Here is a 55,218-nt window from a genome sequence, read left to right on the forward strand (position 1 = left end):
CAGGCTTGAGCCACCGCGCCCGGCCTTTAGTGGTAATTTCTGAGATTTTGGTGCACCCATCACCTCAGCAGTGTACACTGCACCCAATGTGTAGTCTTTTGTCCCTCATCTCCCTCCCACCTTTTCCCCTGAGTCTCCAAAGTCCATTGTATAATTCTCATGCCATTTGTCCTCATAGCTTAGCTCCCACTTATAAGTGAGAACATACGATATTTGGTTTTCCATTCCTAAGTTATTTCACTTAGAATAATGGTCTCCAACTCCATCTGTGGGTTGCCATTATTTTGTTCTTTTTTATGGCTGAATAGTATTCCATAGTATAATATATATATACCACACTTTCTTTATCCACTCATTGGTTGATGGGCATTTGACTGGTTCCACATCTTTGCAATTGCAAATTGTGCTGCTATAAATATGCGTGTGCAAGTGTCTTTTTCACATGATGACTTATTTTCCTCTGGGTAGATATCCAGTAGTGGAACTGCTGGATTAAATGGTAGTTCTACCTCTAGTTCTTTAAGGAATCTTGGTACTGTTTTCCACAGTGGTTGTACTAGTTTACATTCCCACCAGCAATGTAAAAGTCTTCTCTTTTCACCACATTCACACCAATATCTATTCTTTTTTTATTTTTTTATTATGGCCATTCTTGCAGGAGTAAGGTGGTATCTCATTATGGTTTTAATTTGCATTTCCCTGATAATTGGTGATGTTGAACAGTTTTTCATATGTTTACTGGCCATTTGTATATTTTCTTTTGAGAATTGTCTATTCATTCCTTTGCCCACTTTTTGATGGGGTTATTTTTTTCTTGCTAATTTGTTTGAGTTCCTTGTAGATTCTGGATATTAGTCCTTTGTCGTTAGATGCATTGTTTGCAAATATTTTCTCTCATTCTGTGGGTTGTCTGTTTACTCTGCTGATTATTTCTTTTGCTGTGCAGAGGCTTTTCAGTTTAATCAGGTCCCACCTATTTATTTTTGTTTTTGTTGCATTTGCTTTTGGGTTCTTGGTCACGAACTCTGCCTAAGCCAATGTCTAGAAGAGCCTTACCAATGTTATCTCCTAGAATTTTTATGGTTTCAGATGTTAGATTTAAATCTTAGATCCATCTGGAGTTGATTTTTGTACAAGGCAAGGGATGAGGATCCAGTTTCAATTGTCTACATGTGGCTTGCCAATTTTCCCAGCACCATTCATTGAACAGGGTGTCCTTTCCCCATTTTATGTTTTTGTTTGTTAGGTCAGAGATCAGTTGTTTATATTTGGCTTTATTTCTGGGTTCTCTATTTTGTTCCATTGGTCTACATGCCTATTTTTATAGCAGTACCACGCTGTTTTGGTAACTATGGCCTTGTAGTATAGTTTGAAGTCAGGTAATGTGACCTTAGATTATCTATTTGTGCTGTTTTAGACTTTTTGATTTGGCATTTAATGCTATGAACCTTCCTCTTAGCACTGCTTTTGCTGTATCCCAGAGGTTTTGATAAGTTGTGTCCCTGTTACTGTTCAGCTCAAATACATTTTTAATTTCCATCTTGATCTCATTGTTGACCCAAAGATCATTCAAGAGCAGATTATTTAATGTCCATGTATTTGTATAGAAAAAGTCCTATCCTGAGGGTCTGTTTTCTGAGGCCACCCCATTTCTGACACCTGTTTTCTTAGCCTATGTTCAGCAGAAAGCAAAGCCTGGAGCAAAACATATGTGGTAAAGCTTTAGTGAAGGATGCAATCCCATGGGTGTAAGAGTGAGGGAATAAATGAAGTGAGGTAGGGAAGGATGGAAATAAAATATACTTTGGTGTGCTACTGAGTTCGCCACTGTTACTCAAGAAAACACACCTTGTTTCACAGTCTTCCTGAATGCTTCTAGATGAGTTGTATAGAATCACAGCATCTTGAAATGGTTGAGGAAAGGAATTGATATGCCTACAGGTGTTTGTCTCATTTCTGTCAGTGGTCAAAGTTCACCCTATTGGGTGTTTGTTAGTTTCCTCACACCTCTGAGTTGTTGTGTTACCTTGGTCCTGGTAGTCAGTAGGAAAGCCAGATCCCACACACCACAGTTCAATCCTGAGTCCAAAAGTGGTAGGAGTCATCAGAGCCTCCATGGATCTGGTCAGGATGAGCTTGAGTGCAGAAGCTTCTGCTGCAGTGAGTGCAGTAGAGGACATTTCAGAACCCAGCCCTCACTTTAGAAAAGTGAAGGAGTCAGAAATGTCAGGACATGTGAAAAAGGCAGTGGCAGTCAGGGATTTCCATTGATCAAGTGCCTGATGGCCTGGGAAGTAGATAAGGCTGAGAAAATATGGAAGGAGTATAAATTGGAGCAAGGTCATGCATACTATGGTTTTCATAACTGGACAAACAAGGCAACTCTAGTCCTGAATATTTTGCAGATGCACAGAGGGAGACCTTACAGACCAAACTGGGAATAGTTGTTCCCTCTAGGAGTAGAATTGCTGGCTCAGAGGGTAGATGTATGTTCAACTGTAAGAGATAATGGAAACCCATTTTCCTTACAACTGGTACCAATTTAGACTCCCACCAGCAATATTCAACAAATCATATGGATTTACATCCTCCCCAACACTTGATACTGTTAGACTTAAATTTTTGACAACTGAATGGGTGAACAGTGGTATTTCATTGTAGTTTTGCTTTGCATTTTCCTGATCACTAATGATGTCGAACATCTCTTTATATGTTTATTGGCCGTATGTGTCTCTCCGTTGGTGAAATGTCTATTCATGTGTTTTGCCCACTTCTTTACTGGATTGTGTTTTTCTTAGTAATTTGTAGTCCTTTATATATTCACAGTTGGAATTCCTTGCCACTTATCTGTATTGAAAATATTTTCCCCCAATGCACAGCTGTGTTTTTTGCTCTTTATGGTGTCTTCATAAATTAAAATTCTTAAAGTCAAAGTTACCACTGTTCCATTCTATGGTCAATGGTTTGTCCACATTGTTTAGAAATCTTTATCCCAAAGTCTAAAAGTTTCTTGATTATGTTTCCTGTCAAGAGCTTTAAGGGTATGTTTTTGACATTTAATTCCTTAATCCATCTGGAATAGATTATTATTATTTTCCATATCACATGAATGAGGGTTCGAATTTCATCTTTTCCAATATAAATAACCATTTTCCACCGTCAGTTAATAAAATGTCCCTGTTTACTTACCTAACATGCCACTTCTATCATATACCACATTTCTATACTGGCATGGATGGGTTTCTGGGTTCTCTATTCTACGCCATTGCTCAGTTAGTTTATCCGTGCATCAATATCACAGTGTTAACTTCAATCTCTACCCCGCCCCCGCCTCGTTCGTTTAGCGTGATCTTGTGGAAGGGAACCGTCATTCACATGAGTTCAGCCTCTTTGTAGAGAAAACTGGGCAATGCAGCTCTAAACTGTTGCCCTTGGATTTTCTCCTCTTGGCTATGAGCTCCTCCTTCCCAGGAAGCTTTGAGGAAGGTCAGAATAAGATTACATGTAGTGATGAACTGCTTCTAATACTGTGAGGCTACTAGCTTGGGGTAGGGGACCAAGAGCCCTACAAGTCCATTACATGTTTGTTTTGTTCAGAAAGCCTTCCATCACTGTGACTGGTGTTTGAATGTCTCCAACGCGTTAGGATGCTAAGGAATTCTCCTCTAGGGTTCCTAAGGAATGTTTGCTCCCTTTGCTTTCGCTGAGCCGGAAAAATTTTGTGGCATTTACAGCAGGAGATCTGCCCTAAGTAAAAACAGTTTGGTTTTGAAGGCAATAAGATGTTTCATCATCGAACAGCATACAGCAATTAAATGACAGGGTGCAGCAGCACAGGAGCCTTAAAGGCATTTTCGCAATGTCCAGATCTCAAAGGGTAATGCTGCGCCCGCATCAATTTATGGGAAGAGTCTAGAGTTCACCTACATCCTTCAGACTCCTCTAAGCCGGCCGATTCCGACTTCCCTTGTTGCCTTTCCGCAATCCCCACGAATTTGGCCGGGCACCCGGGCGGCTCAGGCCCAACGGGGCGTGGGCCGTGTGCTCAACCAGCCAGAAACTGGGGGCCCCCTCCCCGTTCTTATCTTTCGGGGATTCGTCTCACGCGGCCACCTACAGCTACGACTTCCTCAGGCCCTTTAAGGGCCGCTTCCCAGAGCGCAGGGCGCTGCGCAGTCCGGGGCGTGGGAGGGTTCCATGGGCGGAGCGAGGGCAGGAGTGGGTGGAGCGTGGGCGGAGCTCCGTCCACGCCCGCCCGGCGCACCGCCTGCTGGGCGGTGACTGGCCCAGCCGCACCGCGTCTCCCGCGGTCTCTGCAGCCCCGCAGGCCCCGGGCCCTCTCATTCTCAGCGCTGCCCTGTCTTGGGTTCCAGTGTTCCAGCTTCTGCGAGATGACGCTCAAGGCGAGCGAGGGCGAGAGTGGGGGCAGCATGCACACGGCGCTCTCCGACCTCTACCTGGAGCACTTGCTGCAGAAGCGTAGTCGGCCAGAGGTGAGCGGGCTCCGCGAGTCCCAAGGGTGCTGGGCCGGGGGCTCGGCTATTCATCTCGGGACTTTCCCTGTCCGGGGCCGTGTCCTCGGGGGGCCTGACCTTGCGGATCCTGGCCATAGGCCGGAGGCCGCGATAGCCAGCGGGGTGGGGACAAGGCCAGCACGCGGCCGGGTTCGTACCGGGCTGCTGGTGCAGTGGATCCTTGCCCCCAGCAGTCCTTCTAGTTGGAAATCAGGAGAGACAGCGGCCTGGACAGTGAGCTTATTAAGGTCAAGGAAAACTTCCTCGTGGACGGAAGTCAGAGTAACAGAAAGTCTTTAAGGAACACATCAAGGAGTAGGTCTGCCTGGTTGTTGTTGAAGTACTTGTGTTTGGATCCGCACAAATGATTGTAAAAGCCAGCTTCTGGTTCTAAACAGCTCACTCACTGTTCCTCTTCATTTAGGCAGGTCCCCTTGTGCTGTGGTGCAAAGAGGGTGGCCAGTGTGTATTTGCGGGTGGAACAAGGAATCCAGATTCCAGGGATGGATGGCTGGTAAATAGCTATTAACCTGTGTCCTCAAAGATGCCCTAAGGGTAGGTTGTGCTTATCTGTTGCTGGCAAATCTCTCCCAAACTCGCTGGTTTACAACACTGAGCATTTTCTTGTCTCTCATAGTTCGTTTTGGTTGGGCCCAGCAAGGTGGTCGTCATTCAGGGTCTGTCAGGTGGGGACACGGCTCACTTACTCATCTGGAGGTTGATGCTGGCTCTCATTTGGAGCCATGAGCCGGAAAATCAACCAGCAGCCTCTCCCTGTGGCTTGGCCTTCCTCACAGCATGCTGGCCAGGTCCCAAGGGGAAAATGTCCAGCGAGAACCAGAGAGCCAGGCAGAAGCTTAGAAGTCACAGATGAGAAAACTGAAGATCCCTGCAACGTAAGGCAAACAGTAGAGCTGTAGACTCTTTGGGCTGAGTGGCATTAACTCAAGGAAACAAGTAATGGGCATCAGAACTGAGGCTAGATTTTGTGTCTGCGGAGTGAGGCATTCACACCTGCCTGTCATTTCAAATCAGGATTGCAACAGCCTGGATTTAAATGAGTGCAGAAATAATACAGGCGTGAAAGATGCTATTGTTATACAGATGACAAGACAAAATTACAAGTTCTGTTACCTGATTCCCCATGAACTTGGACTTGTAATTTTTTTTCTTCCCCACAGTCAGTACTCACTTGGCTGAGCCTCAACTATTTTTTTAAAATCTCTTTATTTATTTTTGGAAGTCTTATTGAGGTACAGTTAGCATACAGTAGAATTCATGAAATTTAATTGTGCAGTTTGATGACATTTCACAAATGTATACAGTCATGTAACGACAATCACAATCATGACAAAGAATAAACATTTTCAGGGTTCCAGAAAGTTCGCCTGTGGCCCTTGGCAGTCAGTCACTTTCCTCCACCTGGAACCTGGCAACCACTGATCTATCACTATAGATTTGCCTTTTCTGGAATTTTATATAAATAGAATCCTACAGTATGATGTATTTTGTGTCGGGGTTCTTATGTAAACCTATGTGTTCTCTTATGGGCATGCTTGAAAGATTGCCTTTTCGAAAAGAGGCCCTGTCACCACCAGTGTTATGTTGTGGGCACACCCCCTGAGTAAACAGCATGTTTTGTGGGGCTTTGAGTTTATACTATAATATTGGAGATAGTCTACCAGTTAGCTAATTTGTTTGGTCTTTATTAAAGGATTTGAAGAAGATCAAATAAGAAAACTTACTAAATCCCTAAATGAAATAGCATCCAGCTGTGCCAAAGTGAGCATCTGAGGGAGAATCTTCACATGATGAAGTGTGGCTTGACTCCACAAACCTGCAGCTTCTTATTTCTTTAGGTTCACCTTCCCTTTGGGGCTCTTACCAGTCTTTGCTGCAGCACCAAGCTCTGCCTTTCACTTGCTGCGTGGCTGTGGGCAAGCTGCTGAAGCTCTCTGTACCTTAGCTTTCTCTCCTTTATGAAACTGGCAAGTTTGGAAGCTTGTGGCAACATTTACGTGAGGTAATACTTGACAAGGACCTTGAGCCACACTGGGACATCCAGGGTAATGACTCAGTATCCCCTAGGAGCTGCCTGCCCAGTAGTAGCAGTCAGAAAGGTTTTCTATAGTGGCAAGAGTTGAAGCAGGAAAACCTGTGAGGAAGTTGTTGGCTTCAATAGAAATTATAAAATTATTTTGCTGAAAGTTTCATTAAAGGTGTCACTTTATGGAAAAAGGCTACCGATTCAAAACACAAAGTTTCACTTCCAATTATAATCCACATTTAATACTGAAAAAATATTGTCTAAAGATAATTTTGCAATAGGTTTGAATGTAGCCTGTCTCCCCTATTTAAGTATATCTTCTTCCTTAGATAAACTATTTTTTTTTTCAATGTGGTCTAGGCAGGTTGATGAAGAAACTAATTTTATTAGCTCTCTCTGGCCTTGTTCTTCACAGTAGCACCCATTAATGCACATAAAAGTAGTTGTAAAATTCCTGTTACTGCTTTCCTCTTCGGGCCTGTTTGAAGCAACACTTTCCCCGGGACCTGAAGCAATAGGTTGCGAATCCCTGAAAATTCACTTAGGCCTATCCCACATCAAAAAAATCACCTAACAGATAAGTCAGGCTCCAGGCAAATTTCCACTAAGAAAACCTGTTTCTTGGCTCTTAGGGCCATCACATGCAGCATTACTCCCCGCTGGTGGTCATTGAGTGTGACGCAGTGTTGTTTGTTGCCTACTCCAGGTGTGCTGCTGGAACTAGGAGGCAAATAAGGAAGGACACAGACATCGAAACAAATACAGAGTAGTGTGGTGGTGATGTGATAGAGGCAGGCGTGGAGCGCTGTGGAGCAAGGAGAGGCACCCAGCACGGTGGGGCTCTTGCATTTCCCAGTACCTAGGCTGTAACTGGCAAGTAGCACTCGGGCAGAGGGAATAGCCTGTGCACAGACACCAAGGTGCATGCCAGGTGTGGCACCTTCTGTGATGGGAGGAGGTCGAGTCTATGGTGTGCATGATCACTGACTCTGCTTCTGACTAGTTATAATTTCACCTGAGAAAGAACTTTTGCTCCAGACTTGGATCTTGCTGTTTCATTTGCAAAGGAAATGTTTCTGTTCAAGGTTTCTCTTTTCACAGAACTGATACTAGAAAGTAAAGTGTAATTTTCAAATTATGCAATCCTCTGCCCAGTTTCCCCAGTATGTGGTGTGGTCTCAGCCAGTCTGCCTTTCCCATCCTTCAGTTCCAGGAACTTCATGACTTTTCTTCTGTTCGTTTTTTTTTTTTTTTTTTTTTTTTTTTTTTTTGAGACACAGCCTTGCTCTGTCGCTCAGGCTGGAGTGTAGTGACGTGGTCTTGGCTCACTGCAACCTCTGTCTCCTACTTTCAAACGATTCTCCTGCCTCAGTCTCCCAGCTAGCTGGGATTACAGATACCTGCCAGCACACCCAGCTAATTTTTGATTTTTGGTAGAGATGGGTTTTCGCCATGTTGGCCGGGCTGGTCACAAACTTCTGATCTCAGGTGATCCGCCTGCCTTGGCCTCCCAAAGTGCTGGGATTACAGGTATAAGCCAGCGTCCCTGGCCTTTCATGACTTTTTTTTCAACACCAGAAGGGCTTAGGATACCTTGTAGATAAGAATCTGCTTTTATTGTGGCTAAGTAGATTCGAGTTTCATCATGAACGTTCTATTCTTTTCTAACTCATTTGTTCTCCCTACTCAAGACACTGAAGTATAATAGAATATCAGGAACAGATATTTCAGGTTAAGATCAATTCCCTTAAATTGGAGTTTGCCAACCTGGGCACTGTTAACATTTTGGGTCTGATAATTCTGTTGTAAAAAGTAATACCTCGCCGCTAAGTTGTGACCATCAAAAATGTCCTGAGACAGTGTCAGGAGGGGCGACAAAATTAGTCGATGCAGAGAGTTTTCTCAGAAGCAGTGAATTGCCTCTAACCTTTCAACGTTGCTAAAAAAGAACTCTGAGTGTGGAGTGTAGAAAGGCAAAAATAAATAGCCATATTTCCAAGATTGGCTGGGGTAGGGGAAGTGACGCCAGAGGAGGGGAAGAGGAACTTTCATAACATAGAGTTTTGCTTTTCTTTTTTTCTTTCATATGAAGAAATAGACATGAACAAAACTCATAATAGGTTTTCCCTCAAAAGTTATCTTCCTTGCGAGGCCTTTTCTGCTTTATTTTCCTCCTTAGCACCTGTCATCATCTCTGAATATTCTGCACAGTGCAGAGGCAGCCTTTATGTGAGCGACACAGCACCTGCATTCTCTCCTTGTACCTGCACAAACTCCAAAGTCCATGCTTATAGTTTAACTTCTGGAGTCTGAGGCTTACTCATCCTTTAAGCTCAGACAGGTTTCTGAACCATTTCATGTCTTCAAATATTGACCATAGAATGGGGATGAGCATTTGATTTAACGAGTGTTGTTATTTGCACACAGCTCTGGCACTGGTTTAATGGCGGACTCAGCACCAGGTATCTGCAGCCTTGTGTTTCTTCTGTGCGGACCGGTGCTACTTGAGTTTCCTGTTGTTTCCCCACCTCCGTCCCGGCCCGGTGAAAGCAAAAGCCTTTGCATGTGTACTGAAAGCATGGGGTAGATAAAGCTCGTTGGAAAGGGATCTCTAGAGACTTGGCCTTTAGGTTGATGTGTGCGTTCCCAGATGGATTTGGTACCTGAGAAGCAAAGCACCTGGTTAATGTATGATTTTACAGTACCTGCAAGAATATCCTGGCTCTTAGGCCTTCCTCTCTCCCTAGTTCCTCTCATTTGTGGTTAAACATTGCTAATCTTTTTCTAATACTTCAGAATACCCTTGGCTTTCTCAGTTTCTCTTGTTTTTTTCCCAAAGTGGAATAGGATACTGCCCATGCAAAGAGAGGGAATTTGCGGGCACCTGGGGCCAGGGCTTGCTGGGCAGCTGTCTGGCATCCTCTCGCCGTCTTGGACTTGGCTTTCTAAGTCTCCACGTGGGAGCAGTTGGCAAAAAGCCTAACAGTAGGCTGAGCAAATGTTTGTTCTTTCCTATGTTCACTGTCACTTAATCTGATTGTTTGGATTAGAAAGCCAACTTCAGTTGCCCCTGCTCTATTTACCCCCACCACCACCTGCCCCCGCCCAGTTTGTTTTTCATCTCTTTTTAAATTCCAACTTCCTTTGAGCAACTGCCTCTGCCCTTTGAACCCTGCAGATGTTTCCTCCGCAGGGGCTTTCAGAGCGGCAGGCATTGCCACTCCAGCACTTTGTCTGATTAAAGGCCAGATGCTGCAGAACAAAGGCCAGACATGGAGTCGTGGGTGGGTGTTTATTCCCTGGCTCCTCCTGAATCCCAGCAGTCATCCTTAGCAGAGCCACTTCCGCCCTGCCTTGTCACTGGTCAGGGGCAGGCCTGCCATAGCTCTGTGGCCTCCTGTATCCAGTAGAGATGATGGTGGCTGCTTTGAGGGGATGATGTGGAGGTTGTGAAGTGACCTCTGAGAAATAGAATCTAGTACCTTTGACCTTTATTATTTGTTCAGCATTACTCATGTCACTTACAGTATATGTCTGCATATCTTTTCTCCTATGATACGTCAGTAATGAGGAGACGTGGGGACTAGTTGAAGGAGTTCTGTAAGATGAGGTCTCAGAGAAGCTGACCCTCCCTTTCTGAGAGTCTCATGAAGACAGGGTGGCTCAGGGACAAGTTGATGGGGGAGAAAATTGTGCTTTGCTTTTGGAAAACTTATTGTTGCAAGTGTGTACTTTAGTTACCACGTTGAAAGTTTCCGTTTTTCTTAGTCATCATTTGCAACTTCTGGGTAAGCGTGATAATGACTCTTAGTCATCGCAAAGAGGAACATCTTGACGGATAAGCACATCTGAAAGACCAACCTTTGGGATAGCAACTCTTGAACTTTTCTAGCTGGAATGTGTTCTGCCTTTACTAAGCTTTGCTGAGTCTTTAATTTAATTTAAAGGCTGACATGTAAAAAGCAATCACTGTAATAAAGCTGGATAAGAAAAATATAACATAGCTGGGCATGGTGGCTCACACCTGTAATCTCAGCACTTTGGGAGGCTGAGGCGGGTGGATCACCTGAGGTTGGGAGTTTGAGACCAGCCTGACCAACATGGAGAAACCCCGTCTCTACTAAAAATACAGAATTAACTGGGTGTGGTGGTGCATCCCTGTAATCCCAGCTACTCGGGAGGCTGAGGCAGGAGAATTGATTGAATTCTGCATATCTTTTCTCCTATGATACGTCAGTAATGAGGAGACGTGGGGACTAGTTGAAGGAGTTCAACTAGTTACAGTGAGCTGAGGTTACAGTGAGCTGAGATCGTGCCATTGCCCTCCAGCCTGGGCAACAAAAGCAAGACTCCGCCTCAAAAAATAAATAAAATAAAATAAAATAAAATTCCTCTACCCACCACCACAATGAAGATACAGAACTGTTCTATCACCACAAAGACCTCCCTCCTGCTGTCGCTTCATACTCACACTTGTCCTCCTCCCTACTCCATCCCCGCAACCCCTTGCAGCCACTACTCTGTTCAATGTCTCTATGATTTTGTTATATAAGTGGAATCATATAGTATGTGATGTTTTGAGATAGATTAGCCTGCTTTCAGTCAGGATAATGCCTTTGAGATGGATCCCAAGTTGTTTTACTATCAATAGTGTTTTTTGTTTTAATTGCTGAGAAGTGTTCTATGGTATGGATGTACTACAGTTTAACTGTTCACCTATATTTTGGTTCTTTATAGGTTTTGGCTGTTGTAAATAAAGCTGTTATGAGCATTCATGTATAGGCTTTTGAGCGGACATGAATTTCCATTTCTCTAGGTGCCATCCCTGGGTTGTATGGTAGTTATGTGTTTGGTTTTTTAATAAAGTGTTCAACTATTTTCTAAGGAAGCCATATCACTTACATTCCCACCAGCAATGTATGAGATGCCCAATTTCCCCTCAGCTTCACCAGTTATGAGTATTGTCACTATTTTTTATTTCAGCTGTTCTGATAGATGTGTAGTGACATATCATTGTTTTTTTAATTTGCATTTCTCCCTGATGGCTAATGATGTTGAATATCTTTTTATATCCTCATTTGCCATCTTTATATATCCTCTTTGGTGAAATATCTGTTCATGTTTTTTGCCCATTTTCTAATTAGATTGTTTTTACTGTTGAGTATTGAGTACTCTCTTTTTATATTCTATATACCGGTCTTTTATTGGATATGTGCTTTGTAAATGTTTCTGCCAGTCTGTAGCTTGTTGTATTTTCATAATCTTCACATGGGCTTTCACAGAACAAGAGTTTTTCATTTTGATGCGGTCCAATTTACCAATTTTTCCTTTTATGGATCTTGCTTTTGGTGTCATGTATAGGAACTTTTTGCCTAGCTCTAGATCCTGACAAGTTTCTTCTATTTTTTCCAAAAATATTTTCTAGTTTTGCACTTTACATGTAAGTCCATATCCATTTTAGAGGGTAAGGTTCAGGTCAGCATTTCCCTTTTTGGCAATGAGTTTCCAATTGCTGCAGCACCATTGAGTTGCTTTTGCATCTTTGTTAAAAATCAACTGGGCATATCTCTGTGGATCTGTTTCTGGGTTCCCTCTCCTGTTCCATTGATCTGCGTGTCTATACCATGTAGTCTTTATTGAGACTATACTACAGTCAGTTTCAAAACTGTGCAGACTGAGTCTTCCTACTGTCTTGTTTTTCAAAATTGTTTTAGCTTTTCATGGGCCTGTACCTTTCCATCATGTATATGATTTTTAAAGGGGCAAGTCTAGACGTGCTTTTAGTGTAACCTACATGGACCAAGTGAGTGAAAACTCTTATGTATAAGAAAAATAACACCCCAAGTGTAGGGTGATCGGTAGCCAACACTGGCCTCTGGATGAGGCATCAGTAGGGAATGTGAGAGCTGGGGCCACCTGGAGAGCGGTGCCAGATTTTCCAGTACTTTAAAAAGAAGTTATAGTCCCCTGATTTTTACTAAACAAAACAGAGACATGTGGTTGAAATAAAACAGTTTGCAACTTCTGCTTTGGTGGTTACCCTTGGAGGTTTTTCTTTTCTTTTTCTGGAAATAGGGTCTCACTCTGTTGCCCAGGCTAGAGTGCAGTGGTGCTATCATAGCTCACTGCAGCCTTGACCTCCTGGGCTCAAACGATCCTCCTGCTTCAGCCTCACGAGTAACTAGGACTACAGGCACACGCCACCACACCTGGCTTGGAACTTTAAATTATGCATTCATTCCTTCATTTATTGTCCAACCAATGCAGATACTACTTCTTGAATCCCCACTTTGTAACAGAACAAGATTACAGGCCTCTTCCCTTCATTTTTTTCTCCCCTTTTTACCTGCCAACTTCCTATCATGTACATATGTACCTTAATATTGTCATGGTGGTGATATTTACAGTCTGTTATTTGTTTCATGATTTGTTTCTAAGTGAGTTCTAAAAAGTAAAAATCAGTAAGTGGTTTTTATATTGTTATAACTGGTTGCCGATCCAACATCCCACTTCTCACTTATAGATCCCTGATCTTGTTTGGGATGGCAAGATGCTCAACTAAACTAATCTTCCCAGCCTCTTTTTTAGCTGGGACGGCCGTGTTCCACAGTTCTGGCCAATGAGACAAGAACCACAAGCCTCACTTCTTTTGGGGGTCTCTGAGCCCTGAATCTGTTGTTTTCTGCAGAGGGCACAGTTATCCCCTTGGCTGGTGCCTCCGGTATGCACATCCTAGGCTCTAGCTGTCTCAACTCTCCTTGGTCGTTCCTCCATCTGCTTTCTGTCTTCTAGAAAGCTATTGAAATCCTGGCCAGGCGCGGTGGCTCATGCCTGTAACCCCAGTAGATTTGGGAGGCCGAGGCAGGCAGATTACCTGAGGTCAGGAGTTAGAGACCAGCCTGGCCAACATGGTGAAACCCCGTCTCTACTAAAAATACAAAAATTAGCCAGGTATGGTGGTACATGCCTGTAATCCCAGCTACTCTGGAGGCTGAGGCAGGAGAATCGCTTGAACCCGGAAGGTGGAAGTTGCAGTGAGCCAAGATCACGCCACTGCACTCCAGCCTGGGCGACAGAGTGAGACTCTTTCTCAAACAAAAAAAAAAAAAAAAAGAAAGAAAAGTAAAGAAGAGAAAGAAATCCTTCAACCCTGATGACTTTTTGTGGGTTTCTATTTCCCTCCTCACCTTAAACAGGGTCAAGGCTGAGGCAGGACAAGATCCATACAAGTACTTGAACCTGAGTCCCAATCACTTTGGAAAGTTCTTTTACTAATTTCTTTTATTAAAGTAACACAAGCACATAATACATAATTTGAAAGGTATAACTTGATACACAGTGAAAACAATTTCCTTCTCACCCCATCTTATAGCCACCCAGTTCCTCTCCCTAGAAGTAACCACTGTTTCTTATGTCTCCTTCCAGACATAGTTTATGTATTTTCATTTATTTTATTTTATTTATTTTATTTTTTGAGACAGGGTCTCACTCTGTCACCCGGGCCAGAGTGCAGTGGCATAATCACAGCTCACTGCAGCCTTGACCTCCTGGGCTCAAGCAATCCTTCCGCCTCAGCTTCCCGAGTAGCTAGGATTACAGGTGCACACCACCATGCCCGGCTAATTTTTTTATTTTTTGTAGAGACAAGGTTTTACTATGTTGCCTAGGCTTGTCTCAAACTCCTGGGTTCAAGTGATCCTCCCACCTCAGCCTCCCAAAGTGCTGGGATTACAGGTGTGAGCCACTGCACCTGGCCAGTTTATGGATTTTTAAGCAAATATGAATATAATCATTCTTTCACTCTTCATGATGAAGCTAATATACCCTTCATCACATTATTATTATTTTTTGCTTAACAATAAATCTTCAAGATTACCCTCAGAACCTCCTTTTCATACCTGCATGGTGTATCCCAGGTATCATAAGTCAATTTTTTAATATAAGCCTATCTTAGACAATTTTGTTATAACAGCAATGCCATATGACTTGGTGTCATGTGAGTTTTTTGAAGTTCTAGTTGCTAGACAAGGCAGTTTCTCTTTCTCAGTACTTCCCTCATTGAGGTCACCTGATAGTGAACATTACTTCAAACCTCACCATGTTGTGTTTTTTTTGTTTGTTTGTTTTTGTTTTTTTTTTTTCTGAGACAGGGTCTTCCTCTGTTGCCCAGGTTGGAGTGCAGTGGTATGATCATGGCTCACTGCTGCCTTCAACTCCTGAGCTCAAGCAGTCCTCCTGCGTCAGCCTCCCGAGTAGCTGGGACCACAGGCTTGCACCACTACACTCGGCTAATTTTAAAATTTCTTATAGAGGCAGGAGTTTCACCATGTTGCCCAGGCTGGTCTCAAACTCCTGGGCTTAAGCGATCTCCCCACCTTGGCCTCCCAAAGTGCTGGGATTACAGGTGTTAACCACTGCACCTGGCCCAAACCTCACTATCTTATCAAAGTTTCTACTTAGAAATCAGAGTCCCTTAGAAATGATGTAAGCCTCTACTCCAGACTTCCTTGTCTCTCATCTTCTAGTCCTTTTCTAGGCTTTGGGCAGGCCAGTGGACACTGCTCAGGAATACATGTATTCCCTTCTAGGGACCCTTCTCCTTCCCCACACAGTGAATGGCACACTCCTCACAGTTCTGCCTATTGGGAAGATCTTCCCTCCTTACTGTTTTGAGGGTCACCTCTGGGTATGACTGGAATGCAGCTATCCTCTATTTTCAGCAGATCCTTCCATAAGCCCACTTCAGGCATATACCTCCTCCTCCTCCTCCTCCTCCTCCAGGTGGCTATATTATTTTTGATTTAATATTTTATCTGGGGTGGGAAGGGAGCGTTTTCAGAGGTTTCCATAGTTTTTCCCCATTGTGATTGCTCTTACCCCAGGCCCTGGGCTTCTTAGACATTAACAGATCAGTAAGATGAGGAAAGACCAGCAAAGCAAACTGAGAAGGAGTGTTTTAAGGGGAAGAGAGCAATCACCTGTGAGTGATCCACAGGTGATCCACTATGTTGTGGTGTAGCAGTAGCCATTCATTCCCATTGATGTGGGATATCCACTGGATATGCCACAGTTTATCCATTCTACTGTTGATGGACTTTTGGGGTATTTTCAGGTTTGGGCTTTTAAGAATAGTGTTGTTCTGGAAAGGGCACACCACTACTTTCCTGGAATTCCTGCCAAAAATGCAAAATCCCAATCTAATCTTTAAAAAAACATCAGATGATAAACCCAAACTGAGAGACATCTACAAAATAACAGGTGTGTACTCTGCAAGAGTGTCAAGGTCATGAAAGAAGAAATTTTCCAAATTAAGGAAGAGTAAGGAAATGTGAAAAATGCATGATTGGATTCTGGTTCTAGATTGGATTCTGGGACCAAAAAGTCCTAGATTGGATTCTGTACTGGGGAAGAAATATATAGCTATAAAGGACATTCTTGAAAGGGTTGGCAAAATTTAAATATGAACTGAGAACCAGATGACAATATTGTGTCAACGTTAAATTTTCAGTTTTGAAAATGCTCATTCCTAACATGTAGAGACACTTATGGGTAAAGGGAAATAAAGTCTTCAGATTAAGCTCAAATGGTTCAAAGTTAAATTTTATAACATTTTTAAAGGGTACTGGCTGCTCTTGGAATGGTGCCAAAAAGATGAAAGAATTTTATAGTAACACCCATATAGCCACACCTCCTAGATTCTACAATGAACATGTTGCTATGTTTGCTTTATCACATTTCTATCCAAAAACTGCCCATCTGTCCACCTTTTTTTCCTGGTATTTCAAATAATTTTCAGATATCAGAGCACTTTACCCCTGAAAGCTTCAGCATGCATGTCATTGGCTTGAGTTCACTGCAGAGTCACCTGACTATAAATGTGTGGCTCTGTTTTTGCACTTTCTGTTCTGTTACATTGGTCTTTTATCTTTCTTCTTACCACAGTGCCTTAAATTACTTTAGATTTATAATGAAGAGGTCTTGCTGCCTGGTAGAGTAACTCATTTAGCTTTGCTGTCTTTGAGATTAGGGGAAGGAGTCACAGTGGCAATGTATTATTGTCATCACCGTGGTTTGGGGCCCAGTCCTAAGCACCTAATTCTACAGGTAGAAGTTCTTTGTAGCCTAAGAGGTGATTCATGAGAAACTGATGTTAACCTGAATTACCTTTGCTGCTGTGTGACTGAGAGCATCAGGTTGTTCAAGGAAATACAGAGGAGAAGGGGACATGCCAGAAACCCTTGGAGCCTGAGGTGCTGCAGGATTCAGAATCTTTCTAATTTTGTTATATATTATGTAATCCCCCAAGTAGGATCCAGGGGAGCACCATGTAAATCAAGGCACATTAATATTTCTGCAGCAACCTAGATAAACATGTCTGTTTTACTTATTTTTAGAGACAGGGTCTCGCTCTGTTGCCCTGGGACTATAGCTGGGACTACAGGTGCACACTACCACACTTGGCTAACGTGTCTATTAAGTTGGAGAAATAAAGCTTACAAACAGCTTCATGTTAATTCAAATAAGAATGAGGCCAAACTTATGAAATAAGTTTTCAGAGCCTCTTGAATGTTAGAATTGCAGATTGTGGACTGACTGTGGGCCTTGCTCCTGATTTCATACATTGCTTTGTTGTTTTGACTTGACAGGCTGTATCGCATCCATTGAATACTGTGACCGAGGACATGTACACCAACGGGTCTCCTGCCCCAGGTAGCCCTGCCCAAGTCAAGGGACAGGAGGTGCGGAAAGTGCGACTCATACAGATCGAGAAGGTCACAGAAGAGCCCATGGTAATCCTCGTCCTACTGTTGCCCACCAGTGACTCTTCTGGCCCAGTGAAGGAGGCTGCTCATGGAGTTAGGGAATTGGCCAACCCCAATATTGTCTTTTCATCCTCATCTCAAATTCCTCCTCAAAGCAGGCTTCATGCCTGTTCTAGCTGAGGACTATCCTGGGTATAAATAGAGAATGCTTTTCCTGCGAAATTGCCATAAGTTATTTCTAAAATAACCTCAGAAAGACCTTAAAATAAAGCTTATCATGCCATTATCTTTATTTCAGGGAATCACTCTGAAGCTGAATGAAAAACAGTCCTGTACAGTGGCCAGAATTCTTCATGGTGGCATGATCCATAGACAAGGTGCTCTGTGGGAGCTCTGGGTGGGCTTTTATTCAGGGATCAATAATTTATTCCCTGTTCGGTGGTGTGGGGCATGAAGCTTACAATCCTCCAAACTGGTAGCATTTTTGTGAGTGTGCCAAGAGACTTTCTGTGGCTTAATAACTGGCTCTGTAGAATCACTACATGATAAGATCTCTATGTGAATTGCCCAGTGCGACCATCTCTCTATCTGAGCCTTCTTTCACACCTATTTATACCAAGATTTTTCTAGTAGTTAATATTTGAACAATTGCCACATGCCACCCATGGCATTAGACTCGGAAAGGACAGCAGTACCATTTGGTAGCATTTTGGGGTTTGAGCTAAACAACAAAGAAACATGGAGCTTGCTGGTGAAAGAGGAGTACTGAGTTCTTTGCCTTGTTTTGTTATTTTTAGTATATACATCTGTATCATAGTCTGGAGTCAGTAGCCACTCCAGTTCCAGGAATTTGAGGACAAGGTGTTTTACTGTGCTGTTGGACTACTGAGGCCAAGGAGGATGAGACCATCTTAAACTGTCAAGTCAAATGTTTTCAATCCTGAGTATTTGACGCAATCTGTTTCATAACATGCTGAGAAATCCTGGTTTCTCTTCTGTGGTATCTTGAGTTACATCGACAGCTCCTGTTTGAACTTTTGTTCTTTTGTGGATTGATTTTTCATTTCATGGCAGGCTCTCTTCACGTGGGGGATGAGATCCTAGAAATCAATGGCACAAATGTGACTAATCATTCAGTGGATCAGCTGCAGAAGGCAATGGTGGGTATTTTCTATGCTAGATGAAGACCTTCCATTGTCTCCATAAGTGCTGATCCACATTGGTATCAGTGACCTTGTCTTTCTGTCAAAGTATTTGTACCTTCTTGAGGGGGCTCTTTTCACTGCTAGTCTTTATTTTGTGTAAGAAATGATAATTTTCTGCCTTTATTTCATAAAATTCTAAAGCAGGGCAAATAACCCGGAGCATCAATCTGGTATTCCATGAAGTAATGCCAAATGAAGTAAAGCAAGTTATCATGTGTATAGTAGAATCCCATTTTTGTTAAAAACAAACAATACATATGTATGTATATGTATAATATATGTAAATATTTGTAATGCTTTTATTGGTATGGGGAAAGGCTTGGATATATATGTGCCATAGTTCATTTTTAGGAACTTCTTCGGGACTTTTTGGGGAGGAAAAGTTTTTATTTATTTATTTATTTATTTATTTTTTGAGATGGAGTTTCGCTCTGTCACCCAGGCTGGAGTGCAATGGCGCGATCTCGGCTCACTGCAACCTCCGCTTCCTGGGTTCAAGCGATTCTCCTGCCTCATCCTCCCGAGTAGCTGGGATTACAGGTACCCACCATCACACCTGGCTAATTTTTGCATTTTTAGTAGAGACGAGGTTTCACCATGTTGGCCAGGCTAGTCTCGAACTCCTGATCTTAGACGATGCACCCACCTCAGCCTCCCAAAGAGCTGGGATTACAACAGGCGTAAGCCACCGTGCCCAGCTCGGAAAAGTCTTTAGTTAGCTTTTCTTTGTTACTCTTTGCATGTCTTCATATTGTTATGCTGCTTTATGGGGCACATGATACTTTTGTATTAAAGGAGGAATTGTCCTACAGAATCTCAAAATGTAAAGATGGTTGTTGGGGAAAAAAACCTGGGACTTGGAATGAATGATCACATCATTCAACTGAGTTTTCTGTACAATTTTATGTCCATTTTTTTAAATAGAAAGAAACCAAAGGAATGATCTCATTAAAAGTAATTCCCAACCAGCAAAGCCGTCTTCCTGCACTACAGGTGGGTGGCGCCATTTTCTCTGTTGTCATGATGGCAGGAGTTGGGCCATTTGTCTTGTATTCTTTGAAATTTGATTATAAGGGATAAGTTCTAAGTATCTCACAAGTGTGTAGCTGCTTGGCTCAGGGTCCCATTATTCCCTGCCTGGTATAAAATACAGGAGCTCATTCCCCTTTCCTCAAGGGAGAACATAGTGACGACAGTAGTAGAGAATGAATGAGCCTTTGCTGCTAGTGATCAGGTAGGAAGGGAGAGGGTAATCTTATTCTACAGATGGTAAGGAATCAATACAACTCCAAGAGGAAAATGGGTAAAGGGAATGAAGAGATCATTCACAGGACGAAAACTACAAATGAGCATTGAACGTATGAAAAAAATATTTTATCTTACCTGTCATCAAAGAAATGCAAATTGAAATATGCATGGGACACCAGTTTTCACCAAGCAAATTGGCAAATAACTTTTAAAATAGCAATAATAAAGCCCTGTGATTGATAGTGGCGAAGTAAAGAAAGAAAGAAGATAGAAGCTGTTGAGCACTCATTGACAATTTATTGAGGATCTACCATGTACAAAGTACTGTGCTAGAACATGGAGGTGACATAAAGAGAAATGGTTCCCAGTTTGCACACAGCTCATCAGCCAGTAGAGGAATAGATTGGACAGGGCCATGGCAAGTCAATGTGGAAGAAGGAGATATTTAAAAGAATACATCTGAAGTTTCTATTGCAGGTTACTTGTAGTGTGATGGTATAATTTTCTTAAGTAAACTTTTAAATTGAAGTTTTGGCATATATGGGTATATATTCAACAAAGGGCACACATCACAAGTATAAAACTGGATGATTTTTTCACAAACTGAATACACCCATGCAACCAGCACCCAGCTCAAGAGACAGAATATGCCAGCAGCCTAAGACCACCGCCCCCAGCCCCACCATGCCTGTTTCCTCAAGGCCCACCATAACCCTGACTTCTAACAGCAGGGATGAGTTTTGCCCCTTTTTGAAATGTATTAACATTGAATTATACAGTATGAATTCTTTGGTGTCTCATTTTATTCACTTAGTATTATGTTTATGGGAATCACCTATATTGCTTCATTCTCATTCATTCATTGTATGAACATGCTACAATTTATTCAGTCAGCTTTTTTGGTCTTACGTAGTGCTGCCATTAACCAAACAGGATCTAATTCAGCAATACGAGGAGATTTACTGCCTGAAGGGCAATGAATTCACCACGTTAACAGAAAAATGGAGAAAAATCATATGATTTTTATGCATGTGTTTTGTGCATACATCTATGCCTTTCTTTTGAGAGTAGAATTGCCAGGTTGTAGTATATGTGTGTCTTCATCTTTAGATGATATTGCCAAATAGTATTCCAAAGTAGCTGAACCATGTGACATCCCCAGCTGCATAGTATGACAGTTCTGGTTATTCTATATTCTCACCAATACTTACCATTGTCTGATTTGTTTGGTTTTTTTTTTCGCCCTTTGGCCATCCTGATGGTGGTATCACATTGTGATTCTAAAAATTCTCTAATGACTAGTGAGGGTAAACTCCTTTTTATATGTTTTTTTTCCACTTGGGTATCCTCTTTTGTAAGATACCAATTCAAGGCTTTTCACTGATTTGTAGGAGTTCCTCATATATTCTGGATAAGAGTCCTTTGTCATATGCATCCCAAGTATGTTCTCTTCTTCTGTGGCTTATTTTCTTCATGGTTCCTGTTAATGACTAGAAACTCTCAATTTTAATGAAATCCAATCTACCACTTTTTTCTGATTAGCACTTTTTACGTCTTGTTTTAAAAGTTTTTACTTACTACAAGGTTAAGATATTCTCCTATGTTTTCTTCTAAATGCTTACTTGTTTGATTTTTCACATTTGGATCCACAACCCATCTGGGATTGATTGTTATACATATTGTAAGGTAAGAGGTCAAGATTCCAGTTTTTCCATATGGATACCAATTGAACCAGTATCATCTACTGTACAGCATCACTTTTGTCATGAGTAATATTTACAGGCCTATTTATTCTTTTCCATTGTACTGTTTGTGTATCCCTATGCCAAACCTGCATGTCAATTTGGATAAAAGAGGCATCTGCACCATATCTCAGTGGAAGTGATGATAGCAGGCATTTTTGTTTATTTTTCCATCTTAAAGGGAAAGCTGGCCAGGTGTGGTGGCTCACGCCTGTAATCCTAGCACTTTGGGAGGCCAAGGCGGGTGGATTGCTTGAGCCCAGGAGTTCGAGACCAACCTGGGTAACATAGCAAGACCTATGTCCTTTAAAAAAAAGGGGGTAAAGCTTTTAATCTTTCACTGAGAAGTATGACGCTGGATGTAGGGTTTTTGTAGGTATTCTTTCTCACAATAAAGAACTTCCCTTCTATTCCAAGTTTGCTAAGAATTTTAATCTTGAATGGGTTTTGAATGTTATCATAGGCTTTTTCTGCATCTGTTGAGGGGATCATATGATCTTTTTCCATTTTTATGTTAATGTGGTGAATTTATTGGCCTTCAGGTAGTAAACCTTCTTATATTGCTGAACTAGATCCTGTTTGGGTGTGATTTATTATACTTTTTATACATAGCTAAATTTGACTTGCTAATATTTTGTTTGGCGTTTTTACATCTCTGTTGCAGAGAGAAATTGTAAGATTCTTGTCAGATTTGTGTATCTTGACCCAGTTTGTTTACAGCAGGACATGCTCTGATGCTGGTGTTTCTTTTGAAGCTGCCGCCTGCAGTTCCTTTTGCCTTCTTTTTAGATGTTCATGAGAGCGCAGTTTGACTATGATCCCAAAAAGGACAACCTGATCCCTTGCAAGGAGGCGGGACTGAAGTTTGCTACTGGGGACATTATCCAGATTATCAACAAGGATGACAGCAATTGGTGGCAGGGACGGGTGGAAGGCTCCTCCAAGGAGTCAGCAGGATTGATCCCTTCCCCTGAACTGCAGGAATGGTGAGCCATTTTTGTGCAGGCGGAAGGGCCATGTGCCTGCCACAAATAACTTAGCTTCAGAAAATCTGTCATTTTGTTTGTAGTTTCTGTTTCTCGACCAAGGAGACCTCCTAGATTTCCTGGCATAATGGCTGGGGGAGGGTTAAAGAGGCAACTACAGGCGAGGGAGCCCAAATAGCTCTTCATTCCTATGTGGGCCTCTTGCTTCCTTAAACCTTTTCCCCATAGTTACAAAGCACGTGACAGTGCTGGGACGGAGCCCTCCCTGGTCTCCTATCTCCCAAGCTAGTGCGCTTCTACCAGCCATACTGTTTCTGGGATTTCCTTGGAGTCCTGCAGAAAACAGTCACATTTAAGTATGTGTCCTTTAGGCACATTTCTGGTACATAGAAGAAATAATTCCTGTCCCCGAGTCAGATTGCTCCCAAAAAAATTCACAAAACAGTTCCAACCTATAACATATCCAACACTGAGCCTCCCTCTGCCTGTGCAAAATTACCCCAGTGTAAAGATTACAACCCTTGTGGGGTTGACATTGAATAGAAATATTAGAATCTATTACATGTAGTAATACAAGTTATTGTTTTGTGAAGCAGTTGTTTTAGATATATATATGTGGGGTGTGTGTATGTGTTTTGTTTATAGATGTATATGTAATACTGGCTTGCAATGTACAGTGTATTTCTTAGGGTCATAAAGGTTTGAGACCTTTATGGTCTAGACCAAAGAAAGCACGTTGTTTGTGCGTTGTGGCCAGAATGTGCTGACAGGTACTGGATGACACAGACTCAAGGGGCCAGGTCCCTGACTGAGGGCAGGGCACAGTGCAAGATGCACCAAACAGCGTATGGGGCGCTTTGCACACATTATGTCCCACTGTAACGGACACTCAGAGAGTGAAGGGGATTAGGGAATGAGTGACTAGGGGGTTATGAGGGGAGGGGGAGGAAAGCTGACCCCTTGATTGTCTTTTCCTACCAGGCGAGTGGCAAGTATAGCTCAGTCAGCTCCTAGCGAAGCCCCGAGCTGCAGTCCCTTTGGGAAGAAGAAGAAGTACAAAGACAAATATCTGGCCAAGCACAGCTCGAGTAAGCTTTCTGAGCCTTCTTGCCCCAGGCTCCTCCAGCATTCGTGTGTTTCCCAGTCTCTGTAACCAGCAGAAAAGGGGAGGTGGTGCAGTGTGCAGCGGAAGGCACATTCTACATAAAGCATATAATTTCTTCTGGTTTCTTTTTATTGAATCCATCTTCACAAGCTTGCCGCAGTCAGACCAGTGGAGGTAAAGGAGGACTAGTGGTCTGCCTACACCTACTCATCACCCCACCCCTCACACAGAAGTAGATGTGGCCAGAACATCTGTGGTGGGAGAGGAGAAGTGGGGCAAGAACACAGGCCAGAGGGAGAGGCCAGGACCAGGTCATAGGAGCTTCGTGCACCCTCCCTAGCGTTTTCAATTTTGTACTACAGACTCTGGAGCTAGTGAAGGGTTTTGAGCAGAGAATTCACACGGTCAGCTTTCCATCTGCATTTCTCTTTCTGAGATGTCACATGCACACCACCAGCCAGGGAATGATCGTGGCAGTCTTGGGTTGTGAGCAGGTGAGGGGGTGGAGAGTCAGGATGACACCAGGTCTCCATCTTGAGCAGCTGGGTCAATAGCCTCATCTCTAGTCACTTCCTCCCTGCTTGTTGAGATATCGTGAGGTTCTTTCCCACTTCAGAGTGTGGAACACTGTTCTTCCCAGCTCTGGAAATGAACACTGCTTGGTTTTCTTTGTCTCTAGTTTTTGATCAGTTGGATGTTGTTTCCTACGAGGAAGTCGTTCGGCTCCCTGCATTCAAGAGGAAGACCCTGGTGCTGATCGGTATCTTCTCATTGCCCCATTTGCACATTTCTGTCTTTATTTTCCTGCCTGCATCATGTGCCCACCCCAAGAAAAGGCAGTGAGGAAGAAAATAAGTGAGGTCTCTTGGGTTCTCCACATAGAGCAGGTGTAAGGAATTTTCTGAATCCTCACATGCACCCCATCTGGGTCCACCTCACAAGTGAAACTAAACCTTATAAGTTTCTCTACTATTTAGCAACGAATTCTTTTTGGTTAGGTTTCATGCTGGCAGGTCCGAAACAAGGTTTTGCTCTTTGTTCATCTGTCCACTGGCAGTGATATGCTTTTTAAAGCAAATATGTTGGAGAGCTTCGCTAGCATTTTGTTAGTATTCTGAGCTGTCAGTCACCCATGTAAGCCTTGGAAGCTTCCCCCAAGCAGTGACTCTGACCTGAAACAGAGTAAGTCCTTGCTTCAAAGCCAGGTATGTAGGCTTTGCCTCTGGCGGGCTGCTCACCTTCCTGTCTTTAGACTTGAAACTTTAGTTGGTTAGAGGATCTACATTAAGTTTGGTAAAATTTCTAGTAAAAACACTGGCTTAAATTCAGTTCCATTAATTTTGAAGAAATTTTAGAAAATAACCAGAAAGCCTCATGTGTTCGCTGGCTCCTCTGCAGAAGTGACAGTTACATTCTGAGTCCCAACCCTTAGTCCTCAGAAAGAGCCTTCTCCCCGAAATGGAAAAAAGGACCTGAAGCCCCTTGGTGGCCCCAAATCTTCTGACAGCTTAAAGGCCCTGACTCCAGCCCACATGGAACCCGAACTCATGTTCACCTGTTGGCAGCTTTGAGTGCCGAGAGAGGAAAATCTGTATCTTATCCCCGATCCCTGCTCCTCTCCCCGCTTTCCAAAAGATGTTCTCTCTCTACACAGGAGCCAGTGGGGTGGGTCGCAGCCACATTAAGAATGCCCTGCTCAGCCAGAATCCGGAGAAGTTTGTGTACCCTGCCCCATGTAAGTAGCTCATAGGCACTGTGGAGGGGAGGTGACAGGCTGAAGGACAGGGCATCAGTAGCACTTTTTATCACAGTACCACTCTCCATCTGAAATACCATAGTGTTATTTTATTTTTTTAATTATTTTATTTTAAATGTTTGATTATTAAAACTAAACAAAATATGGAAAGATAAAAATTTGTGCCCACAATTCCTCCACCTAACAGAATAACTGTTTTCTTATTGTTATTCGTGCTGTTTGTCTACATAACAGAAGCTATAGTAAACATTTTATACCGCCTTAAAAATTACTAAGTATTAAAGTTTATACATATAACTTTGTCGTTTTACTTTTTAAACATTTTCTCATGTTCCCCTGCAATTTGCCTAATTCTCTTTGAGAATGGTTTTATAGTCCACTGAGTGGATGTCCTTGGTAGATTTCCTTAGCTATCCCACTCTTGATATTCAGGCTGCCTCTCATTTTCATGGAATGTCTTCTAAATCAAAGCAGTGCCTAGGAAAGGCCCAAACTATCTCAACAGCAGTCCTAGATATGGAGAAGAGTAGCGCCAGTGATCAGGTGAATTTGATAACTCTTCCATTCCCAGAAGTGATGCTGCATGTTCCCAGAAAGAAATACAGTCATTCCTCGCTTAATATTGTCAATAGGCTCTTCGAAGACTGTGACTTTAAGTGAAACGACATATAACAAGAAACAGTTTTTTTACTCATCAACAATACAGTGAAATGAAGTTGAACTAAACCGTGTTATTCAAGGACCAACTGCATGTGATTTCACTTAAACTCACATTTTCTAAGAACCTACTGATAATAATATTAAGTGAGGAATTACTGTACTGCTAAGCAAAATAGAAAACCAGATTCTAAACCTCATATTAGGTTTTTTTTTTTTTTTTATTCTTTCTTCATTTTGCTTTTTTACACATGGATCATTGAAAGTTGTCTCCTTGCCGGAGGGACGTAGACTTATTCCAGGTTCGCATTAGGAGCAGAAAGCAAATGGCCCCAGGAGTGAGTGGGGAAGCAGAAATAACCAGTACAGGCTCCTCCTTCAAGAGAATCACACGTGGTTGTAGATTGAGGAGAAGGGGCCAGGTGAGAGACAAGTGTGATCTGGGAGGCAAAGTAGACAGTCAATGGAAGATGGAAAGAGGGGAGGTTGGGAGGATTGTGTTTCAAACTACAATATCTGGAGCATATTTTACTGATTAGACAATTTATATGAGTAATAGAAAATAGTCCAATTTTTAACAACATGAGCTGAGAGTAAACCAAAGTACTCTTCTTTCCAAGTCATGAAAAGGAAACCTTAAATATATTTCCAAGAGATCCTGAGCATAGTCTATAGATCTGTTTTAAAAATATTTTCTGCTGTTTTCATTTCTGAGTTTCAATATTCCTAGATTTGGAAGTTTGAGAGATGTAACTTCATCTAGGGAAAATGATAATAGGAATTTTCTATGTTAGGCTTTGCCCCTTAAAAATTGAATGTGTCCTGGGCAGATGGAGGGATTTCCTGGTGTACATCACTTTCGAGCATCAGCTCTTCAGGAACCCCTGTATTAAAGTCAATGCACCAAAGGCAGCTAGGGTTTCAATACAGACAACCATGGTCCAAGCCCTCATGAAAGGGTGAGGACCTGGAGTTTGTCAGGGATTTGGGCTCTTGTACACAGATACAACACGGCCGCCAAGGAAGAGTGAGGAAGATGGGAAGGAGTACCACTTTATCTCAACAGAGGAGATGACAAGGAACATCTCTGCCAATGAGTTCTTGGAGTTTGGCAGCTACCAAGGCAACATGTTTGGCACCAAATTTGAAACAGTGCACCAGATTCATAAGCAAGACAAGATTGCCATCCTTGACATTGAGCCCCAGGTGGGTAGGCATGGAAGGGCAGGGACGGATGGGCTCAGCCACACAAGGGATGGCGAAGAGAGTGCTGAAAAAGATAGTGCTCCTTGGGAATCTTCTGGGGGCTCAGGATTGCTTCAGCACTTTTAATGGGGTCAGCCTGGAACAAGAACAGTAGTACTGGGAAAGCTGGAAAGTAGTATTGGGGTAAAGCTCAAAGCTGCTTATTTAGAAGGAATCCATTATGACAGCTATGTAGGTTTTTTGTTTTGTTTTGTTTTTTGTTTTCACTTTTCTTTTCTTCCTTCCTCCCCTCTTTTTTTTTTTTTTTTTTTTTTTTTTCCTAGACCCTGAAAATTGTTCGGACAGCAGAACTTTCACCTTTCATTGTATTCATTGCACCTACTGACCAGGGCACTCAGGTGAGGAGAGGTTGTGCGGGTTGGGTAGGAATTCACTTTCTCCGGGCCTGCCCAGACTAGGACCTCAGTCCAGGTCATTGGCCAGAGTGCTGGCTGGAGGTCACAGCTCCAGCTGGGCTTCTTCCTCCAGGGCCAAGAAGCCAAAGGGCATGCACATTCATTCGAGCTCTTAAACCACTAGCTAGGCCGGTGCCCATGACAGGTAATGGGGACAAAACAAACCAGACCCAGTCATTGTCCCAGAGGCACACAGTTCCAGGGGTAGAGATGGACAGTTGAGCAGATCCTGATACTGGTGGGATGCAGGCTCTGGCAGGGGAAGCTGTGATGGACAGAGGTGGCACTGAACCTGCCCTGGGGTGCAGTATGGCTGTGAGGAAAGACAGAGGGGCCAGGAATATATTGAAAAGCCTACCCTGCTCCTCTGCCCAGCCCTACCCATGCACTTTGCTACACTGTGCTTTTTCATTGAACAATGGACACCTTTCCCTATCAGGGTGTGAGGAACTATTTTTCTCAATAGCTGCATGGTCTTCTACTGCATGCATGTGTAATTACTTAACCATTCACCTGTTGATGGCCATTTGGGTTGCTTTCAAACACTGATTATAAAGAATACTGCAATCAGTAGCCCTGTGCATATAGCATATGTGTGCAAATATATCTGTAGGAAAAACTCCCAAGTAGGATCACTGGGTCCAAGAGCACATGCACTTAGAATTTGGACAGGGACTGCCAAACTACACTCCTTTAGGATTTGTAGTCCCTCCAACCACCTGTGAGAGTGCTTGTTTCTCTTTGCCTGTAGCATGTTGTCTTTTTTTTGCCAGGCTACTGGCGGGAAAAATGGTATCTCATTCTTTTTTACTAAAAGAGATGATTGGGTACTTTTTCATATGAAGAGCAATTTGTATTGCCTTTTCTGAGAATTATCTGGTCATGTCCTTAGCTCATTTTTCTGCTGAGTTATTGGCCTTTGATGTATAGGAAGTCTGTATTAGGGTAATTAGCCCTTTGTAATATCAGCTGTAATTTTTTTTCCCCAATTTGGCATGTCTTTTTGCTATGCAGACATTTTTACTTTTATGTAGTTACATGATTTGTCCTTCATGGCTGCTTGGTTTTAGGTCAAAGAAAGAGTCGTGAGATATATACACACACATTTTTAAATTTTGTTTTTTGTAGAAATGGGGTCTCACTGTGTTGTCCAGGCTGGTCTTGAACTCCTGTGCTCAAGCAATCATCTTGCCTCGGCCTTCCAAAGTGCTGGGATTACAGGTGTGCTCTGGGATTAGAAATCACCTTTATCTGACTGGGTGCAGTGGCTCACGCCTGTAATCCCAGCACTTTGAGAGGCCGAGGCGGGCGGATCACCTGAGGTCCGAAGTTCGAGACCAGCCTGGCCAACATGGCAAAACCCTGTCTCTACTAAAAATACAAAAATTAGCCAGATGTGGTGGCGCACGCCTGTAATCCCAGCTACTCGGGAGGCTGAGGCACGAGAATTGCTTGAACCCAGCAGGCAGAGGTTGCAGTGAGCCAAGATTGTGCCACTGTACTCCAGCCTGGGCCACAGAGCAAGACTCCATCTCAAAACAAAACAAAACAAATCACCTTTATCTTTGTTTCAGTATTGCAGCTCTGGTGGTTGTTGAAATGGCTCTTCCATGTTCAAAGGGCATTAATAGGAGATGCTGGTGAAGTCCATGCTGTCTCTGCATAGCTATTGGTTCTCCAGAGGGCTCTGATTGGTCAGGGTTAGCTTGAGATCCTCTGAGAATTGCCATGGTCTTTTGAGATTGCCTCTTCATGCCGTATATTAACATTCTTTCACAATGTCTTCCAAGTTTGACTCTTCAAGTATGATGCACAGCTGAGCAGCGCTAACAATTGCTCTTTAAAATCTGTCACTGGCCTCTCTGGGCTGGGGGTGGTGCAGCTTGCTTCATCTGTGGCTTTCTTCTTTGCAGACAGAAGCCCTGCAGCAGCTGCAGAAGGACTCTGAGGCCATCCGCAGCCAGTACGCTCACTACTTTGACCTCTCACTGGTCAATAATAGTGTTGATGAAACCCTTAAGAAATTACAAGAAGCCTTCGACCAAGCGTGCAGTTCTCCACAGTGGGTGCCTGTCTCCTGGGTTTACTAAGCTTATAGAATGGGGGAACCCACTGTATGCCCCTCTCCAGCATTTGGAACTCCACCCCCCTTGCTTTAAGACAAACAGGGCTGCTCCAACTAGTTTTGTGTCAGCTTCCAGCTCTCTGCAGCTATCCTAATTAAGCCAGTAGGGTTCAGTCTTCTTGCTCAGGCTCCTGAAGGGTTGGGATTTGATTTTCCTGATAGATGGGGCCCCAGTAATCTGGATTTCAAAAGGATTTCTAGAAATTGGGGGTAAGCAGTACTACCAAAACGTAACTGCTAATCAAGGATGATGCACAGCAAAAGCAACGACCCCATCCCTCTAAAGCCTGCCCTCCTTTGCCTTCAACTGTATCTCGTTTGTCTTTTTATTTTGGAGAAAGCGTTTTTAACTGCAACTTTCTATAATGCCAAAATGACCCATCTGTGCAATAGAATGATGTCTGCTCTAGGGAAGCCTTCAAAAGCAATAAAAATGCTGTGTTAAAATGCCAATGACCTTGTAACTCTGGGTTTCCACACAAAGAAATGTGGTCCATTTCACTTAAGCTCCTGGACAACGGCATTAACACAAGATGTCTCTCTCGTGTTCAGATGATAAGCACCAGCGCCCTGGAAGAATCCCCATTCTCTGTGCCCCCACTGCAGGTCTCTACTGGCTAGTGCCCATGTAGAAAAACACCCTAAGGTTGTCATATCTGGAGGAAAGCCCATTGTGGGCACATATTTAGAGAAAATCCTAGCCTGGGGTCCCGTGGTACAGTGGAGGCTGGTCACTGAGCCAGGGCTGGGGTCCACTCTGCACGCCTGGCTCATAATGTGGCTACAGCTCAGGGCCTCTCCTCACTGCATCCAAGGACTCCCCCAGGAAGCGACACTTTTTTTTTTTTGAGACAGTCTCACTGCTTTGCCCAGGCTGGAGTGCAGTGGCAGGATCTCGGCTCACTGCAACCTCCACCTCCCAGGTTTAAGGGACTCTCCTGCCTCAGCCTCCCAAGTAGCTGGGATTACAGGTGCACACCACCACACCTGGCTAATTTTTGTATTTTTAGTAGAGATGGGTTTTGCCATGTTAACCAGGCTGGTCTCAAACTCCTGACCTCAGGTGATCTGCCCGCCTCAGCCTCCCAAAGTTGATGGGATTACAGGTGTAAGCCACCACACCCGGCCTCTTTCTTGGCTCTTAATACCAAATTGGAAGCAACCCTAGACCTTTCTTCCACTAATCTGTCACCAAGGCCTTCAGATTCCTGAATGTCCCTAACTTTCAGCTTCCTTCTCCCGACTCACCCTGCCTCCCTCCTGCCAGGCCCACTATGTATAAATACATCAACCCTCTCCTGTTCTTCTACAGATCACTGGTTTTGTGGTAATCACTGCCTCTGAGTACTCACATCAGATGACAGGGCCCAAGGTGAACTGTGTAAGATACAAAACGAAAATGTAAAAACCAGAAAACATAAAAGCATCACACTTCAAATAGAACATAAAGGTCCCTAGATTTTTAATCAAAATATTTTACAATTTTTCCTCTGCTAGCATGAGATCACCAACAAGAAAACCCAACAGGAATACATAAAAAACTTAACAAATTGACTTTAATAAGTAAAAATTACAACATTCTTCTCCCAGCAATGAACAATTTCATTCTTTAAAAGTAAACGAGGCCTAAAACAAGACGGCACAGGAACAAGTAGTCAGATGGATTTAGGTGAACACTGTACAGAAGCTTTGAGGAAGTGCAAAGGACTGACCTCTAGGCCAGAACAAGATGGAAAACTACCAGGCCCGTCAGACACCAGCATGGACAAAACTCAGTTATACTGAATTCAGAGACAAAATTCAGTGACACTCTTCTATCACTTATTTACGGTTCTACACCATTTCACTGAGCAGACTTAGTTTTTTGTTTTGTTTTGTTTTACAAACCTTATAAACAGAGGGGATAAAAAATGCAAACTAGGACTATGATGTTAAGACAACCACTAGCAGACAGCTGCGGACAGTTACTGGGTCTGAAGGTGAGGCTTCCCAGCTCAAACCGAGAAGTCATTGGGATAAACTCTGCCTCTTTCATCACCCATATCCTTAAAACAGGACAAGATGGGATGACCACACCAGGTAACATCACCGAGGTCTCAAAGTAGCAGCTAAAATGTGCCGGAACTCTTCACCCTGTCTAGGACCTATGTTCCACTCTCTCAGCAACAAAAGGATCTATAACATGTTTTCTTAATAAGGCTTTAGTTTCTCCTCCAGCTGGACACAATGCTTCAAGTGGCCTTCACTACTCAGAAACCAATTCTACCTCTTTTGCTTTCTTCTTCTTCTTCTTCTTCTTGGTGGTATCACTGTCCTAGAAAGAAAGAGAATGGAAGCTTATAGATACCGTGGGATCCACTAACAAAGCTATCACTCTCCCAGAAGGAAATCTGGTAAAGGTCCACAGTCAAGCAAGCCTTTTTTCAGGACCTGTAAGGATATTTTGGGTTAAATACTACATGTGACACAAAGTTCTGCGAACCTTTCAGTGACACCCTAGTGGTCTACTTTTGGAAGTAGAAACATTCAGATCACCATCCTACACATCCTCTCCACCCCACCATCAATAGAGCTGTAAGTGTAAGTGATAGATGCCGAGTACCTCTATCTGTCCATTCCACAGGGAGGGCAAAAGCAGTCCAGGAACATGGGGAAGCACTAAAGGCACTCCGTCGCATGCCACCCCCAGGCCACAGCTCCTCCAAGAAGAGTAACAAAGCTGGTACCACCTGGGTAATTCTTTCCCCATGGAGGGACTAAGCCAGCCCAAGGAACCTGAACATATCTCCACACACCCCATCTCCAGGCTCGGCCCCGCTCTCCAGACCAGCCTTGGCCTTCTTGTCCTTCTTACTCTTCTTCTTTTCCTTCTTGATCAACTGAGGAGCTGCTGGAGGGGTCTCGTCACTTTCACTCTCACTCTCTCGCTTCCGCTGAGATGAAAGCAATTGGTTAAGTGTTAGATATTGGGCAATAATGGACAAAAAAGGTTCAGTGAGTCAAAAGGTAGTGAGGCACCGAGAAAGATCCCAACTGAATCCAACAGGACGTTTTGTGACTATAAACCCGGACAGGGCTTTAGTTTACTGAGGATTTGAAGACAGTCTCATCCCCCAAATCCAAGAAGCCTTGAGGCAGGCAGAGAGGAGCAGCACAGCAGCAGCACGGGGCTTGGGGATGGAAAGGCCCAGAGAAGCTGTTTCTTTCACGACTGCAAGGACCTCTCACAGAAAGCAGGCAAAGCAGGAATTCACATCTGACAAGTCAGAAGCTCCTCCCACACAGCCTTGTGCAGGATACTCAGTACCGCCCCCCGTTTCTGAGTACAGACCTGTCATTCTGTGCGCTAATGCCAGCAGCAACATGGGGTGGAGTTGCCACCCCATGCTTGACTGACTCTTTCAACACCAGGTGGTGCCGAGTTAAAATGCAATTCTGTTCTCTGCTAAATTTCGTATGGCCTCGAGTGTCCAACAGCCATGGCCTCTGATTTCAACACGTGTCCTACCATTTGACCCAGGGCGGGGGCCAGAATGACACACACACCAGCACCCATTCTATCCCTGTGTTGCTGCCATAGCTGAGGTAGGAGTCGAGGCCGATCTGATTCCTGAGCCCACATTCCTCCTCCCAGCAGATACGACAGGGAATACAAATCAGAGGAGCCTGCAGAGCCCAAACAAGCACCCCAGGGTATAAGGCAGCATTACCTGTGTATGCACCACACCTCTGGCGCCAGGGTATATGGCTAGACTGCAGACAGTCACAAAGGAAGACGAATGCCAGTGCCTCTTAGGATTATCTCCCTAAGCACATTCCAAACTGATTACAGCATGCCACTCACCTTCGCAGTTTTTGCTGCTTCGGCAACTACCTGCGGGGCTTTTACCACTTCAGCAACCACCTCTTTTTTGGCAGTCTCACTGAAAGAGAAGAGGTAGCAATAGGTCAAATTCACTGAATGGCTTTCCAGGGCAGTACTGATGTTATGTAGTGTTATCTGGCAAGTCTAAAACCACCATCAAAATACTGACGCTGGACAGAAGAACTCACCACTTACTGTTGCAGACTGACTCCCTCTAGAGTCCCACGAGCCAGACTAGAAAGGGGTAACTGTCTGCCGTGCAGGCCCACACCCCTAACTGGCCTGGGCAGCCAAGACTTCATGGGAGCCAAAGAGCTGGTTCCTGTGGTCCTGCATTTAGCAAGTTTGCCCCAAACCAAGTGACTCCCCCTCCCCTGGGCTCTACAACCTCCGTGCTCACCTGTCCCTCACCTGTCGTCTATGTACTCCTGCATCCAAATGGCAAGTGGGCACTCTCTACCCTCCCATCCTCACCTGTTGTTGACGTACTCCTGCATCAAGGCAGCATGTGTGCTGTCTCTACCCACCCCTGGCTCTGAAACATCCTGCCCTCACCTGTAGTCAACATACTCCTGCTTCCAGGTGGCAGGCGTGCTCTCTGTGGGCTTCCCGTACTTGTCCAGAAGGCCCTGCTTGATCATCAGCTTCTTCTGACTTGCCTGGTGGAACATCAAGGTGTCAACATTAGAATGGTGTCAATGCAGAAGCGGGCATGGTGACTGCAAAGAATAGAACAAGGTTCCTCCCTGGTGTATTCTCAGCAGGGCCTCAAACTCCTCTCCAGAGCATTCAGAATTCGCCCACTAACTCCAACACACACAGGACTTGTTGAAGGTCACAAAGCTTATTAGTGAGAGCCTCTGCAGACATATGTCCCCACCACAGCCACTCTACTCTTTTGCCTTTGCACATGCTGCTTGCTGCCTCCCACTGCCCTGAACTCTCCCCTCCCCTCTTCACTTCATCAACACCTAATCCACTCTTCACACTGGTGTGGCTTAACAGATGATCTCTTGCCCAGACTCCTTGAGCACTGTGGACACTCCAGGTGACAGCCACCTCTCTGCACTTCTTGGTAGCCACTAACATGAATGAAATTTGCCATTCCACTGTGTGATTACGTAAGTAATGCCCAACTGTTTCCCCTCATTAGACTGAAATCTCTAAGGCCCAAGACAGGGCGTGTTTCCACTCATCAACAATCCAGAGCCCAGCACAATACAAGGCTGTGGTGGTGAAATACACCAATAGCTGCCCAAGTATTCAACAATGCCAAACAAAAGAACCTGGCAGAGCACGCAACCCAGTACCACTTACCTTTGGACCTAAACCCCACTTCCGAGGGTAAGTGTCTCTCTCCATGATCACTCTCTTGATCTTTGCTACTATACCATGATCGCAGGTAGAGATGACCGCTGTGGTCATTAACGCAATAGCTACAGGCATTGAATAAAGAAAAGAATTATTTGAAGGGGGAAAGAATTGATAATTGATGAGCCCCAACTCTACTGTTGTATGCCACTTTTAAAACTCTGAGCTCTACTACTTTAATTGGGGTTTCCTTTGCTCAGGATATGCATATGGAAGAAATCCCCCATTATGAGAAGGAGGCTTCTGAAATGATGTTAAACTTCTCAAGTTAAAAAACACCTAACCAAAGCACCTAACGATACACATAACAGGCTTGCAGCTCAAGATATCTATAGGAATGGCATGCACACTCCCTTTGTGGCCACAGAACCTTTGAAGTTTTAAGGATTCCTTTTCTGCTGCTGTCCATAGGCCATGGCTGGCCTGCCTGCTCACAGAGCTAAGGAATCCTGATGACATGCTTACTTCTGGTACATATTGGACCCATTAAATGAATAGCTCTAAAGTTCATTCGCTAAGAGGGTGCAGAGCATTTAAAGTCTTAAGAGACAATCCAACAGTAGCTAAGCTTTCACGAGTTAAAAAACACTGGTACTTTACATGGAACCACAAAAGACTCAAACTAGCCAAAGTGATCCTAAGCAAAAAGAACAAACCTAGAGGAATCACATTACCTCACTTCACATTATACTATAGAGCTACAGTAACCACAATAGTATGGTACTGGCATAAAAACAGGCACATAAACCAATGGAACAGAATAGGGAACCCAGAAACAAATCCACACAGCCACATTGAACTCATTTTTGACAAAGGTACCAAGAACATACACTGGGTAAAAACCAGTCTCTTCAATAAATGGTGCTGGAAAAACTAGATATCCATATGCATAAGAACGGGACAAAATATCCGCAAACTACCCATCTGACAAGGGATTTATAACCAGAACATATAACGAACTCGGCGCTATAGGAAAAAAATCTAATAATCCAATCAAAAAACAGGCAAAATATTTGAATAGACACTTCTCAAAAGAAGATAAATAAATGGCAAACAGGCATATGAAAAGGTGCTCAACGCTGATCACCAGAGAAATGCAAATCAAAACTACAATGAAATATCATTTCACTCCAGTTAAAATGGTTTATATCCAAAAGACAGACAATGACAAATGCTGGAAAGGATGTGGAGAAAAGGGAACCTTTGTACATTGTTGGTGGGAAGGTAAATTGATACAACCACTATGGAGAACAGTCAGGAGGTTCCTCGAAAAACTAAACTGAGCTACCAGAGGATCCAGCAATCCCACTGCTGGGTATATACCCCAAGTAAAGGAAATTAGTGTTATCAAAGAGATCACAATAGCCAAGATTTGGAAGCAACCGAGGTGCCCATCAACAGATAAATGGATAAAGAAAATGTGGTACATATACACGACGGAATACTATTCAGCCTTAAAAAAAAATGAGATCCTGTCATTTCCAACAACATGGATGGAACTGAAGATCATGTTAAGTGTCATCAGTCAGGCATAGAAAGACAAACGTTGCATGTTCTCACTTATTTGTGGGAGCTAAGAATCGAAACAATTGAGCTCATGGACAGAGAAGAGTAAAAGAATGGTTACCAGAGACCGGGAGGGTAGTTGGAGGCTGGCAGGGAGGTAGGGATGGTTAATGGGTACAAAAAAAAAAATAAAGGCAGATCACCTGAGGTCAGGAGTTCAAGACCAGCCTGACCAACATGGCAAAACCCCATTTCTACTAAAAATACAAAAAGTTAGCCAAGTGTCATGGTGTGCACCTGTAATCCTAGCTACTCGGAAGGCTGGGTCACGAGGATTGCTTGAGCCAAAGCCTGGCTTCTTAAAAAGCGAAACAAAAACAAAACACCAACAACAAAAACAAAAAAAGCAAATGAATGAACAAGACGAGTAAGACCTACTATTTGATAGATTATAGTCGCAGGGTGACTATAATCAATAGCTTAAGTGTATGTTTTAAAATAACTAAGGTGATAGATAAATAACTAACAGTAAGATAGGATTGTTAGTAACACAAAGGAGAAATGCTTAAGATGGACGCCCCATTCTCCACGATGTGATTATTATGTATTGCATGCCTGTGTCAAAACATCTCATGAACCCCATAAATATATACACCTACTACGTAACCACAAACATTTACAATTTAAAAAATAAACATCCCCTCTTACCCATGCAGATTGCTTCTCCTTTGGTGGTGATAACCACAATCTCCTGATTGACCTCAATGCCATCCTCATATCGAAGAACACCTGGAAGCATGATCTTGGCCCCATAGCAGATAGCATTTACCTGCAGAGATGGCACCATGTGTGAGGGGCCCAGCTGCTGCCTTCCACCCCACTCCCACACCAGAGTAAAGGAAGACAACAAGGGGGTGGGGTCTGACACCATGAAACAGGGATGGCACTGATAGCCCACTAGCTGCAAGGGGCATGAAGGGACTCAGAAGAGCAACAGCCACCTCACTGTGCTAGGCACCACTCTGCACTTTACACACACGACTTAAAAGTCGTCAAGAAGACTTTCAGGTTTTCAGGTTCTAGAGACTCACAGGTATTTTCATTTTATTTTTTTATTTTTTGTTTTCCGGCAGAACCTCCCTCTGTCGTCCAGGGTGGAGTGCAGTGGCACGTTCTCAGCTCACTGCAACCTCCACCTACGGAGTTCAAGTGATTCTCGTGCCTCAGCCTCCCAGGTAGCTGGGATTACAGGCATGCGCCACCACGCCCAGCTAATTTTTGTATTTTTAATAGAGACAGGGTTTCACCATATTGCCCAGGCTGGTCTCAAACTCCTGAGCTCAAGCAATTTGCCTGGCCTGGCCTCCCAAAGTGCTGGGATTACAAGTGTGAGTCACTGCACCTGGTCGGTATTTTCATTTTAAACATAAAAATAGCCTTGGCATTCCTTAATTGCTCCTCTCTCCTCCTTATCAGGAGAAAGAATAGATTTACTAGAGATCCAGGCAATAACAGGCTCCTAAAGAACTTGAAAACAAGATTACTGAGGCCTGTTGAACCAATCACACAAAAGTCTTGGTGCAGAATTTATAGATCAGTAGGTACAACTTAAGGCTTCCTCTACAGAAGTTCAATGGTGCCCAAGGCACCCATCTGCCTCATGCCATCTCCACTCACCTAGATCTCTTTTGCTGATCACATTTGACCCTCCCTTTACATTCACCCAGAAGCCAATGGTTTGATAAGGAGAGGTTATCACATTTATGTTGTCCACTGTTTTGTGACTGAGTTTTTTCAACTATTATGGTGCCATCTTTCAGTATTTATTACAACGTATACACATACAAAATATGCAAACATCTGTACAAGACTTGAATATAAATAATTACCAACTACAAACATTTTAAATATCCAGAAATTTTTATCCCTCAAGTTAGAGAAAAGAGAGTATGCTTTAATTTATAAAAGGCCAACTCTCTGATCATCATAAAAACACAGCTCACAGCCTTGATCTCCTGGGCTCAAGCGATTCTCCCACTTCAGCCTCCCAAGTAGATGGGAATATAGACATGTGCCACTACACCTGGCTATTTTTTATTTTTGTGACGACAGGGTCTTACTATGTTGCTCAGGCTGGTCTCAAACTCCTTCCTGGGCTCAAGTGATCCTCTTGTCTTAGCCTGCCAAAGTGCTGGGATTACAGGCATCAGCCATTGTGCCCAGCCTAATGTGCCTTATTTTTAAGTATTCCTACCATTAAACTTTTACTTTAAATTAGTATACTTGGTTTGGACTTGAAAAAATAAATAAATAAAACCCAAGGAAAACAATAAAAAGAGCAAGCCTCATCTTTGGAGTATGTTCTGTCCAAATATAAACTCCTAACCCGGAACTTACTGCACTGTCTTTCATAACCAGCCGTTTATGAGATGTCAACAACTTTTCCAAAGGGTAAACAACTCGCCGCAGGTAACTCTCATCCTTGTGGTTATCATATAGCCACTGAGCATCAAGCACATCGTGCATTGTCACCATGTGGTCCTGAAAAGCAGCCATGTATGAAAATAATTCAGTTTATTTGCATCTCGGCCCATCAGATCCCAAACTTCCTAAAACTGAATGTAACTTGTCTACTAGTCCAAGCTCATTATGTCTTCAGCCTCTTCAGTCCTGGCTCTTCCAGGTATCTTTAACCACTGAAGTATTAGATCCCAAGCAGGCATTTTTGTAGGCTGGGAGGCAAATGAATAGAATAATACTTCCTACCCAATCATCTCCCTTAGTCCATTTTAATGTCCCAAAGTTTAATTAACAGAACAGGGAAGCTGCCCTGGACTGAACTCAACACTTTGGAAAGTGCCTTTCCCACAACATGAAGCAAGTGGAGTGCCACCAAAGGCTGGCAGATGTTAAGAACAAGCTCTAAAACTTCTAGCCCCGTAACACATACCTTTTCACTCATGACTCCAGAACGAACCCTCCGAAGCTCCTGCATCTGACCACCAACTCCCAATAACAAACCAAGGTGCACACATAATGTCCGAATGTAGGTGCCGGCCTCACAACTCACCCAAAAGATTCCTAAGATATACACACAAAAGAAAAGCAGCACCTACTATAAATACATCACTGGTTGAGAAATGGTTATCCTTCATCTGAGCCATCAAGACTAGAGGTGACAGACAGAGGGCATGACTAACACAATATGCCAAGGGCAACCACTTCTTAAAATATAAGCATTTGCTGTGTCTAAAGATCTGTAATTCTAATATTAACAGAATTTTTAACACTTAGTTGCAGGTATATTCAGCATGGTATGTTTCATGGATGGGCGGAAAATAGGCATTGTCTTAAATTTACTTCTGACCAGCCCTGCTAAGTATTGCTATGTTTAAAAGAAAAGTACAATCCAACTGTTTATTGTTGCTTTTTGCCATTTGGTAGCATTTTACACATAGGCTTCAATCTGGAGAATACTCTGGATTCAACAGAAAAACCTTTTAAATGATGTTTTGTACAACAGAAACTTCTAAGCAGTCAAAATTGCAACAAGTAAAAAACACATGCAAAACATACTTTGGTGAAAACACCTTTGAACAAAGCACCGAACTACACAAATGCAGAATGAAAATATTTCAATTCCAGCAGAAACAGTCATCATAAAAAGTGCAAAAGCCATCTCACTTTACTAGGCACTGTTCACTTTTTAACAAAAGATAATAAAAACTATTGCCCACAGACAATATCCCAGCTGTAGCGCAGGTTTCAGAAAGTCTTCAACTTCAAGGGCATCTACTTTTAACAAGAGAACAGAATCCTGAAGAATGTGTTCATACCCACTCACAGACCTAATGACCCACCTAATCTTCTTTCAGGATCGTATTCAATCATTTTGCTCTCGTAGATGGTCCTCACTCGGAGCTGCCTCTTTACTGCAGCAATAAGTGGGGGTCGCTGGAATAGGGCACCTGTCAGAGTTTCTAGGGCCTAAGAACAAACACAAAGCAAAACAAACACCCTCATCAGAATGTAAATGTGCAGTCACTGGTCCAGGCTGGCTGTGGCAGCTGACTGAAAAGGGCACAAAAGGAGTCAGCCAGGACAGCTAACCCATCTCCAGATGTTTAGGGGCTCAGAGATCCAAATCAACAAAGGGTGTCGTCCCTACAATTGCAGACTTACCCTAGAAAGCTGGGTCCCCCCTTCAATAGCATTGTGCAGCCGGACAATCCCCACATACTCTTTGCCTGAAAAATGACAAGAGTAGTCAGGTTTGGCCACTGAGTTTTCTGTTTTTCATATTTCTTATATGCTCAGTCACTCCCATTTTGCACAACAGGAAAAGCAGGCAGTTTGACCTTGTGTTTCTATAAAATCTGCATGAAGACAGATTTCATGGTGATGATGTAGGAAAGAATGAAGATACTCTCTCACTGGGAATTCAATGTACTGACAGGGACAGTTGGGAGTACCCAGTGTAGAACCTGCCTGGAAAAAGCCTTGCAAGATAAGCAGGCTTTTCTCAGATAAAAATGAAGGAAGGATACTTTAGGCAGAAGCAGTGGCACAGAGTGAGAAGCCCAGAGTGACAAGCTGAGAGCTGAACCTGGACAGAGTTCTGCCTCCAGGCTACAAATGGATCCCGTCAGCTTGATGAATACATGCTTAGTATGTGGAATTCCAAAAAGGGTGGACCACCAAGATCTGGCAGGGGACAGAAGGTACACAGAAACCAAAACAGTATCTCTGCTTTAGGATTTTTTTTTTCCCTAACGAAGAAATAGTTTCCAGCAGACAAAACATAGAAGGGAAATACAGAAAGCTTTCCACTCTAGCCAGTCCTTCCCTCCCTCTCCCAAATACCTGCACTCTGTTGTGACTTCACCAAGCGAGTGGCTCGTTCTATGCACACGATTAAACAACCAGTCACCTTGGGATCCAGAGTACCACTGTGCCCTGTCTTCTCCACCCTAAGTATCCGTCGAATCCAGGCTACCACCTCATGGGAAGAGGGGTTAGAGGGCTTGTCAAGATTAATGAAACCTGTCCTAGAATGAAAAAAAAAAATTAATGTATAACCCACTCCTGTGTGCCAATGAAACAACAGATCTAGAGTTAAAAGAAAAAGAATTCACTGTGGGTACAGGTTATATATTCAAGACAAAGCTATTCTGGCATGTCACTGCCTTCTTGAATAGCTGGTGTGAAAGCATTTTCAAAAGAAAGTAAGTTTGCACAGTGCCTCCTCCCAACACTTACCTGATATAGTCCCCAATCTCTCTCTTCAGAGGATTTGAACCACATGCAAGAGGTGTATAGTGTGTTGTCCTTACATTCAGCTTATCAAAATTCTACAAAGCAACGACACAACACAAAACAAAATACCATGTTGTGAGCACATGTAAAAAAAAGAGTCAGTACCACTATGTGGCCCACAAACTGGCATAGGTCTGCAGGATGGACTAAGTACAAAAACTGAGAACTGTTTACAAACTTAGCAATTTAACATTGTGGGGACATTTATTCTACAACAGTGTCAAGTGCACTGCAAATTTTTTTAAAAACTTGGTTCTTCATTTCAGATACCTTAAGGAATCCTGCTTTAAACTGTATCAGTGGGCATTTCCTAAAGTCAAGGATGCCAGCAGTAAGCATTCTCAATCAATTGCTTAACACTTGGAAATAACATAAAAGCAGGCATTCACCTGATGCACGATTTTAACCACATACCTTTAGCAGAAGGGGCCACTGAGACGTGTCCAACTTAGCAACTTTGGATTCGGGTTTGATAAGAAATTCTTCAGCGTGTTGTATTTCCTTTGACAGGACAGAAATATAACCTATTAAACTTCCCACCCGATTTTGAACAATTCCATTACTGCCACGGAAATGTATGCCTTTTAAATAGAAAATAAGGCTTCCTATGTATTTTCACTGGGACCTCCAAGGGAAAGAGAGAGAAGAAATGAACCAGGAGTACAGAGGGGAAGTGAAATGCCACTAAGATAGGTCCAAACATTTAAAGAGAAAGGGGGATGGTGGGTCTGTGGGTGGCATAAAGAAGAGAAATTCAGAGAGAGAAGTTGGTTAAGGCCGGCATCACTTAGTAAGCTATGCCTGAAGGACACTTGGACTGTCTGGGGCTCTCATTTCAATGCTTTTTCAAATCTACACAATGACCACCAATGCTGGCCCATTCCTTGGAAACCTTTAAAAACACCTCTTTCTTTTAGTTTGTTATTTAAGTAAACCTTTTTAGTCAAAGTGAAGTCAAACACATTACTACTCACAGCTACATCTTCTTCTGGCAATGACTTCCGCTCCTTTTTCTTCTTATGTTTCTTTGGCAAAATAATTACTAAAAAAACAAACACAGGATTCGGGAATTTTCCCCAAGAATAAATGAAACAAGAGTTTAAAATAAAGACCGAAATTAGGTCAGGTAGGAAATGTATTTTAGGTCTACGATTACAGTTACATGTCACATAATGTTTTGGAAGGACAGACTGCGTATGTGACGGTGGCCCCTATAAGATTATAACAGAGCTGAAAAATTCCTATCTCCTAGTGATGTCTTGATGATCCCGACCCTGTGTAGGTCAAGGCTACTGTGTGTGTTGTGTGTGTTTGTGCCTTAGTTAACAAAAAAAAAAATTTTTTAAAGAAAAAAATTAAAAAATTTTTAAATAGAAAACTTATAAGGATATAAACAGAGAAAATATTTATGTACAGCTGAATAATGTGTTTGTTTTAAGCTAAGTACTATTACAATAGTCGAAGTAAAAAGTTTACGAAGTTACAGTAAGCTAAGGTTGATTTATTCTGAAGAAAAATATATTTTTATAAATTTAGTGTAGCCTAGGTATACAGATTACAAAGTCTTCAGTAGTCTTCAGTCTGAGGCCTTCACATTCAGTCACCGACTCAGCCAGGGCAACTTCCAGCCCAGCAAGCTCTATTCATGGTAAGTGCCCTCCGGTGCACCACTTATAACCTTGTGTACTATATATATATATATATATATTTTTTTTTTTTTTTTTTTTTGAGTGGGGGGACCCTCTTTCCCCAGGCTCAGTCTCCCGGTTCTTAAGCAATTCTCCTGCCTCACCCTCCCAAGTAGCTGGGATTACAGGCGTGTACCACCACGCCCACCTAATTTTTTTGTATTTTTAGTAGACACGGGGTTTCACCATGTTAGCCAGGCTGGTCTTGAACTCCTGACCTCAGGTGATCCGACCGCCTGGGCTTGCCAAAGTGCTGGGATTACAGGCCTGAGCCACCGCGCCCGGCCCTGTGCTATATTTTCACTGTCCTTTTTCTGCTTAGACATGTTTAAATACACAAACTCTCGATGCTGTGTTCCAACTGCCTACAGCATTCCGCACAGTACGATGCTGTCCAGGTCTGTAGCCTAGGAGCCATACGCTACACCATATACAGCCCAGGTGTGTAGTAGCCTATGCCATCAAGGTTTGTGTAAGAGTCCTCTGATGTTCATACAATGATGAAATCGCCTAACGACCCATTTCTCAGAACGTATATCCGTAGGTAAGCGAGAAAACAAAGTGTGTAAGGCCAAATATATGGGTCGCATGGCTGGGTAACTGACTGCAGACTACTGCACGTGTCTGCTTCCCTTCCGGTTCACCACGTGGCTATGGCAGGGCTTAAATACCCAACAGAAGCACTCAGGCAGCGGGCCGGAAAGTTCCACAAGCGACCACTCGACTGTCCCCACGGGCTTGTGGCCTCTAGAACTTTCTTGCAACTTGGAGCTCTATCCCTGCTCCGAGGTCCCTCGGCTCCTTTTCTTCTCGGCCCGTTTCCACTACCCTTGCCCCCCTAGTCGCATGGAGCTGTAACGGCGGCGTCCGGGCTGGCAGCAGCACAGACACTGCCACGTCCCCCGCCACCACAGGGTGGGCAGCACGGCAGAGGTCCTTCGACGGCGACCCGGACCCCAGAGAGGTGAGAGAGCAGAGCCCCATCATACTAAGTCACCACGAGGGGCTTCCACTCTCGCGCCCTTGCCATGGAGCCAGTACCGAGCGACAAGGCCGGCTTAAGGCCTGGCGGAGAACAGGCCGACACGCCGGCGGGAACCAGAAGGAGGCGTGCGCGGGCCCCGATACCATCCCCCCACCCCCAGCTCCCCGAGTCGCCCGGAGTTAGCACGGCCCGGACGCCTGCAGCCCTTACCTTCCGCATCCGCCATGTTATCCTGCACCGCGTGCGTGCAGCCCGGACCACAGCTGAGAGACCGACCGCAGACTCCCGCCGCCTCGGTCCCGTCAGGCCGCGCTGCTAGGACCCACCCACCCGCGCACCGCCCTGTGCGTGCCTTGCCGCGGGGCGGGGCCATCCCGGGGGCGGAATCCGAGGCGCGCGCTGGTAGTCCGCGCAATGCGATTTGCTGGCTTGGCCAGTACGGAGGGCGCGACCGCGCGTGCGCATCGAGCCTCAACCAGCCCGGTTGGCCCAGGCTGGAAGCGCGACTGCCGCCCGCCCCGGCAGCCTGGAGTCTGTGGGCGTGGCCTCAGCTGTAACTGGTTCACCTCCGGTTTTAGCTCCGCGCCTGCGCCTGGGCTCACGGCTGAACGCTCCGTAAACAGCACCTCTTTCTTTGCTTTCTCACACCGACCCTTTCAGGTTGGTGTTGGATCAGTCCTGATTAATAAGTGAACATGTTAAAGCTCGGAGAGGTTGAAAACCCTTTGCTGCTTGCAGTTCCCATCCAGCTAGAGCAGATGGCCAATAGGAGTAGAGTGCGTGCTGCATGTTGACTTTTAAATTTTCCAGCAGCAACATGAAAGAAGAGTAAAAAGAAAAAGGTGAAAATGATTTTTATAATGAATTTTTTTTAACCCAGCGTATCCGAAATATTATCATTTCCACATATAGGCAAAACACAACAGTATGAATAGGATATTTTACTTTTTTTTTTTTTTTGTCCCCTCACGAAGACTTTCCGGAGTGTGCGTTTATGCTCACAGCACACCTCAATTCGAACTCCACGACCGGGCTTCACGCCAAACAGCAGAGACAAAGCACTGGCACTAAATCTCATAGAAACAGGATGAGCCTGGGTATCATGATAGGCAGCAGGGCTGGAAGCTGGAACCAAACTGATTTCTCCCCAGGGATCTTTGATGGTGTCTAATTGATCACAGTGTCCTGTAGTAAGCCATCATGATCTGTATAACCCCGGTAACTCTAGGTCTGGCTAAAGGCATCCTGCCTTGAATCACCACAATGGAAAATCATAGCGCCTCATCTAATTCCCAGATCTAGTCAGTCCACAGGCCAGAGCCTGTGAGGTGAACCTGTAAAGGTGAGGCCAGGCATATGTAACGCTACAGGTGTGTACTTTAAGCCTGCCTCCTGCCTTCTCCTGGGACCCATGGCCATTTCCTAGGGGCTTGCACTAGCCTGTGTTAATCGCTGGGGAAGTAGAATGCCACTGTGGTCCAATGGTCAGAAGTGGAGTCAGCCCACGTCCCTTTCACTATCAGCCACCCTATGGCTCTCTCCCCAGTTCTTGAATCTGTACTTGTAATAAACAGTAAATTGGTAGCTGGAAAAATTCCCACAGGGGCTTCCTGACTCAAGGACTGAGGGTGATAATGGAAGGAAAGATCAAAGGAAGCCTCTGGCACATTATCATAATTGATTCCCTGGAAACTGATTTGATAATCTCACTGTACCCCAAGACATCATGCAGAGCGGACCTGATGCTTAGGAAGTAGCAAATATTTCACCACAGGGTGAGAGATAAGCCCCTTGAAAATTCAGGGAGGTGACACCTCAGTGAGCTTCCTGGGCATTCCAGTGGGCTGAGGCATGTTGAGACAGTCCCTCCAAAGAGAAAGACAAGTTGCCTTACTTGGAACCCTCTGCTTACTAAACAAGAAGCATGACACTCAGTGGGCCATTTTCTGGAGATGGCATATCCCATTAGGATGCTACACAGAGCCTTTTCCAAGCTTTAGTAAGAGACTCACAGTTCAGCCCTCTGGAATTTGAAATAAACTTAAAGCTGAAACCTCCACACACAAAAAATAATAATATGCCAGGAGGAAAAGCTCCTGGCTTACTGTAATTATTTACTGAAACGGAATGACTGTGATACACGTGGTCTTAAGACCTGAGCTGCCCATGATAAACTGGGTGTTGTCTGACCAAACCATAAAGTTGGGCATGGGAAGCAGCACTCCATCGTCAAATACAATGATGCAGCCACTTTAGAAAATGGTCTGGTAAGGCCGGGCGCGGTGGCTCAAGTGTGTAATCCCAGCACTTTGGGAGGCCGAGGCGGGCGGATCACAAGGTCAGGAGATCGAGACCATCCTGGTTAACGCGGTGAAACCCCGTCTCTACTAAAAATACAAAAAACTAGCCGGGCGAGGTGGCGGGCGCCTGTAGTCCCAGCTACTCGGGAGGCTGAGGCAGGAGAATGGCCTAAACCCAGGAGGCGGAGCTTGCAGTGAGCCGAGATCGCGCCACTGCACTCCAGCCTGGGGGACAGAGCAAGACTCCGTCTCAAAAAAAAAAATAAAATAAAATAAGAAAATGGTCTGGTAATTCCTTGAAAGGTTAAACATAGAGTTACCATATGACTCACCAATTCTACTCCTAGGTATAGACCCAAGAGAATTGAAAATGGATTTTTAGACAGATGGTTCTACACATATGTTCATAGCAGAACTATTCACAATAGCCAAAAGGTAGAAACAACCAAAATGAACAGATGAACAAAATGTGGTCTATTCATACAATGGAATATTATTAGCCATAAAAAGGGATGTAGTACTGATCCATGCTACAACATGGATACAACATTGAAAACATTATGCTTAGTGAAAGAAGCCATACACCAAAGGCCACATTTTGTATGATTCCATTTATAGGAAATATCCAGACTAGGCAAATCTAGAGACAAAAAGCAGATTAGTGGTAGCCTTGGCCTAGGAATTTAGGGGAACATGGGGAATGACTGCTAATGGGCACAGAGTTTCTTTCTGAGGTGATAAAAAAGGTTCTAAAATTACATTTTGGTGATGATTGCACAAGATTTCAAGAATTGTGGGATAGGATGGCCACTCATGACTGTTTGGGATCATTTAAATGACAGCCAAATTCCTCGAATTTTTGGTTTGGGTCACAGACAGAAATCCAGGGAATTTCTGTAACAATGCTTAAGGAAGTACTTATCTTTTACAGGCACAAGAATAAAACAACTAAAAACCAAACTTTAAAATTTTGACCCATCACCTTTCCAAATTACAAAACTCAGTGAATTCACAGCCTTCTCAGTTCCCTTAGTAAAGGTTGGGGCCATGATCAGAAAAGCATAGAACACTGGGATTGGAAATGGGAGTAAATTGGAGAATTGGGAGTCCCCAGAATCCCCAACTCTTACTGAGCCTCCATTGTTAAACAACCCCCACGTTTATCTGATTGCAGGTTCCCTTACTCTCTCCTGAGGGAATTAGCAGGGAAGCAAAAGCACTCCCCTCCTACTCTCCCACCCCAACGTCTCCAGGCCTGTGACTAGAGTTAACCTCTACATTGCCTCAACTGAACAATTTAAGTCATGCAGCAGGACAAAGCTTGCATATGAAAACAGTAGTAGAAGTTTGCAAACATGTACCAGGAAATAGGTAATATTTATGTAAATAATATGTGAAGGTTCTTGACCCAAAAAGGGAGATCATTTTAAATCGGGCTGAATTCTTGGTATAGATGCTGGAATAGAGGTTCATGTGGAGGTGATGCCTGGACCAAGAGGCCTATCCCAGAACTTTAACTGCAATGGACGATGGAGTTCAGGTGAGAACGTACAAGGATTGAAGGAGGTGTTTTGCTAATAAATGCTGTAAGCTACTAGATTCCCATACCAGATTATTTTTCACCACATTGTTTTCACTACATCTAGCCAGATAACCAAAACAAAATTCTTGCATTTGTCTGAATGCAAGATTCATGGAAGACTGTGCTTCTAGTACCAAATCTTGTGCCAGAAATGTTTTGTTTGGAAGTAAAAGAAACAGACTGTTATTATTGGAAGGGTATTATAGACTGTGGGACTCAATAAAGAACAGGTTTAAAGATTGGGGTGAGTGAACATTTAGGGTAGGCCTCAAAATTGTTTATGTCTCATCTCTCACCTTCACAGCACCACACCACACCAAGTTATACGATTAAATAAGACTTTAGTGGATGTTTGCAGAAGTAAAAACAGAAAATCAAATGTAAAGAAGGGAATGTAAAACAATAGCTCTAAATATCTTTTTGTACTCTAAGAGAAAAGCCCCTAACAATGCCCAGCATGGATGCTCTTTAGTTCCCAGCCTGCTCTCTTGCCCTCAGGTCCTGTAGGGTTATATTGCTTCTACAATGTTTCACTAGGTCATGTGTGGTAAGCACTGTTAGTTGGCTGCCTAACAGCTATCCCTTTCCCCTTCTTTCTCCATAAAAGAGCCCCAGTTTTGGCCAGGACAGCACTGTGCCCAGCAGCGGGGGATGTATCACAGTCGCTCTAAGCCAATCAGATCCTTTGTCACATCATTTACTGGCCTTTCTTGCAGTTCGGGTGGCCATGTGGCACAGTGCTGGCCAACGAGTTGTAACTGGAAGTCAGCTGGAGAGGGGAGGATTGGGTAATGGCACGAGGAGCCAGAAGTGGCCAAGTGGCTCTGTTTCCAGGTTAGTGGCGTGATTCTCATAAGTGGAAGCATGTTTTTCTTGGGTACTAGAATCTAAACCAGCCAGGTACAAAGTCATGAGGTTGAGAAGCAAAAATTCTGAAGGCAGATTATTCAGCATATCTGTGAGATATGCCATTCCCCACCTCAACTCTGTTTTCCAGACCTCTTATATTCTGACCATGAGAAAAACTGCACCATTTAATGGTTTCTAGTTCAGCGTATGGTCCAGATCCTCACAAGAGTGTTGTGTCCCAGCTAGCAACACAGCAGAATCTTCAACAGGCCACTTTATCATTGCCCAGATCGACAGCTGCATACAGAATGTTGGAAGAGGTATGGAATTGTTTTAGCAAATAGATCACATCTGGAACCGTAGCAGCAATTGAAATAACCATCTGATTATGCTTTCAGTAATCCACAGCCGTTTAATGTCCACAGTTTAGGTTTCTACTGCTGCATAACAAACCATCCCCAAACTTAGTGCCATTAAACAGCCATTTCATTGTGCTGACAGGTTCTTCAGGTTAGAAATTAAGACAGGACACAGTGAGAATAGTTTCTCTTTGTTCTGTAATGTCTGAGGTCTTGGCTGAGATGACTTGATGGATAGGGGTGACAGGATGGCTGGAGGCTATAATCTTCTGGAAGCTTCTTCAGCCTGTTGCCTATACTAGGATGGCTGGAAGGCTGGGTTCCTCTGGAACTGGAGCACCTACTACACACGGCCTCTCTTTATGGCAGCCTTAGACTAGCTGGAGTCTGTACTTGGTGGCTCAGGACCTCCAAAGCAAGGATTAGAGTGAAAAAGGCAAAAAGCTGCATCACCTTTTATGACTTAGCCTTGGAAGTCTCATCATGCCATTTTTGTTGCAGTCTATGGTTGAAGCAGCTACAAGCCTGCTCAGGTTCAAGGGGAGGGAACATTAACCCCACCTCTCAATGGGAGGAGTGTCAAGAATTTGGAAGTCCTGGTTTAGAACTGCCACGTTCACCAAGACCTAACCAACTGCTGTGCAGGCCAAACAGATGAATTAAATGAGGGTGTGATAGGAATTTTCTTCTCTGCATTTTTCAAGTCTTTGGTGAGGGAACTAATTTCTGAAATTGCTCCTAAGTATGTGGTATTATTTGTTTTGATTTACACTTTGTGAGAAGGGGAAACTCTAGGGGTTTCCACTTGGGCCTTTCTGCCAGGATGGCCTCATTCTGTAGGTCAGGAAATCATTGTGAGAATTTTGTTTTGTTTTCTTTTGAGACAGGGTCTCACACTCTGTCACCCAGGCTGGAGTGCATTGGTGTGATCACATCTCACTGCAGCCTCAACCTCCTGGGCTCAAGTCATCCTCCCTTGTCAGCCTCCCAAGTAGCTGAGACTACAGACGTGCACCATCATGCCCGGCAAATTTTTGTGTTTTGTGTAGACACGCAGTCTCACTATGTTGCCCAGGCTGATCTTGAGCTCCTAGGATTACAGGCATAAGCCAGTGCACTTGGCCTCAGGTTTTTCTTTTATGGATTGTATTTTTGGCGCCATGTCTAAGAACTCATCACCAGGTCGTAGGTCCCAAAGATTTTCTCCTATTTTATCTTCTAAAAGTTTTGTAGTTTTACATTTTATATTTAAATCTCGGATCCATTTTGAGTTCATTTTTGTATCAGGTGTGAGGATTGGGTTGAGGTATTTTGTTTGGTTTTGGCCTATGGACGTCCAGTTGCTACAGTCTGTCGAAAAGACTATCCTTCCTCCATTGAATTGCTTTTGCACCTTTGTCAAAAACCAGTTGGACGAATTTATGTGAGCCTATCTCCAGGCTCACTATTCCATACCATTTATCTATATGTCTATCCTTTCACCAATACAAAAGGTTTTGATTACTGTAGCTTTATAATAAGCCTTGAAATTGTATAAAGAGATTTATATGTTGACCTTCTATCCTGCAACCTTGCAAAACTCACTTATTAGTTTGGGGAGTTGTTTTTGCATATTCCTTGAGATTTTCTGTGGAGACAATTATGTTCTGCAAATTGAGACATTTTCTTCCCAATCTTTATGCAATTTGTTTCTTTTTATTATCTTATTGTACTGAACTAGGACTTCTAGTACTATGTTGAATACAAGTGGGGAGAGTGGATATCCTTGCCTTGTTCCCAGTCTTAGGGGGAAAGTGTCCAGGTTTTCACCAGTAAGTATGATGTTACCTGTAGGTCTTCTGCAGATGTTCTTTAATAAATTGAGGAAATTCCCCCATTTTCTGAGAGTTTTCTGAGAGTTTTGTCATGAATTCTGTCAAATGCTTGTTCTGCATCAACTGATAAATCATGTGATTTTTCTTCTTTTGTCTGTTAATGTACTGTATTGCATTAATTGGTTTTCAAATATTGAACAAGCCTTGCATCTTGAGACGCATGGTGTATAATTCTTTTTATGTATTTGTGGATTCTATTTGCTAATATTTTTCTAAGGATTTTTGTGTGTATATTCATGAGGCATATTGGCATATAGCCTTCTTTCTTTAACTTTTTCTGGTTTTGGAAGTATCAGAGTAATACTGGCTTTGTGGAATCAATTGAGAAGTGTTTGATTTGGACTTATGACAACAATTTTGTGCAATCTTTTATTTATTTATTTGTTTGTTTGTTTAGCGATGGAGTCTTCCTATGTTGCTCAGGCTGGTCTCAAACTCCTGAGCTCAAGGGATCCTCCTGCCTCATCCTCCCACAGGGCTGGGATCACAGGTGTGAATCACCATACCTGACCAATTTTGGGCAATTTTAAATACAACAATAATGGATATGATGAAAGACTATCATTGATAATGATAAAGTCAAATTTCATATTCCAGATGAAAATTAGATGATTTTAACTCTTGGAGAAGTCCTTTATGGATGCCTATCTAGGCAAAAGAGTGTTCCCCTATCTGAACTTGTGCCATGGCACTCCAGGCCTTTAATTCACATACTTCTTCGATTTATTAAATCAAGAGGTGGGTGGGAGGTGGGCGATATAGGAAGGTGCAGTCCTTTCCCTCATTATTGGCTTTCACACACATGTGAAACTGTTTCCCATGCCTGTCTGTGATCCAGAATTTTCTTTTCAAATTTTCTTTTCATAGCGAATAAGTTAGATGCATAGCCACTTTGACTCATCATGATGTAATTGAGATAGAAACTCTTCTGTAATAGTGGGCATTTATTTTCACAAGTTTGTAGTTATAAGATTTACAGAAGTTAATGAACTGTGAAACAAAGTCTATTTTAAATAAAAAATAAATGGGGAAGCCACAAAGGGAATTCAGGTGCCAAAAATTACTTGCTATTCAAATTCTCTCCTCTTCCCAGGCTAGAGTGCAGAGAAACTGGGATGGGTTTCCATGAAGGAACAATTTCAATTTCTCCGGCAGGGAGAACAGTGTACCCTAAAAGATACAGGAATAATTACTCATATCACATCTTTATTTAACCCATCTGGCTAGTTTGGAGATTAATAGTGGGTAATTGTAGAATTAATCAGGTTGCGATTCGAACTGAAGCTGCTATTCCAGATGATGCTGTTTTCCTACAGCAAATCAACACAGGCCCCTGGCACCTGGGATACAACTATCCATCTGCCAAATGTTATTTTTTCCCATTCAGCAGAGAACACTAGAAGCAGCTTACTTTCATCTGGCAGGAACAGAAGTACAACTTTAGGGCTGTATCTATTCTCTGGCTCACTGTCATAATCCACGTTGAATGGAATTTGATTGTTGTGAATGTCGTGCTGGTTTATTACACTGATGACATATGTACTGGACCTGATGATCAAGAGGTAGCGAATACTCTAGATGCTTTATTAAGATACAAGTACACCACAGGGCGGGTGATAAGCCCCATGAAAACTCAAGAACCTGAACCTCAGCAAAGTTTTTAGATGGTCTGGACCATGTTGGGTATTCAACATGTTGTTGTACCTCATACCACCTACCACTCAGAAAGAGGCACAGCATTTGGTGTGGGTGTTTGAATTTTGTAGGCAACATATGCTACACTTAATTGTGCCGCACCAATGCACTCAGCAAGTAATCTGTAGGGTTGCATGTTTTCAGGGAGAGATCCAGGGCAAAAAAAGGCTCTGTGACAGGTCCAGGCCACTTGACCCTTATGACTATGTAGATTCAACAGGTACAGAACCTTTGACACATTGGGAGGCTACATGAAGCCTCTGGCAAGTCCCAATAAGAGAAACATACAGCAAACCCCTAGAGTTTTGAAGTAAACCATGCCCTCAACCACAAAAGAAGTATTTTCCTTTTGACCAACAGCTTCCAGCTTGCTCCTGGGCTGTGGCAAAGTCTGAATGCTTGACCGTGGGGCACCAAAGAACCATGTAACTTCAGCTGCCCCTGATACATTTGGTGCTACTTGGTCTTCTATTGGAAGTGGAATATTTGAGACCAGACTCAAGCAGGTCTGGAAGGTACAGGAAAGTTGCTTGAGCAGGTGGCTCACATCTCTGTGGCCCCTGCTGCTGCATGATCACCTTTCCCTGGACTCACACCTAGAATGTCATAGGGAGTTCCTCATGACCAGGTCTATTGGTCAAGGTTTCAAAAGGAAGCAAATGGTAGACTCAAGGGGTTGAAATGAGGAAAGTATAATTAAGGGATTTTTTTAACACGGGTGTGAGCAAGACTTAGATAATTAGCAATGCATAGCGGGGCTCTCAGGGACTGGCAACAGTTGATATGGCCACAGCCACTGCTAAGTGCTCAAGCTGCCCACAGGCAGAGACAAACAATGAGCCCCTAATAACATAGCATTCCCTGGAGGGACCAGCCAGCCACCTGGACTGCCATCTGGAAGGGGCAGCAATTTGTTCTCACTTGAACAGGTATAATTTTGTACATGGATTCGCTTTTTAAAAATTCACATTTCTGCTGGCACTCCCACCCATTGACTTACTGAACCCATTATTCACACTGACATTATCTCACACAAGAAAATCATTATAAGCCAGTGTGCGCATGCTGATGGACTCCACTAGTGTTACCATGTTAGCTCATCACCCTGAAGCACCTGGCCTGATAGGATGGTAGGATGGTCGTTTTGTTGAAGATGCTAGCAAACGTCACACAGATGATGCCCACAAAAAGCAGAGGGTGGTGCCTAAGTGGATGGGCTCTTGGCACAGCTCTGGCTTCCTATGGATGATTTTCTAGTTGTGTGGCTCTTGACAAGTGACACTGTCATCCTGTTTTTCATTTTAGTAACCTGCAAAATTGAGATAATAATAAGAGCCCTTTGACAGGGTGTTTGTGTGGATTCAATGAGATAACGCCTGTAAAGTGCTTTAGCACAATCGCTGGCATGGTGTTCGCTTGGCAGTAAGGAAGGTCACAAGTGTTAGGTGCTCATGATTGTTATTTTTATTTAGCGTGGTCAGCACACTAGTTGGCACAATCAACTTTAGATCCATCTTTTAAAACCTTAGAGTCAAAGAGACTGCAAACAGCACTTTTGAGTTTGGGTCATTTGGGTTCATTAAGACATTTAGACCATTTAGCCAGCAAAGCTTATCACTCAATACAACGATGTTTGGGAGAGGGACATAGAAAACACAGTACTCTGCAAACAATTAAGTGGAATAGGGAAGTCAAAGAGGAGTCGTGCTTTTGTTTCTCCGTGAACTATGCACATGGCAGTTGTGGGTGGTACGTCGGTTTCGGCTCCAGGGTCCCTGAGGCCCAGGGACCATCCCGTTTGGCTTGGCTGATTGGGGATGGGGCCTGAGGGCAACAGGTTCCAGGCTGTGCTCCCATTAGGTCGCAGGGCTCCTTCCGAGCGCTTTTTCGTGACCCTGGGTGAGAGTGGCAGGCGCCCTGCCGCATAGGCTCCCCTGGGCACAGCCGCTGGCGGCGCTGCACTTGCTCGAAGGGGCTTCCCAGGCTTCGCTGCCTGCTTTTCTCGCCGTCTTGGGTGGC

At 43.6% G+C, this 55,218-nt stretch overlaps 2 protein-coding genes across 7 annotated transcripts; one reads left to right on the forward strand and one right to left on the reverse strand.

Annotated features, from left to right (window-relative positions):
- The first annotated feature begins 4,224 nt into the window (after positions 1 to 4,224).
- On the forward strand, positions 4,225 to 30,262 carry MPP1 (membrane protein, palmitoylated 1, 55kDa). Of its 5 annotated transcripts, XM_011976406.1 has the most exons (13): positions 4,263 to 4,493; positions 17,208 to 17,285; positions 17,346 to 17,351; positions 17,623 to 17,701; positions 18,399 to 18,484; positions 19,454 to 19,522; positions 22,309 to 22,505; positions 23,487 to 23,593; positions 24,290 to 24,370; positions 25,265 to 25,345; positions 27,027 to 27,229; positions 27,553 to 27,627; positions 29,598 to 30,262. In XM_011976406.1, exons 1-13 carry the CDS (start codon positions 4,392 to 4,394, stop codon positions 29,772 to 29,774), a joined length of 1,341 nt encoding a protein of 446 aa, XP_011831796.1. In that variant the 5' UTR covers positions 4,263 to 4,391; the 3' UTR covers positions 29,775 to 30,262. The 5 variants fall into 5 exon arrangements, with proteins under 5 accessions (XP_011831793.1, XP_011831795.1, XP_011831794.1 ...); XM_011976403.1 differs by having other exon boundaries at positions 4,225 to 4,493; positions 17,208 to 17,351; XM_011976405.1 differs by having other exon boundaries at positions 4,225 to 4,493; positions 17,208 to 17,351; positions 22,369 to 22,505.
- A 979-nt stretch (positions 30,263 to 31,241) lies between these two features.
- Positions 31,242 to 44,977, reverse strand: DKC1 (dyskeratosis congenita 1, dyskerin). Of its 2 annotated transcripts, none has more exons than XM_011976409.1 (15): positions 44,751 to 44,977; positions 42,842 to 42,909; positions 42,282 to 42,368; positions 41,811 to 41,902; positions 41,415 to 41,599; positions 40,734 to 40,798; positions 40,412 to 40,538; positions 39,502 to 39,632; positions 38,949 to 39,092; positions 37,260 to 37,380; positions 34,992 to 35,110; positions 34,245 to 34,333; positions 33,654 to 33,732; positions 32,605 to 32,742; positions 31,242 to 32,123 (listed from the first exon to the last, which is right to left on the reverse strand). In XM_011976409.1, exons 1-15 carry the CDS (start codon positions 44,911 to 44,913, stop codon positions 32,055 to 32,057), a joined length of 1,677 nt encoding a protein of 558 aa, XP_011831799.1. In that variant the 5' UTR covers positions 44,914 to 44,977; the 3' UTR covers positions 31,242 to 32,054. The 2 variants fall into 2 exon arrangements, with proteins under 2 accessions (XP_011831799.1, XP_011831798.1); XM_011976408.1 differs by having other exon boundaries at positions 34,230 to 34,333.
- Positions 44,978 to 55,218: the final 10,241 nt, after the last annotated feature.

Source organism: Mandrillus leucophaeus, unplaced genomic scaffold, assembly GCF_000951045.1.
Source record: "Mandrillus leucophaeus isolate KB7577 unplaced genomic scaffold, Mleu.le_1.0 Scaffold1652, whole genome shotgun sequence".
NCBI lineage: Eukaryota > Metazoa > Chordata > Mammalia > Primates > Cercopithecidae > Mandrillus > Mandrillus leucophaeus.

Excerpts from the sequence above, each read along its gene's own strand:
- MPP1 (XM_011976403.1), top strand. The coding sequence starts at position 4,392 with ATGACGCTCAAGGCGAGCGAGGGCGAGAGTGGGGGCAGCATGCACACG. Across the intron at positions 18,485-19,453 it reads ATCAGCTGCAGAAGGCAATG|AAAGAAACCAAAGGAATGAT; the intron begins GTGGGTATTTTC and ends TTTTTTAAATAG. Across the intron at positions 24,371-25,264 it reads GAAGACCCTGGTGCTGATCG|GAGCCAGTGGGGTGGGTCGC; the intron begins GTATCTTCTCAT and ends CTCTCTACACAG.
- DKC1 (XM_011976408.1), bottom strand. The coding sequence starts at position 44,913 with ATGGCCCCGCCCCGCGGCAAGGCACGCACAGGGCGGTGCGCGGGTGGG. Across the intron at positions 39,093-39,501 it reads CTGGAGTCATGAGTGAAAAG|GACCACATGGTGACAATGCA; the intron begins GTATGTGTTACG and ends GCTGCTTTTCAG. Across the intron at positions 37,381-38,948 it reads TGGTTATGAAAGACAGTGCA|GTAAATGCTATCTGCTATGG; the intron begins GTAAGTTCCGGG and ends CCATCTCTGCAG.